General features: G+C 43.9%; 1 pseudogene; it reads right to left on the minus strand.

Moving 5' to 3' along the window:
• Positions 1–25,080: 25,080 nt before the first annotated feature.
• Positions 25,081–40,512, minus strand: LOC125686391 (ras GTPase-activating-like protein IQGAP1; annotated as a pseudogene).
• Between the last annotated feature and the right edge of the window lie 31,577 nt (positions 40,513–72,089).

Here is a 72,089-nt window from a genome sequence, read left to right on the forward strand (position 1 = left end):
CTCACAGATACTCACACTAGAATAAAATGCTCTTCACAGTCTCCCCACATTTTTCAACTGATCAAGAAGAGCAAAAGTAACCAAGTCCAGGAGACATCATTCCTGTTGCATTTCTAGTTTATCCAAAACTAGGATTCCTGGTAATTACACAAGTCCATTATATGCATATTAAAAGTGTTTAGGCACATGACAATAAGTCCTCACTTTCTGTGATCCTCATACTGAATTGATAACAACTGATTGATTACAAACAATTGATTACAAACACCATGGTTTTTTTTTTTTGTTTTTTTGTGTTTTTTTTTTTCTTTTTCTTGGTTATCCCAGATCACCAGTGGATCTGGGTGAAAATTGTCAGAAACCTTTATTTCTGGATAGCTATTTTCTGGCTACTAAAATGGCAGGATCAACAAAAGCTTTCACAAAAACTATTTCAAGCCCAAAGTGGAGTTTCTGAGCTGGGAGTAGAGGTAGACAGAGACCTACAAAGCACATAAATAAATCTGGGGAGATGAGGAAAGCTTACATTCAAATCAGACTGAACAAAAATGATTTATGGAAGTGAATTAAGCAGTTTATTTTTTTGAGTCTACTGGTAGCTTTAGGAGACAAGGGTCTTCCAGTTAAAATCTGCTGCATGAACTTGCAAATCTTAAGATCAAACATTCTTCTAGGTGTTCCAGAAAGGTTTAGAGAGAAAATACTTTTTTTCATCCCAATCATAAAGTAAAATATCTAACAGGAATATGATACGACACATGCAAAACCATCAGTACTGCTCTTATTCAAGCTTATTTTCATTTCCGTTCTCAGAGACCGCAGAGTTGCATCAATGGAAGAGTGGACCTGATACTTCTCCCAGAGATCCTCCTATTGAATTTTAACCGAGATACAAATAAACATGGGGAGTGTGGGGGGAAGTAGTGAAACGGGAACATAAACAGAAGATAGGCAGAAACTGTAATAGAGATAAGAATAGATGGTCATAGACTAAGATATTGCATAATTTAATGGCTTTCTTGAAATGCTGAATTCCTTTTGGGACAGATCAAGTATCTGCATAATAACTTTCTGTGATGCTGGAAGTGACAAGCACCTTAAAATATGTATAGAATATTAGAGGAATGATGAAAAAGTATGAAAAATGTAACCCTGCCGACTATGCCCCAGTGGTTTTTTTATTTATTTGAAGCAGACTGTATCTGACTGAATTCTTACTGTCTGAAGGCAAAAGGAATGGTCCCACCTTGATCGCATTTCACTTTTAGTACCACTAGATCTAGGTAGCCTAAATCTTAAGGCTTCACAAACATTTCAAATTGTACATATTACCTGTGGTACAGTTCATAAAGCACAGAAATCACTGGCAGTGTGAGAAAGTATTTCAGATTTTTTTTCTGTGACACAAATATGGTGCAGTACTTAACCAAGATTAAGGACAAAGCATGTGGTTAGGTGTTTACTAGTCAGCCTTGCTGTTCCAAATGCTTGCCTTATCTATATAAACCTTTTTTTCCTTGAAACAGTTAATAGTTTATCGTTTCCTCCTATGAATAAATCACTAGACTGCATCTATAAAATGGTATGGCACAAAATCTAACTCTCAAGCCATATGAGCACCTACAGTATTCTGTCCAACAGATAACAAAGCTTTAAAAGTTAAGGCGTCAATCAAATCTGGATCAGTCTTTCAGACACAGTTCAAGTCATGTCTCTTTCCCTTCTATTTCCTCTTAAATTGCACTGCATGGACTGCACAGAACAAGGGCACACCGTTTTGCAAGAGTTCAAAAAAAACCAAACAACTCAGTGGCACCGTCAGTGCTCTGGGAAAATGGTACAACCAAAATTGTTAAGCAGGACCTACACCTGTTGCAATCCAAAGGGATGTTACACATTTGAGTTTTGGATAACATGCTTGAGTACTGCAGAATAGAAGAACCCAAACAGTTCCACATTCTTCCCTCTCTCTCCATAAAAACTGGCAATGCTTTTCATTTCACCTCTCACTCCTCTCCACTGCACATTGCCATTCAGGATCACAGTTTGGCCTTTCATTCCCGCTGCTTTTCGTGTTTTCTTTAGGATAGTTTTTTGAGATCCTTGTGCTGACGCAAAGTTTATTACTGTGACAGAAAGCTGTCTGTAATAACAATACATACAATTTAGCCAACCTATTTAGTTCCCAAAATGGTAAGATGGAATAAAGCCCAACTTGTACCAGTTGAATAGATAAAAAATTTAGAGAAAATAATTAAAAAAAAAAAAAAAAAAAGAAAAACCTTGTAGTTTTATCTTCTGGAAGCCTTCTATCTTCCCAGGGTATTCTGGCACTTTAAGTACTCTAGGTTCATTATCATTTAATGTTGTATCACAAATTAGCATGGGGAGTGCTCAACAGGTACCTGCACAAAGAAATACTTGGGATTTTGTATCACTAAGCAAAGTCTATTTATTAGGAAATAAAATATGATCTCACGTAGCATACCGAGTACTGAAATAGACTTTACTGCGATTACATCTGGTCACCTTCAGTTTTAACACTGCATTAACAAGACAAGCAGTGATCTAAAGTCCAATTAGATGCCAAGTTATTCAACTCATTAAGTTTGAATGAAGTAGCACACTGTTCTCCTGCAAAGAGACTGCAGAGGAGTTCATGTAAAGTTAGGGAATAGCTTTTTAGTGTTGGCAGAAACGTCTGGAAATTCAAAATCATAACCTAAAGCTTCTGAAAACATCTGAAGGAACAAAATAAGCAGAAATGTGCTGCATAAGTAGATACGTAAATTCTACCTGAAGCATCTGTGCTTTCCAAGTGTGTGAAATGCTTAATAGCAGAAGCCATTAATTAAGAGACAAATGTTTACTTTACTTTCAGAAGTGCATTCCTTCCCTTGTAACCTGACAAAACACAAACTGATGTGGCAGTACACGAGAGGACTATCCTGTGGACCACATGCACTGACTTCTCCTTTCCTTCCAGCCCCCAACCTCTCCATTTCTCCTATTTCTTTGTGAAAAGTCAGGAGTAAGAATGTGATTCAGACTGTTACAGTAACAAATAACTCCAAAGCATCAGTGGAGTTGCACTGGATCACAGAGGTAAAATCAAAATCTGTTTTTGAGGTATTTGGCCTATACCATATCTTTGCTCACAACAATTACGTTGTCAGTGGGAATAATATCCCAAAGCAGAAGGGTAACAAAACTGTTCACAGGATCTCTTTGGCAACTTTCATCTGCTTTTGGCAAAGGAAGTTCTTTTAACCCGACACTTAAAGCTTTGGAAGAAAATTCTTACTTCCAAGTTTACAGGGTCACATGAACCACTTGGGATTTTTCACTTCCCAGTGTTCCTGCAGAATTATGGTGGGATGAATGCTAGTAGTGGAGCTTCCTCTAAAAAAAAACTATTGTTGGATCAATTCTAATCTTCTAAGTTCCAGACTGAACTTTATATTGCCTAAGAGGGAATACTACCTTGAAGATACTACAAATCTTCCTGCACTGAGTCTTTTAGGTTCCCATCAGTCATGCTGATAGTCTTCCTGCATGCTGTACCATTTCAGTCTTAAGAAATACTTCAAGAAAAGGCTTCCTATTTTATTATTTTATATAATGTGGACCTTAATCAACATCCAAAAAATCCAGCAAATTTGATCATGACCTACCTTTTTATCTTCTTTTTATATTCTTTTTTTCTTCTCAGTGTTTCTGAGGCTGCCCCTCCCTCTTCACAAAACAGCCCTCACGCCTCATGCCTCATGCTTCAGGTGATGGTGAGCCCAAGGTATGAGGGAGCAGATGCTAAGCCTTCACATACATGAAAGGGAATAGATCCCTGGCCCAAACAAACTAAATATCTTCAACAAGAAAAGGTTTTTGACAAAATGGCTGAGACAGAGAAAAGAGATGAAAAATCTTTCCTTTCCACTTCTGAGCTCGGAAGGTAGAGAAGAAAGGAATCACTTCTGGGGAGAAACTAGAGAGCAAACATCTCTGGGGAGCTGCTCAGTCTGCCCTCGACAAAGATGATAGCAGCAGCAAAATTAAATGTTCACCATAGGATTTGTAAGGTCTCACAGTAAGTATTAGTGGATCCTGACTTTGCTGTAATGGCTTTAGATGATTGATCTCAGTCTAAATACTTTCAGATTTATTAGAAACCAAATATTTATTAAACAAGTAAGCTAAAAACTTGTGATTTTCATCATTAGAATGACTAGGAATTTCCATGAAAACGTTTGTGGTTTAGTGTATGTCTGTCCTTAGCAGTTCTTACTGACAATAGAAATGTGTGCTAGAAATAAGCCTGCATAACACATTAGAAATTTCAGTGGTTTTAGAGAATCCTTACAGCATTTTCTGCAGCTCAATATTTCCAGAATATTTTCTATACGCAGTGAACAACAACAAAATACATGGTGCTTACCTGGCTACTATCCAACAATTAGTTCATGCATTATGGGCAAATCCTCAGCTGTTACAATAGACATGTTCCCATTCACAAAAACAGGGCAGCAAGAATTTACAACAGCTTAATGTGACCTCTGCAAACAATTCCCCTGAAAAAGAACTATTTTCATTTGTAAGAAAAGGAACTTTGCCTTTTCATAACCCAAAACTGTGTGTATAAGTAGGTTGGGGCCGCGCAGGGCTCCTCTCCCTGTCCCGCGACCGCTCTCCCGCACACCTCCGGCAGAGCTGCCCTCAGCACTCGCTCCCGTCGTGCCTCAGCTTCCGCCTCACTGCTGCCAGGACAGCAACGGCTGCCACCGAGGTCTGCCACGCCTCCAACAGCCGGCTCCCAACGACCGCTCCCACATGTGGTGGCTCAGCCAACTGCAGATTGGGAGATTGGGAGCCAGGAATGGACGCGGCTGGAGGAGAAAGGTGTTAGGGAGCAGCCAAGGCATCACAAGGCATCAAAAAGCCCTGAAAGGCATCACAAAGCCACCGCCAGGAAGCTTGGGGTTATCACAAGCAGCATCCAGGATGCTAGAGATTATTTGCTACCGTACCAAATGGGAGCTGCAGACATCCCGAAGCCAGACAAAACGGGAACAAACCTGGAGCTCTGCTTCATGCACCCTGCAGCCTCAGCGTTGCAAGCTGAGGAGCCTCACTGTTTGTTGCATTCATCCCAGTCCTCATGAATGAAGACTCCACAGGCATTCAAGGTGTTGAGTGAGCACGAGTGTGCTTTTATTATTAAAGGAAAGGACAGGAGGGCGTGAGAGGTCCAGGTAAAGGTGGGAATCGTCCTCTCTTGGATGGAAAGGTCATGGAGAGAGTGGCTCAGAGCTGTCAGATCCGCTGCACGGTGCCTGGGACTGAGGGCCTGATTCTAAGCCCCCCTCCAAGAGGCACAGCTTCTCATCGGTGATGCCGACCTGCTCCTGCACAGAGGTGCTGCTGTCGGGGCACTCGGACTGTGCTTGGGCTGGGCTGCACTGCAAAGGCGCCGGGTCACAGTCCACGCTGGTGACTGTGGTTTCTGGCAGGCTCAGGTCAGCATCTTCAGCAGAGCCGGGAGAAATGAGGGCTTCAACTTGGATGAGCTCCCTCTCTCCATCACTGTTGTTACGTGGAAGGCTGTCATGTGAACCACAGCCATTTGTGCTTCCCAAGAGCTCTCCACTGGTGGAAGCACACAGCCCAGCTTCGCTACTTGCTCCGGCTCTTCTGGGTGGACAAGGGCTCAGTTCATCTAGGAAGGATACACAGGGGTTAGTGCCAAACTTTCACAAGCTGAATTACAAAAGTGGATCTTGATCACAGGTGAACTAAAGGTGTCAGGTATGGGATGGAACGCTGGAAGTAGATACAAGCCCACTGACAGCAAGAATTCTATGTTGCTGAAAAGCAAGGCGTTGAAAGCTGGATTTGCACCCTTACCTGCCAGCACTACGATTTCTATTTCTGAGGGCTCCCTGGGACGGCGCTGTGGCTGGCGTTTGGCCCCAGACGATGGTTTTCCCAGGCTGAAGCAGGAACACCAACAGCCAGCTGGTGATTCCTTCATCCTGCTGGGTGGACTTGGTCTGGAGAGAGAAAACAGGGAATGGTGTGAGCCGTGCGTGGAGCAGAGTGAGGGAAGAGCTGCACTGAGCTCTTGCCAACAGTTGCTTGTTCCTAGCACCGCCTGGTTCCTGCTGAAACACAGCTTAGAAACTCGCTCCATTTCAAGCAGTGGAGGGATGGTTCCATTCCTACAGCTCAGCCCTGAAGTCTTGCTGGCTAAATTCCCCTCAACTGTGTCAAGCAAGATGCAGAGCACGTGAGGTCCACAGGCTCCACACACCTGTACAGGACAGTGCCTAAAGGATGGCTTTGATTGAGTTGGCAGGCATAACTGCTGGCTGAGGAATTGCACAGCCATAAAGGAACGTCAAAAGCATCTCTGACTCTGACAGCTCATCGGCCCATCTCACTGCCATGTCTAGTTTCTCGTGCCAGCAGGTCTGACCAACAGCTCTGCATAGAAGAGAACCGGAATTGGTTTCAGGCACGTGGCCCTGAAGTCCAGAAAACCCCAACGTTTCCAGGTACATCCAGCACAGGCCAGGGTAGACGTCAGCGCGGCTTTGTGCATCTCGTGACTGCCTGCCCAGCAAGGAAGGAACGGCAGCCTTGTGTGGCTAAACTCAGCCCGTCAGGCAACTGAATGTTAGTTCAATCTCACAGTCCAAAGTGGAGTGGAGATTCACTGCAACACTTCAGGCACCATTCATTAAATCTAGTTTCCACAAGTTTAGGCACTAGAAATAGTGGGGACAGAACAAACACAAGCCACCCAAACAGTGATGATAGCTGCTGGAAAACAAAGTCCTCTTTACCTTTCAGATGGAAAGTCGATGACTGTGTGGAATTTCCCCCGTACAGCCGCGGGGCCTTCTTCCACCTCTATGTCCCTGCTCTCAGTCACAACCACAGGAGAGCTGCTGTGGCCTCACCTCCGTGCCTGCGCCTCCTCCAGGCTGAGCAGCTCGGTAGCAGGAGAAGACGCCTGCACAGACTGGGGCCCTGAGAGAGAACTGTGCCCTGGAAGGGAAAACCACAGGTGAGAGCCAGGATCAGAAAGCGGCAGCACAGCCATCACAGGTCCGGGGGAGCTGCTGTGTTTTCCTCAGACTTGCTTAACCAAGCCGCTGCAAGAAGAGCAGCTCAAAATAACCATGTGCTCAGAGGCGTGTCTATGGCAAAGGATGCAGTCATAATTAAGAGCAGCTCCCTGTATCGAAACAGGCAAACAAAAACCCTAGAAAGCAGGTATGGTGAACTCAGAAAGCTTCGCTGCCACACTTTCACCAAGCTTCACCTGCTTCCAAGACATCATAGTGATGGTGACCGGACCAAGATAAAGCTAATGGAGGAAGACACTCACCTGCTCCACCTGCGAGGTCACGTCCAGATGTGGAGCAGAAGAGGACGTCTGTGTGGTCGATGATGAATTCCACCACAGACGACTGCGTCTGCAGTTCCGTGCAGGCAGCTCTCCCACTGGCGCAGGCAGACTCGCTCTGCTGTGATCTGTAGAAAAGGCAGGTTTTAGAAGTCATTCAGCCAAGATCGCTTCCCCAGGTCTGAATTACTGCAGCCCAAAGCTGTCACATTTGTTCTCTGGAGACTTCCGCAGTGGGCAATCAGTGATGCCACTGAAGAAGTTCTCCTGGCTGATCAAGGACACACCAGTCCCATCTAAACAAGAGAGCAGCAATGCTCAGCTAGAAATTGTGCCCACGTGGGGTTGGAGAACAGTCCAGGCTCCTGCTCTGCTGTCAGCCACTCACTGCAGATTTTACAGGAGAAGAGCACATGTGGTGCAGAAGGGAGGACTGCTTTATTCTACTGGAGAACAGATGTAAGAGTTCTGTTGAAACGGAAAAAGAAGTTTACCTTAAGAGGTTTGGAGCCCACGCAATCGCTAAGTTCTTCGCATGCATGTTTGTGGTGGAGCAGTGCCCAGCCAGACAGGCCAAGTGTCTCATCAGATACGCCAGGGTCCTGGGAAACAAGAGAGGCAAATGTTCAGCACCAGCCAGCATGCCGTGCTGCGACTCACAAAGCAAACCTCAATTCACACTAGTTGTTATTACTGCTACTGATGCTGAAGATGAAGTAGACCCAACTTGACCAAGCGCCACGCTGCAGCACCCAGCACCAGCACAGCACAGCCATCAGCTGCACCAAGCGTGCCCCCGTGCCCAGGAACTGACCCCACAAATTAACCCCATGCAGTGTTTCAGCACACCCAGGCATCCCGTTGCTCGCGTGAGACAAAGCCTGGAATTGCACCAATGCCCTCTGAAGTGCAGCAGGGCTGAGCTCTGCAGGCTGAGGGCAGCACTGACCTGTAGTGAGGAGCGGGCAGCTGCTGGATGACGTCCCGCATTCTGACCAGCCGCTCCTCCTCCGTAGTGGCACCAACAGCATCCTGGAAAAGGGCAGAAAGGGATTGAGACAAAATTAGGCGAGATACCTGCCGCAGGGTCAGGAACCATGGGCACAGCGCGCTGCTGGTCAGCACTGAGAAAGATTTTAGGCCTCCCCAGAGGCAACTGGCGAACATAGCGGCACGCAGCTGGTGCCACCACGGCCAAGGAGTCCAAGCACCGGGCCGGTTTACAGCCTGGTTGGGCAGCTCAGCTCCTCGCAGGGGGGCATTAATCTCTAAGTCCACTTGGCTATTAATCCCCTTCCCGTTCCAGAAATAGTTGGGGAATAGCAAAAAACAAACAAACAAACAAACAAACAACACAGGAATTCACACAAGCATTATGAATATGGAAATAACCACCTCCTGGGGCCACCAGAAGTGGCATCAGCACGATGCAGGATGTGGCAAAGACATGCGAGTAAACCCCGTGGGGCTAACAGAAGAAGGGCCTCAGAGCTGGGGCACTGCTGCAGCCATCTCCCAAGAGGCCCAGGGAAGAGGGAAAGGAAAGGCGTTGCCTTGTGCTTACCGAGAACTTGTCGTACAGCTGGTCGGTCAGCAGGGGGGTCGGGAGCTCCCTGAAGTACATTTTGCAGAGGGAGCTCGCGCTGTGAACGTCGCGGACCGTTAGCTCAGGAACCTGCTCAGACTCAAATTCCTGGCTGCAGAGAAGGACACGAAAATGGTTGAGAAAGAGGAAAGCAAGTCAAAAGCCACACCCAATGCAATCAAGAGTTGGAAGGGCTTCCTGATGTACAGGAGAACACAAACACTCGGCCACCAGCACCACGTCAGCCGTGCTGGATGGGATGTTCCCAAAGAAGACCTTTTCCTTGTGCTAAGGCATGGCCCGCAGGCCTCTGAACACCCGCAACAGGGCACGTGCCCCTGCTGGCAGCTGTGTCTGTCAGTCGCAGCACTCTTACCGCAGTCTCTGGACGTTGGACGCCACGCCGGACAGGCGGTATATCCCCTGCACCACGCCATGCTGCTCGATGAACTCGGCGCAGCTCTGGAGGACCTGGGGGACTAAAGAACACGTGCCGGTGGTTACTGGAGCTCCTCATTCAAGTCCTGGCTCAGGCTGCGCTCCCGTCACATCCCATCCACTAAGCCCAGCCAGGCTACTGCTGTGTTCTTCCTTGAAGGGGACAGCTGTCAGAGACACCTCTGCAGGAGCTGGTGAGGAAACTGGACAGAGATGTGTTCTTTGCATTCCAGAAATGCCAGGACCTAGGAATCAGCCTGGAGAAAGTAATTCCGGGGAAGCCGCAGACATTGCAAGTCCCATCACAGCTCCCACGGGAATGGAGGTGGAAAATCTCACGCCCGGAAGGAGCTGGGAAACTGATGCAGGACACTCTCTTTGGCCAAAAGGCTTCCTTTCTTTTCAGGCTACCAGGGGATTGGCTTACAGGCTTTGCTTTAAGCAAATACAAATGTGCTTGTCCCTTAGGAGCATTTACCTTGCAGCCATCACCTACTCGTTGATCTTTCAGTCTTCAACTCCCATTCCCCGTTTCTCCACTGGTATCAACCTGCCCCTTGCTAGATACCATCTCCCTTTCAGCTTTAGGTTCCCAAACAGGGAGGCTCTCAGGAATGGGCTGTCCCTTACCATCACGACCAGAGTGGAGAAGATGCTCTCCCAGGTCACGGCCGAACACCCTCTCCCTTCTCCACCTCCCGCTCTTTCCGTTGCTTTGGCCGGGCCTTCACCACGGAACGAAGGAAGGTGAGGAGCTTGCCGCGCTTCTTTGGCACTGCACAACAAAAGGAAGAAACCAGTTCATCTCAGGTTTGGCTCCGTTGGACGAGGCCGAGCACAACACATTCTACAGAGCACCTCAAAAGGGGAAGAACATGATGAGCAAGTGCGTACCAAAATGGATTTTCCCCAACCCTGGAGGAGTCCAAGGCCAGACTGGATGGGGCCCTGGGTAGCCTGGTCCAGTCCCACATTAAATGTGGAGCTTGGTTGGCAGCCCAGCTTGAGGCAGGGGGCTTGGAGCTTGATGATCCTTGAGCTCCCTTCCATGCCAAGCCATTCTACAAGGATTCTAGGATTTCCCCAACTCCAGTCATAAACACAGGAGGACCGGGCCAAATCTCTGCACGTTCTAATGGAGTTTAATGCACTCCTCTTGCTTAGCTTGCTCAACCTGGGCATTAAGGACCCTCTTGAAAAGCCACGTTCTGATCAAGCACAGAAGCACTAGCACAACCAGACCTCTATCTGTCCACCAGGGACGCTGGCTGTTCTCAGCCTCGTACTGACTTGCAGGAGAACTACCTTTGCCTTCCCTCATTCTCACTGCCTACAAACACCAGCCATACGCCCCGTGCTATGCATGAAGGATCATCAGCACAGAGGATAACGTGGGAAGGATAAGGGAGGTATTAAACATGGAACACACCCAAAAAAGACTCCATTTAGCTTCCCTGCACCATCAAATGTATCATCGTACCTGGCTTTGGCACCGAATTGATGAGAGACTCTGGGATTTTTCCATTAATGAGCTCCACACACTCACCAGGGAAAAATCCAACCTGTAACAAGAAGAAGAAGGGAGGTGCAATACTAAAGGCAGTGTTTCTCAGGCCTGAACTGTTCAAACATCACATTTTCCTCATAACGTGCCTGCCGGATGCTCCGTAAGACAATCCAACAAAAAAATGGCCTGCTTAAAATTAATAATTATTCCAAATTGGCAGGCAAATATCCATAAAACTGTGTATGGAGCGGGGAAAGGATAAGTATGCTATGCACCCCTAAATATCAAGTGTGCCTGAAGGGAAAGACTTCATACAGAAGCTATATTATAGATGGATGCAGCTAGATCTGAGTTAGCACAGCCTATGAACTTTCTGCTTGCTGACTGAGATGCAGCTGCCATCTCCAGCTCTGAGCTACCCAGCCTTCTGCAGCCAGCAGCAGCAGCAAGCACACAGAGGCTCTGTTACCCTGCCTCATCTCGGCTGACAGGCAGCGACTTCCTAAAAGACACTGACTTCACCTTCTGCATGGGTGCAAGCACAAGAGCTCAGAGACACTGAAACATGTGTCCTAGCTGCTGCATTTCCAAAGGTGCGGTTCAGTGGCCGTGACCTGATGCATGCTGTGAGGGCTCTTCTTTCTAAGTTAATTGAGGAGGCAGTTTCCTACAAAGACCAACTTTCAGCTCTGGCCTAAGCCCACAGCAAAAGGGAAAGTCCCCTGACACCAACACAGGGAAACCATTTTCCATGTGGAGCCGTGCTGTGCAGGCAGGGCAGCTCTAAACTGAGATTCCTGCCTCGACCGAAGTTGCGCTCTCACGTCTGAAGCTTGTGCCTACCTGAAAGCCATGCTTGCCTCTCCAGTGGGGGCTCAGCTCCTGAGGCGGCATATCGATGACGCACACGAGGTCTCCCACCTGCAAGAGATTGCAACGTCAATCCCAGCTTCAGCACGGCTGGGAGGAAAGCGCAGCTCAAATGACTGCATTCTTCTGCACTGCCCAATATCGTCAAGCTTGAGAGCCATTGCACCAGTGCAGCTCTTCAGGCATTTGCAGTCGTACAACTGAACTGGGAGGTAGAAGCATCACTACGTTTCACAATGTACAGAATACAGCTGTTCTGCAGGAAATGGTTCTCAAAAGCAGCAGGGGACAGAAGAGCTCCGATTAAATCGCAGACCTAAGTTAGCAGGGCTTCCTGAACAGACCTACACCACCCATACACCGGTCTGCTGTTGCTCAGACACCAGGCTACAACACTGGCCAGAATCTGTTTGATCGGAAGATTCCAGTGCCAAATAGAGCCATAGTTTAGAGATGGCTGAACTCCTCCCTGCATCCAACCCAGTGCAAGTCTAATCTGGAACTGAATCTTCCGGGCTTCACCTCACCAAACACTCTGAAGGTGTCTGAGAACATTCCTGATAGCTTCACATGTTATACTCTTCTGTACAGGACAACAAGGAACGCCCTTATCTGCTTACCTCCAAGGAGAGTTCACCCGGTGCCTGGGCAACGTATCTCTTAATAACGTGGGCAGCAGCAATAGCTGGGATATTAAGAGATGACTCCTCACGGACCAGCAGGGGCTTCCCGTTGTTCTCAGCCTGAAACAGAGAGCACAGGCCATGGTGAGGAGCTGAGGGCAAACGAGGAGGATTTCAGGCTGAGGAGCACGTCAGCAGAGAAAGCTGCAGGAAATGCACTCGGTCCTTATCATGGGCACACAAGAAGGAACGGCAAGGCTAAGAACATGCCCGCAGCAAGAAAAGAAAGCCTTTAAGGCAGCTTTTCAGTGACACTGATAGAGCCGCAAGGATTCACTCTCTCTTGAAAAGCAGGAGAGCACATCTGCAGCTCACTCTGCTGGCTCAAATCAGGGAACAAAGACCAATCAGAGCTCCGTACTCTACCTCCATCCGTGTCATGTCAGGCCCACAGCTGATCTCGCTGCACGCGACGCCCATCACAGCAGGCACGACAAGCTGGAACTGAAGAGAAACACGCTCATATTTTCTCTCTTCACACACCACAGTATTGAGAGACTACCGGAGAACTACCCTTGGCTATCCTCTGGCACAGGCAGGTGCTCTAGAAGCAACCACTCTGTTCACTCCGTTCAAATGGGACAGCCCATTAGGCAGCATTTGACCAAGCAGCTGGTGCTCTAGAAGCAACCACTCTGTTCACTCTGTTCAAATGGGACAGCCCATTAGGCAGCATTTGACCAAGCAGCTGTCCCTCTGCTAGCAGATGGGGACTGGCACAAAGCAGCAGATGCATTCGCCCAGGGCGCTCTGACAGCACAGCAGCAGGGCAGTGAGAGGAATCATTGCTGCAGGTGCATCTGCTCCCCGGCCACGGCTCCCAGCAGCCTCACCACCGGCACCTGCTGCAGCCCCGCACATCAAGGACATTTCCTTGATTGCATCTCTGCTGTGCTCCCTACAGCTGCCGCGCACACTCACACAGCCCAAGCGTGCGTGCTTGTGACCTTGGGTCACGCTCTGCAGCTCGGCACAAACTGGGCCTAGGACTCTTTGCCTAAGGGTTTGGTTTCCTTCAGACCAGCTGGTCACAGCACCACACACAGCATCCTTCTGAGGGCGGAGCTGCAGGGGAAGGGAAAAAACCCACACGGGACCAGTGTCCCATCAAAGCTGGGTGAGGCTGTGTTACCAAACATGGTGCGACACAGTGCTGGTCAACCACGTGGGGGGACAAAGCGTGGCACGTACCTGGCAGGAGATCAGAACAAGGTAGACAATTCCTTGAACTCGCAGCTGTTTCTTGTCACTTTGCTCTGCTCTTCCACGAGCGAAAGCTGCACCAAGGGAGCGGGTAGAGGAGAGAGAAGGAACAGGTCTGTGAGCTTGCACAATGTAGCAAAGATGACAAGGGAAAAACCATGGGACAAATGCCATCTTTGTGGATCGCTTGGGAATGCAGGTACTGGCTGAAAGTTACGTCTGATGGACAAGAGTAAGCAGTATGAGCTGCTAGGAGCTCCACCAGCCAGCAGTTCTCAGCAGCTCACTGCCCACCCCTGTATCTCACGCCCTGTCTCAGCTTACCTACAAGATGCTGCGCAAGACACAAGGGGTGAAAACGAAGGCACTCAGTCGCTGCACAAGGGCAACAAGCGAGCTACTCACGCAGAGCTCAAGCGCTCCAATGAAGGGACGCAGCACGCACTGCTCCTCCCCTCATTCCAGCCGCTTGTGACATCACTAAGGGCCACCAGGCTGCTCCGCCATGACAACAGGGTGGGGAGGCAAGACCATGTCACAGGACCAGAAGATTCCAACACAGCACCCAACATTCTAGAATCAGCGGGCGGTTGGAATTCTACCTCAGCCCAATCCTGCATAAGCTGCCATGCGGTTGTCATGACCACAGCGCAGGACCCAGCGCTTGCTCCTGTGCAGCCTTGTACGGCTGGCTTCAGGCCGTCCCTCTGCAGGGCCTTCCTGCCCTCAGGCAGATGGACATTGCTTCCCAACAGTGTACCTTGCAGCACAGGGCCTATGTACAATCCACACTGGACTCCTATAGATCTCTATCAAGCTATCTATACCTAGACACAGTCACCACTACCATCTTTTTTCTCAGTCTTGAGGTACACCATTCAGCTGTTTCATTGCCATCAAACAACCCCACTGACGGCACACTGCTGACACAACGTCCTTGCAAACACAGCAGCAACTCCTGGCACCGATAGCTCCGGGTACAACAAGCACAGGGCTCTGCGTTGCTTTGGATGCAGTTGCAGCATGGATCTGAGGGCTTTGTGGAAGGGGATATATTGCAAATTGCACCGACGTTTTCAGACCATTTCTCTTTCGGCATGGTCCCAGCAACTGGCATGCTGATCATCATCCTGAATATACATTTTGTCAAACTTCTACAACTAATGAAATAGTTCCTTACCAAACGCAATCTGATCACTCTTCTGGCCATATTTTGTTCCAGCTACCGCTTCCTGCGGGTGGCACGAACAGCGCTGCATCACCTATAGTTCTCTGCTGTTACAGTTCTCAAGCTGTCTGAGCAGTCCTCGTGGCCTCAAAACTCTCTCATGCCACACGTGCCACATTCTGAGGCACAGTATATATAGCGCTCTACTTCAAAACACCCTTTTTTTCTTTTTTTAATATAATGATACTAGGGATAATCATCTGGAGCTAGAGCAATATGAAAAAATTCCCTTTAGTTCAACCATAAGTCTGCCCCATGGACTCCAGAAGAGCTCTAAGAATACGCAGGGTGGACATGGATGGCAGCTACCATAACAGTAAGCAATGACAAATGAAGTTGGGAGCCATGCTGTGTCATTGCATCTGCAGGCAGGGATTTCTCCTTGGACTGAGCAGAGTGCAGATGTAGCCTGAGAAAAGAACTTGGGATCATTCAGGAAAAGGAAATGAGTTGAGTAATTAATTGAAGAAACTCACGTTCTAAAGGTACTTAGAAGGAGAGAGTATTTCCCGACAGAATGGGTTTAACTGTCTATTCCCTGTTTTGTTCGACAGGTCTACTCTATGTATGCTTAGACTGACCTGAGAGGGCATGCTTCAGCACACCCCAAAATTTCCAGTTTCCACATCGTCCAGGCAGCGCAAGTGCGGTGTACGTCTCCCTTGGCACAGACATCAAGCTTTTCTTCCTGGGCAATAAACTAATTATGACGGGGGAAGGGGACAGTACAGGCCTCACAAGAGAAGAGCCTGGGGGAACGATTTTAGAGCTGGGAGTCAGGCAAATGACTCGGCTCAAGTGCATCTATACCAATGCACGCAGCAGGAGCAACAAGCAGGAGGAACTGGAAGCCATCGTGCACCAGGCTAACTACGATCTAGCTGCTGTTACTGAAACATGGTGGGACTGCTCCCACGACTGGAGCGTTGAGATTGATGCCTATAAGCTCTGCAGAAGGGATAGACAAGGAAGGAAGCCAGAATATTCATCAATACTGAATTCATCCTGCAATTCAGGAACCTCACAAGCAACTTGAAAAAAGCGTCTTAAAAAAAAAAAAAAAAAAAGAAAAAGGAAAAAAAGGTAATCAGCATACCAGCAGCTGTTCTTCTTTAAACCATGGTTCCCAAGCATACTACAATTGGACAAGCTATAGCTTATCACATCAAAAGCCATCTAGAAGATTCAGTTATTGGTACTGGCCATGTTGGCATTCGCTCACTGTAAGCATCTGCAGGACAAGTCTATGGACCGAATGACCTTGTGCACCCATCCTTCTGTCTTAGCTGCAAGAATAATCCTCACTCCCAGCCATTTCCAGTTTTCTTTCTTACAAAAGATGAAAGATACAAATAAGCTCTTCATTCAAAAGTTACTTTATCATACAAACAACTAAATTCCAGCCTGGTTTAATCCAAAGTGCCATCTAGTTTGCATACAGAGAACTAGGGTGCATATAGGAAAGAACGCATGCACACTCCAGTTTTCAATGGCCAGAATATCATAATAAACACATAGAAAAACAGCCTTTACTCTGGAGGCTTGTATGGCTGTCATGGTTCTATGTTTTTTGTTTTTTGTTTTTGTTTTTGGGTTTCAGTATTCCACATCAAAACATCATGTAGTGTACGGGGCATTAAAGTGTCACTGCCCCAATTCCAAGTACCTATCCCTGTACATTACAGAAGTCACGGGATCTGACCCTTCCGGGTGGGGGGGGGCGCTCTCTTGCTGCCTTGCAGTGGGTGCTGGAGGGTGCTTTCCTAGCCGTTCCAAGCTTTTCAGGTTTGAATCGGTTCCGGGAACTCTCTCTCTCTCATCTTGTCTGATTTATTAATCTCAATTGCAATTAAATTGTATCTATTGTGTTATCTTGTATTCCAATATTATAGTAAAATAAGTTTTCCTACATAGATTGTTGCCGCTGTTCTTTTCCTCCCTTCCTTCCTTCCCATTTTTGTGGGACTGGGGTGGGGGGGGGGGGGGAGGGCAGAGGCCTGTCGCCCCTGTCACGGACATAGATTGATCTGGTCAAATCCGTGACAGATTTTTGGCGCCCAACGTGGGGCACGACTGCTTTTTAACTTTTTGAACGAATCTCTTTTTCTCTCTGCTCTTAGAGAGCTTCGTTAGGGAGCATTATCAGTAGTTCAGGTTTCTGTGCTGGAAAACCTGACCTTGAAAGATTAGGCGTACTGCCAGTGTTCTGGGATATTTGTAAACTTTGAGCACTACTTAGTCTGAGTAGTGCCTTTTTTCCTTTTTTTTCCCCTCCTCTTGTTAGCTTCAATTCATTAACCCTTTTTTAGCAAGCACCAGCGATGAACCCACTCGTTATCGTGGGGGTGCTGGGTAAAGGATTAAAAGCAATGGTGTTACTCACAACCTACTGGCCAATAATCCATCTCACACTTGTGTGTTTTGGAATTGCATCCGTATATAACTATCTAAGGGCACTGATGGAGACACCTATGTTTTACCTATTTGCAATGTGGTATGATTTGAACTTCGACATCTACATCCCAGAAGGAATGGCTAATTTCTCAAACAACTACATCCCAGAAGGAATGGCTAATTTCACAAACAACTACATCCCAAATGGAATAGCTAATTTTACAAACAACACGATGTTCAGACCAGTCTCCGGGTTTTCTTCTCGGTTTGTCAAACGTTTTTTGAATCCTGAATTAATAGTCATGTTGGTGTGCGTGTCATCAATTCTCCTGAATGTATTCTTTATTTGTAATAAGGGGAAGGAGTCTTCTCCAAAACTAGAGAATGATGACTGGCAGGGGATATGGAGAGGTTTAGGAAAGGTCTTAGAAGCATGGGGACCCGCAGTGTCATGGGATTTTACTCTTGAACACCTGTGGGATCCTGAGAAACTAAGCCAGTATTTGAGTCAGGGACTATGCGGCTTACATAAATCTAAGGAGGTACAACTTATTTGGGGTTTGGCTTGTGCTTACCGTGCCCTATATAATACCATTCGGGAGAGAGAGAGTTTCCGAGCTGAGGTTCAAGCCAAAGGGGAAAATCCCCAAGTCAAATCTAATCAATCACGGGAGACACCAGTAACAATACCAGTTGCTCCTGTGGAGGGCAAGAAATGGAAACGAGTGTCTTCGCGTCTTGAACGAAAAAGAGAAGAAGAGGAGGAGGAGGAGGAAGATCCAGGTGAGGGGCCCTCCTCAGAACCACCACCATCGCGAAAGGCAAAAGCGAAAACTAAGAGACATGCAGAAGAGAGTGATGAAGAGGAAGTCTCTATTACTACTCGCCGGCCTCTAAAGATGACTGAAATCCAAGGTTCAAGAAAGGAGTTCACACGGCGCCTGAATGAAAGTATTGTTTCCTGGTTGGTTCGCTGTTGGGACAGTGGGGCCCATAGCTTGTCTCTGGATGGTAATGAAGCTCGCCAACTAGGTGCCATTGCCAGAGATCCAGCTATTGATAGAGGAATTAGTCGATGTTCGGATGAGGCTGCCTCCCTCTGGGAGCGAGTGTTAACAGCTGTGAAGGAAAAGTATCCCTTCAAAAATAGCTTGAAGATTTCAATGAAAAAATGGGATACAGTTGAAAAGGATATCCAGTATTTGAGGGAAATAGGCGTGGTGGAAATGTTGTATGACCCTGACTTTGTTCCTAACCACCCACAACAAAACCGCGACCCTGAAAGAGTGAGGACAACGCCTGAGATATGGCAGAAAATCGTGACAACAGCGCCGGACAAATATGCCGCTACACTAACATCAGCGTGTGACAGATACCAGGAACAACAGAGAACGCCCTTAGTTTATGAATTAATTGTTACGCTCCAAAACTACGAACAATTGCTGTCCCCAATTCATTCTGCCGTTGCTGCAATATCAAGAATGACGGAGCAAGTGTCTCAACTGATTAACCGTGACAAACCTGTAGCAGTATCAGAGACGCTTGATGAAGATCAGGATAATCAAACAAGTCTAGCGAAGGATGTGAAGGAGATGAAGGAGACGATGAGACTTCTGCGAGCCCACCTAACTAAAGACGATGAACCTTCCTTCTTACGTGCACGATCAAAAATCTCAGCTGTTAGAGGCAGACACTCTCCGGCTCAAGTAAGGAATAATACACCGCGAATTACCTTATGGTATTACCTACGTGACCATGGAGAAGACATGGGGAAGTGGCACGGTCAACCTACTCCTGTACTACGAGCCCGGGTGAAAGAATTACAAGGCAGATCTACCACCAGTGCAGTTGCTCCAGTTACCACAGGTAATGAATAGAGGGGCCCTGCCCTCAGTCAGGGGGGGAAAAGGGATAATAGAGTATATTGGACTGTGTGGATTCGATGGCCTGGCACATCAGAACCACTGAAATATAAGGCCCTGGTGGACACTGGTGCACAGTGCACTCTGATGCCCTCGAGTCATGAAGGGACAGAATCAATCCATATTTCTGGAGTGACCGGGGGCTCTCAAGAATTGACTGTGTTGGAGGCTGAGATAAGCCTCACTGGTAAGGACTGGCAAAAACATCCTATTGTGACGGGCCCAGGGGCTCCATGTATACTAGGTATTGATTATCTCAGAAGGGGGCATTTCAAGGATCCTAAGGGGTATCGATGGGCTTTTGGAATAGCTGCTGTGGACACAGACAACATTAAGCAGCTGTCTGTTTTGCCTGGCCTGTCAGAAGATCCATCTGTTGTGGGGCTGCTGCGAGTAAAAGAGCAACAGGAACCAATTGCTACAAAAGTGGTGCACAGGCGTCAGTACCGCACCAACAGGGATTCTTTGCTCCCCATTCATAAGTTAATTCGTCAACTAGAGAGCCAGGGAGTGATCAGCAAAACTCACTCGCCTTTTAACAGCCCCATATGGCCAGTGCGTAAAGCCAGTGGAGAATGGAGGCTGACGGTGGACTACCGTGGCCTGAATGAAGTCACACCCCCACTGAGTGCTGCTGTGCCGGACATGTTAGAACTCCAGTATGAACTGGAGTCAATAGCGGCCAAATGGTATGCCACCATTGACATTGCTAATGCCTTCTTTTCCATCCCTTTGGCCAAAGAATGTAAGCCACAGTTTGCTTTCACATGGAGGGGCATTCAGTATACCTGGAACCGTTTGCCCCAGGGGTGGAAACACAGCCCGACCATTTGCCATGGGTTGATTCAAACTGTATTGGAACAGGGCAGCGCTCCTGAGCACCTGCAGTACATTGATGACATCATTGTGTGGGGCGATACAGCACAAGAAGTCTTCACAAAAGGAGAGCGAATGATCCAAATTCTTCTGAGTGCTGGTTTTGCTATTAAGCGAAGCAAAGTGAAAGGACCTGCCCAGGAGATTCAGTTCCTAGGTATAAAGTGGCAAGATGGCCGTCGTCACATCCCGACAGACGTGATCGAGAAAATCACTGCTATGTCTCCACCCACTAGCAAAAGAGAGACACAATCTTTTCTGGGTGCAGTGGGCTTTTGGAGAATGCATGTTCCAAACTACAGCCTCATTGTAAGCCCCCTTTATTATGTGACGCGAATGAGAAATGAGTTTACATGGGGCCCTGAGCAGCAGCAGGCTTTTGAACAGATTAAACAGGAGATAGCCCGTGCCGTGGCCCTAGGACCAGTACGAACGGGGCAGGGTATAAAGAACATCCTCTACACTGCTGCTGGACAGAACGGTCCCACTTGGAGTTTGTGGCAAACAGCCTCAGGAGAGACCCGAGGCCGACCCCTGGGATTCTGGAGTCGGGCATACAGAGGGTCTGAAGAGCACTACACTCCAACTGAAAAGGAGATCTTAGCCGCTTATGAAGGGGTTCGGGCTGCTTCCGAAGTAGTCGGTACTGAAACACAGCTCCTTCTGGCACCTCGACTGCCAGTGCTGAACTGGATGTTTAAAGGAAAGGTTCCCTCCACCCATCATGCTACTGATGCCACCTGGAGCAAGTGGATTGCACTGATTACACAACGAGCACGGATGGGGAACCTCAGCCGTCCAGGAATCCTAGAAGTCATCATGGACTGGCCTGAAGGTAAAAAGTTTGGAACACCACCAGGAGAAGAAGTATCACGTGCTAAAGAAGCCTCACCATACAATGAACTACCGGAGAATGAAAAGAAATATGCCCTGTTCACAGATGGATCGTGTCGTATTGTGGGAAAGCATCGCAGATGGAAATCTGCTGTGTGGAGCCCCACACGACGAGTTGCAGAGGCCACTGAAGGTAAAGGCGAATCGAGCCAATTTGCAGAGGTAAAGGCTGTCCAACTGGCCTTAGATGTCGCTGAACGGGAGAGGTGGCCAATGCTCTATCTTTACACTGACTCATGGATGGTAGCAAATGCCTTATGGGGGTGGTTACAGCAGTGGGAGCAAAATAACTGGCAAAGAAGGGGTAAACCTATTTGGGCTGCTGAACTGTGGAAAGACATTGCTGCCCGAACAAAGACTATGGTTGTAAAGGTGCGCCATGTAGATGCTCATGTGCCCAAGAGTCGGGCTACTGAAGAACAGCAAAATAACCATCAGGTAGATCGAGCTGCCAGAATTGAGGTGGCTCAAATAGACCTGGACTGGCAGAACAAGGGTGAATTATTTCTGGCTCGATGGGCCCATGAGACCTCAGGTCATCAAGGGAGAGATGCAACATACAAATGGGCTAGAGACCGAGGGGTGGACTTAACTATGGATGCCATTGCACAGGTTATTCATAACTGTGAAACATGTGCCATCATCAAACAAGCCAAGAAGATGAAACCCCTGTGGGAGGAAGGGCGATGGCAAAAGTACAAATATGGGGAGGCATGGCAGGTTGATTATATCACCTTGCCACGATCTCGCAATGGCAAGCATTATGTGCTTACTATGGTGGAGGCAACCACTGGGTGGCTTGAAACATATGCAGTACCCCATGCTACCGCCCGAAACACCATACTGGGTCTCGAGAAACAAGTCCTGTGGCGACATGGCACCCCAGAAAGGATTGAGTCAGATAATGGGACTCATTTCAAAAATTCTCTTGTAAATACTTGGGCCAAAGATCATGGCATCGAGTGGATTTACCATATTCCCTATCATGCTCCAGCCTCTGGTAAAATTGAACGATACAATGGATTGTTAAAAACGATGCTAAAAGCACTGGGTGGCGGAACATTTAAGCACTGGGAGAAGCATTTGGCAGAAGCCACCTGGTTAGTCAATACCAGAGGATCTATTAATCGTGATGGTCCTAATCAATCCAGTTCCCTACATACCGTAGAGGGAGATAAAGTCCCTGTTGTACATGTAAAGAACATGTTAGGAAAGGCAGTTTGGGTTCTTCCAGCTTCTGGAAAGGGCAAACCTCTCTGTGGTACAGTTTTTGCCCAGGGACCAGGATCCACTTGGTGGGTAATGCAGAAGAATGGGGATGTCCAGTGTGTACCACAAGGAAACTTGATGCCGGGGGAGTGCAGTTACTAATTCTATGTATATGTATATAGCCATGTGTGCATTTTAATCATTTTTTGTTTGTTTGTATATATGTATATATATTTTAAGCATGATGTAACGATGTAGAATAAGGGGTGGAATGTCATGGTTCTATGTTTTTTGTTTTTTGTTTTTGTTTTTGGGTTTCAGTATTCCACATCAAAACATCATGTAGTGTACGGGGCATTAAAGTGTCACTGCCCCAATCCCAGCTACCTATCCCTGTACATTACAGAAGTCACGGGATCTGACCCTTCCGGGTGGGGGGGGGCGCTCTCTTGCTGCCTTGCAGTGGGTGCTGGAGGGTGCTTTCCTAGCCGTTCCAAGCTTTTCAGGTTTGAATCGGTTCCGGGAACTCTCTCTCTCTCATCTTGTCTGATTTATTAATCTCAATTGCAATTAAATTGTATCTATTGTGTTATCTTGTATTCCGATATTATAGTAAAATAAGTTTTCCTCCATAGATTGTTGCCGCTGTTCTTTTCCTCCCTTCCTTCCTTCCCATTTTTGTGGGACTGGGGTGGGGGGGGGGGGAGGGCAGAGGCCTGTCGCCCCTGTCACGGACATAGATTGATCTGGTCAAATCCGTGACAATGGCAAAGCCAATTGTTTTGACCAGCTCATTAATATACTATATCTAGTTTGTAAATTCCAGCTACGTATTTTATATGTCATTATGATCAATGATTCACAGAATCACAGAATCACCCGGGTTGGAAGGGACCTCAAGGATCATGTAGTTCCAAACCCCTGCCTAGCAGGGCCACCAAACATACACATTCAGATCAGGTTGCCCAGGACCCCGTCCAACCTGGCCTTGAACACGTCCAAGGACGGAGCATCCACAACCTCCCTGGGCAGCCCGTTCCAGGGCCTAACCACTCTCCTTGTAAAGAACTTCCCCCTAACATCCAACCTAAATCTTCACTCCCTCAACTTGGATCCATTTCCCCTAGTCCTGCTATTGTCAGCCCTTCTGAAGAGTTTACTCCCCTCCTGGGTGTAGGTTCCCTTCAGCTATTGATAGGCTGCATGATTGTGGAAGCCCAAAGGGCAATCTCTCATTTTCAACAGACCTCCTTTTTGACAGAGATGGAATTTATTACATTTAAAATTCATCACTACTCTTTGTTTGCAACACTGTCCTCTGCCAAACTCCTCAACACAATCAGCTGAAGTCTTCTACCTGAATTTCTGGGATGATTGTGACAAGTGTTCCTTCACGATGCTCAGATGTGCACTGTCTCCCACGAGCATCTTACTGGACGCAGCATGCTGCAGCATCTTTGCAACAGAACCAAGGTTTCTTCGTTCATCTGTAGTCAGCTGCCCTCCAGCTGAAAGATCCATTAGGTCAAATGCATCCGGTGCAACCACGGCCGGATTCACGTAGCGGTGATAGAGTAAGTTGCCAACAATCTAGGACAAGTTGAGGAGAGAAAAAAACACGTGCAAAACCAATGGCACAGACCTCCACTGAGTCTTACTGACACTACTCTGAGTGAGTTCTGACCAATTACTTTCCTGTGAGCTGTGGGCCCCGTTCAAGATGCAGGGTCTACTGCGCTGCCATTAATAAGCACATGCTGTCCCAAAGAATCTTAGTTTCACACTGTAACATAGATACATACACTAAATAAATGCACAACTGTCAACATACAAGTGGTAAGACTGACCACTACTAGCTCCAGAACAACACAACTGCAGATATTCCTACACACAAAGGTTTTCAAATTTCACTTTCAATACCACCTGTCCATATATTTTTAGAAGTTACCAAAGAATTCCTCAAACAAGCGTAAAAGTTACTCTGAGAATTAAACCAAGCTTAGTCTAACAGAAGGCAGAACAACTACACTACAGAGAAACCTGGTACTGCAGTCTCACTAAGGGATAGGAGCCAATTCCTAACACAGGTGTGCAGAATTGACCACCATCTCCAACAAAGCAAAAATGGGGAAGTGTGGCAAACCAAGGAGCTGAGCTGAGAAAACAGCAGCTACTTTCTGCCCCTTTTCCAGAGCACTTCTCTCTCTCTCAGAATACCTCTTTGGTTAACCAGCAACGTTTTTAGCTACACATCCCCAATTAAACACAACTGAGAGGAACTCAGAAACGTTTAATCCAGAAGTAAGAAACTCAGAAGTACCGAAGATGAGCGGTATTTGACATTTCAAAAGAAGTCCAATTCACCCAGCTAAGTGAGCAGCAATGAACGCTGAGGCTTTTTTTGTCTTTTACTTCATAGCATTGCTTTTCCACCACTTCCCTTGAAGTGTGTTAAAAACAAAACAAAAACAACCAACAACAGAATCCTCAAAATCTGGTGAACATCAAGCACTGGAAGAAACACAGAACTCTGACTGGGGACGGATGGGAGCCAATCAAGAGTTTATAGACACACATTAAAGGGAGGACAGGGACAGATGACGTAGCGGGGGATCTACAGGCCAACCAACCAGGATGACCAAGTGGATGAAACCTTCTCATGGGCAGACAGGAACAGCTGCATGCTGTGATTCTATGAACACGGCCTGTGTTGACAAGGACCACAATGCTCATCTCGTTCCAACCCCCCGCTGCGTGCAGGTTCACCAACCGCCAGCCCAGGCTGCCCAGAGCCACATCCAGCCAGGCCTTGAATGCCTCCAGGGATGGGGCATCCACAGCCTCCTTGGGCAGCCTGCCCGAGTTGTGGGCAGAGATTGGCTTGGTAGAGTAAGATCTACGGTATCTGTATCTATGAGTTAACACAGAAGAAATGCTTTGGGGCTTTTCTTGGCCTATCTCTTCATGAGATTCACTTCCAATAGTCTCAACACCCCTGTCACAAGATGATCTTTACACCTTTCAGAAGAAAGCCATCTCGAGCTGATGGAAAAAAGCTGGTAGCAATTGGACAGATGCATGCAATGAATCCAGGGATGGTTTGGAACGATTAACAGAGCAATGCAAAGCAGCTGAGCAACTTGTAGAAAAAAACAGTAGCAACAGCTTCCATACCCGGCCTCACCATTCTGACATCCCATCTGGTTAACCCAGGACTTGTAAATATCCACTGGATCCGTTCTGACGTTGAGCGATTCGTCCTCAATTATTTCCTTCACAACGGGGGCCAAGATCTGCCTCAGTGCGTTCTGACCACGGGCACCACGGTTGAAAGAGCGCATCTCAAAAATACAGAGGAAACAAAGGGAGTTCTACACAGGCACAACTATTTTCTTTCAGTATTTCAACAAGTAAGCAATCAGCAACAAAAGCCATTCACAGCATGCCGCTATGGGAAATCCAGCAGCAGAGAATAAAGCATAGACATGCACTTTCCTGAACTACTACTCCAAGAAAAGATAATAATAATTAAGCAAACCTTTTAGACGTTACCTGTTTGAGGGCACATACCATCCTCATACTTGAAAGCATCAAAAAAGGCATGACTGCCTCCAACATTGTATGTATTTGGTCTTCCTAGCAAGTTGTCAAGCTCCGTATCAGCCAGAAGTCATAAACACCGAACTCCTAAGTGACAATCAACTCCATTATGCCAACGGACAGCCAGAATCCTTAAGCCTGACAGCCAGTAAAAAACCCAAACCAGACAGCATCTGATTTTCAGCCTCCTCATCAGTTCTGGAAAACAGTGACCTTCGCATCAGCTTCACTCTGGCCTGTAAAGCCCAAGCTCGCAGTCTGTGCCAAGTCCTTCTTACTAGACAGCAGAGAACTTAGATGGGACTGAATCTTAGGAAAGCACTGCAGAAGATCAAAAATAGTGCCTCCCTGAGCAACAAAGCATTGGCTAAAGAAAAATGGCTTTAATCCTAAAGAACAAAGGTAATTCCTCCTCCTTCCAGGTTACAGAAAGGACTGACGTGAAACAGCATGAGCAGAAGGCAGGGACAGTTCAGCATTATCAGCAAATGAGCACAGACATCACACAAGAATAGCTTCAATTTTAGCAGCGGCCCAAACTGAGGCAACAGCAAGGCTGTGTCCTACGCTACAACGTACTTGATCTCTTCCTGCAATGCTGTTTGCAACAGCCTCAACAGCAGAGATTCCTCTCTCTGACTGGATGCGTAGTTATGCAGCGTGAAGATGGCTGAATCCATGAACTTTGTGGGTTTGTTTTGAGGCATCTGCAAAAGCAGCTTGGCCAAGTACGTTGGAGCAGTCTAAAACAAGAAGAAAAAGTACTTAGTGCACATGTATAATCAATGACTATTAAGATGTTGTCATTATGAAATAAACAAGAGAGTTTGACAAAGCAGACTAAGCTAACAAAAGGAGAATAAATAGAAGGCTTACCCCTATCCTGGGCTCACTTACAAAACTCCAGCAGAGCAGATCTCCAGACAAGATCCTTCCCCACTGGTAGCCAGCTCTTAAACAGGTCTAGGAGGGCTGTAGCCTGGCTGCACCCCTTCCAGCAGCACAGCTGCATTGCCTTCACCTGTGCTCCTCTGCCTGACTCACTGCTCGCCTCAGGTGATCAATCAGAGGTTCAGGCCATGACTCCGCAATTCCCATACAGCACATGTCCACAAAAGCCAACACCACAAAGACAGACAGCGCCTCAACACTGCAGTGCAGAAGCACAGACTGTTCCAATACATGTAAGCATCTATGACAAGAGCAGTGAATGAAAAGCTGCATACCTCAAGTAGAAAAGATGCTGATAGGCTTCCAGCTTTTCCCTCTCCTCTTTGCTCCAAGCTTTCAAACCCCCCTTTTGCTCGTTCAGCGTCATCACGTCACAGAGCTGTTCCTTGTTCTTCCTTTTGCTATGAGAAACAACATCCTGCAAAGAACACAGAGGGACAGATTCCACATTTAAATAACACGCAATATGGGAAAAAGCTGCACGATAGCACTTCCTTTTGTGTGGATAAGGCAGTCAAGGTACATCAGGAGATCATGAAGTGAAACATTATCTGTTATAGCAGCGATTTCTGTCTCGTCCCCACATTCCAGAATTGGTTGAGAACCTACAAGGACTAATTGCTTTGAGCAGGGACTGTTTCCATTTTGCTGACTCACTGCCTCCACTGCTCTGATAACGATGATACTTTTTGCTGCCAGCATCAGCCCAACAGCTGGAGCCTCCTTTGGAACTGAACATCACTGCTGCCATGGTTCAGATTTTACACAAGGTCAAGCCTAGCACTACGCTATTCAGGACCAAAGGAAAAGGTGACTGTAACTTCAGCTTGAATTAAAAAAGGCACCGCTGTATCAGCAATGTTGTTCTTGTGGGCAATCAATCGTCAGCAAAGTGACAGAGGGGGCCTTCCATCAGCCAACCAACACCAAGCAGCCCGAGTACATTTCCTGCTCCAAAATCACCTCCCCCTTCTGATACAGCACACAAAACGTGAGAAGAAATTAAGGTGTGCAAGTCCATGACTCATGTAGCCACAAGTGAACAGACAAACAGTTCTCAGAGCCTTCAAGCATACCATCTATTGCTTTCCCTTGGTCCCGAGTGGGTTCTTTTCTGGTGCTTTGTTTTTAAAACACTTGAAGCCTTGATGTTTCTGCTGCAGTTCTCTTTCTAGGGATACATAGTAATTAGTGGAACAGTTAGGAACTTACTGGGAGGAAAACCTGTAACTCTGGGGGAAATAGTTCCCGCTGAATCTGAGTAAGTGAGATCCAGGCTCAGAAGGTCCTCAAGCTAACTACCATTGGCCTCAATTCACTCTCCTAGTCTCCCAGCACTGCATTTCCTACCTGCAGTGTCATTCTGTTCTTCACTAGCAGTCCAATCTTGATGTCCATGAGATTGAGGTCATTTTCAAGCTGTTGATTAGATCGGATCAAGCTCACAACTTCCTCACACAGTTTCATTAGCTCCAGCTCCTCCTGAAAATCTGGGTCCGATCGAGCAAGTGAACAAATTTCCCAACTACAGCCATAGGTGGGTTTTCAGCATTAACTAAAAACAAGTGACAAAACATCAGAGGACAGGAAACAAATTAAGGCACGTGTTACCTCTGTGCAGACAGCATGTCAAGCAGCAGCCAGTCCAGGGTCAAATTAACACCAATGGGCTTGAATAACTCCTGACAGCATCCGGAACTTCTGGCATGGAATAAATCAGGACAGAAGTCAACGCTATAGGATGAAGTCAGTATCAGCTTAGGGGAGTCCACCTTGCTGAACTTACCCCAAAGATCAGCGCTCCTATTTCCCAGCAGCAAAAGTACTACCGTGAACCAAGTTTGCACAGAATCACAGAATGTCAGGAACTGGAAGGGACCTCCAAAGATCATCTCGTCCAATCCCCCTGCTGGAGCAGGATCACCTGATTAGGGCACACAGGAACATGTCCAGGTAGCTGCTGAATGTCTCCAAAGGAGATCCCACAACCTCTTTGGGCAGCCCATCCCAGTGTTCTGTTACCCTTGCCGTGAAGAAGTTTTTCCTCTTATTTAGGTGGGACCTCCTATGCTCCAGCTTGCACACACTGCCCCTTGTCCTATCACTGGATGTCACTGAGAAGAGCTTGCCTTCATCCTCCTCACGCTCACTATTCACACATTTACAAACATCAACGAGGCCACCCCTCAGTCTCCTCCAAGCTAAAGAGACCCAGCTTTCTCAGCCTTTCCTCATAGGGAGATGCTCCACTCATCAGGGCAGAGCAGAGGGGAAAGAGAACCTCTCCACCTCCTATCCGTACTCTTTCTCATACACCCCAGGATGCCCTCTTGGCCACGAGAGCACAGTGCTGGCTCATGCTCCTCCTACCGCCCACCAGGATCCCCCAATCCCTTTCTCCTACGCTGCTCTCCAACAGCTCAGCCCCCAACCTAGACTGGTACTCAGGTTGCTCTTGCCCACATGCAAGACTCTACACCTGCCCTTGTTCTTTCTCATTCCGTTTCTCCCCACCCAACTCTCCAGGTCTCGCTGGAAGGCAGCACAGCCTTTTGCTGTGTCAGCCACTCTTCCCAGTTTTGTGTCATCAGCAAACTTGCTGACAGCGCATTCCACTCCCTCAGCCAGAGGGAATTTTTCCTTCAGCCACCTACCTACCTACCTACTCTTTGCACCACTTCACCCCAACTGATTTTCATAGCTCTCTTCGTGTTGCAGATCTCACTAACAGTATTTTTCTGCAAATAGAGATTCAAAGCATATTAGCTTTATTCTTTTGGCCACACTTACTGAGGGTTTTGTAGTCTTCTCCTGCTTTGTTTCCTCCGATAAAAGCTTGAGCTTTTATAACGTCATTTATCTAGAATGGAAAAAAAAAAAACAAACAGCCACTTACACTTGTTAAGGGCAGAGTAAAAACAAAAGTGTCAGGTACTGAATTCATTTCACAATCTCTTACGTGGTCTCTGAAATATTGCAGGTGATCTCTGCAACGCCTTCTGCCTTGATACATCCTGGCCAGTCACTGAATCTATAGGAAAGAATCCCAAAGCAGGTCAGATAAAAGTCTTCTCCACAAATATTGCTACCAAAAATGTTAACAAAAAAAAAAAAAACAAAAACAAAAACAAAAAAAAAACCCCATAGTATTTGCTACCTTCACTTCTTGGTCCTTGTGTGCTCGTCAGTAATCCAAACGGATTTGATATGCCTTCCTCTGTTTATAGCCACGCCACTGGGACTGAAAACACACACAAGAAAAAAGGCGACTTTTCAAAGTGAAGAGCAGTAATTTACTATTCGATGCTTCTTTCTGCTGCTCAGTTTCCACTTCCCTTTGGCTGAATAAAATGTAACAGAGACATGCTCATCTTACAAGACATGCCGTAAGAGATATGCAGTGAAGCCTTAACTATTTCTTCCACCACCAGCTGTCGTTGTGAGGGACTTAGCAGCACCCCCCACCAAGGGCAAAACACAGCTAGAGAACAAATGACTAAAACTAAACAACCAAATGCACCATCCATTGCACAATTCTCAAGGCCATCTTCAAGTCTCCAAACCCACGGACTAATGGGAAGAGGGAGAGAAGTAATTTATACATAGTGATTCCCAGGGAGAAGGAAACGCCTTCCAACACTTTGCAAAATGAAGATAATTGTGCGTGGCAACTGCTTGAGTTGAACAAAACCAGTCAGTAAGCGTGCGTGTGGAGAGCAACTGACAAGTACAAGCTTCAAACACAATTAGGGGATTTCATACCTGCATGCAAGTGATGGCTGGAACTTGCTTCTTCAAAAACCTCATTCTGGAGTTGAATTCCTGACAAACAAGACAGCCTCGACAACAAGCCTGAAGCTTCACCATCAGGTTCTCTTTGGCCAGCCACAACTGCTCTCGCTCGTATGCTGCCGTGACTCCAGATACAGTGCTCTAGGTTAGTGTCATGGTAGGAAGAAGAGCCAGGAAGAGAAAAGGGAGATGCAAAAATGACATGTTACACAGCGGCTTCTGTATTCTGCTCAAGAGAAACTTACAAGTTGCTTTTTGGTGAGCAGCAACACCACCGTCTTGTTCTGGTGATAAAGGTGTGCACATTCTCCACAACAGGACAAAGAGGTGCTGACGTGCAAAGTAGACAGTGAACAGGGAAATAAGATACAAAGCTTGCCAACTTGACTACTGTGGGGAAACATTACTTCTTAAAGTTGCAATAAGGCCTGAAATAAGGGCAACTTCAACTTCAGAGAAAAAGAGCACGTACTTTACCTGCATCTCCTCCCGTGACAGCTGTGTGTCATTCTGCACAAATTCCGTCGCTTCATCCCATCCTCCCTCTCTGCTCCTCACGTTATGATAATGATGACAGCCTCCTCTCACCCAGTGTTTCACCCGTTCACTGCCACTGCCTCCTGAAAGCAGAAATGCTGCTATGTTGAAAGCAAACACGTATCTAGCTTCCTCACATACAAATACTACAAGAAGGAAATGCATGGAGAGGGCCCTTCCTCCAAGCAATAGAAGGAACGCCTCAGATTCCAGTGAACCACCGCAAGAACTACCTAAGCACAACATATTCTACAAGTGGGGAATATTTCACTGCTAACTTTTTCATTTCCTTCCTACCTTTTTTTCTTTCCTTTAACAAAGACTTCAGTTTACAAGGCAGCCTCAATTTCCTGTAACATGAGATTCTAACAAGATACCCAGAACGCGAGACTGCTCCTCACATTTCTCCCCCTCTGCTTTCCATTCTACAGGCAATCATCTTGAATTTACTGCACTAGCAGGTAGCTATTTGGGGTTCACCTGTGGCCATTTTTCTCCTTTCCACTTCTGCCAACTCTCGCTGCTATGTCTCTGCACACTCTGCAGCAACTCCGTACAGCCCCACATCTGGTGAGCACAAGGCACTCAGGGTAGGGCTGGTATCTCCGTGACCGACTGCCTCATTCACGGCCAGAATTCCTAAGGAAACTTCAACAACAGGAGGAGGCAGGTTACCTGGGCAGTCAGGAGCTCAGTGACTCACAACAAATTTCAGAGAGCAAGGCACTGTGCGAGTGTACACAAATACCTTCCTGTATTTATGCACAAAAATACTGATTAAAAAAAGACAACTTGGTGTACAACGATCTTTTCAGTACAGTGTGCATCTGTGTATGGCAGTGTCTGACAGCGCTTTTTTTTTTGCTCTTAGTCCTACTATGGTGCTGATTTATCGACGGTATTTCTCTACAACCTTTTATCCATTCACTCAGCTGTACTCTGACAACAGCTGTAGTCAAGGCAGCTGCTTCTTGCAGAGCCCTGCTACAGCAGACAACTGACTCAAAAAGCACCTTTCCAGTGACTGCACCATTCCTAGCAAGAATAGCAACCTGAACACAGAACAGGTTATCAACAAGAACAAGATGAGGAAAGAGCTAACCCAGGGCTACTCCAGAACTCTGCTGCAAACACAGGACAAAATCAACCACAGGTATCTCACCGAAGCAGTAAACACGAGATACAGTCATTTTCAGCACTGAGCGAATGTCTGTTCACACACACACAGGTAGAAGGGTATCTGAAGATCTTATTCAGGCTCAAAGAAGCATACTCTAATCCTGCTTTTGACCAAATGTTCTTTGGCACAGTCCACCTGCCAACTGCAATGATTTGTGTTTTTATCTGCACTTAGTGCAAAAAAAAAAAAAAAAAAAAAAAAAAAAGTACTTTGAGAAATACTTCATAGAATTAAGGCAACAGTACAACACAAACGAAAGCTAAGATGCACCACAACTGCGCACATGAACATCCTCTATTGGGTTGACTACCCAACCACAGACAGACACAGTGATCTGCTAATGTCAAACACTTGGACAGAGATTCAATAGGTATCTCTGCCTAGGATGTAACCCAGTCACAACACAACTGAAACAATGACATATCCTTCCAAAAAGATTGAAAGAATTGAAATTGAAAGGCTGTGACATTCTTTGCTGAAAGAAAAAACTTCTACACCTACCTGAAGCAAACACTTGTATTCTAATTTCCTTTGCATGTGTACATTTCTTGCTCGCATTCTTTCAGTTGGTGATGAATATTTGGTTGACAATGGCATTGAACCACGGTATTTGCCACAATGCTTACATCTCTGTGACTCTTCAGTGTCCTTGTTAGCCTTCTGAATCCCATCCTGAGTTTCATCGAGCCAAAGCACAGCTGTTCCATCCTGAGTGTCCTGAAGAGAACATGATGAGGAAAGCATTTGCAGCATGAGGAAAAGAGTGTCACTGGTTGTGCAAAACAAAACCCCCACCTCTGAGCAATTGCAGTTTCAAGGGATACAGGAAGCACTTCAGTATCTTTCTAATCAATTGCAACACAAGGCCATAATGGACATTTGTTACTAGCAGAAGCAACTACAGCATTACCAGGCCAAAACTCTTCTCAGGACAAGGAACTCCCACCAAGAGTTCCAGCAGTGGTATCACTCCAACAAACACCAAGACATCCCAACGCCAAGCAATCTGCGCTGCTCAGTCCTAAAGCTGTATTTGCCAATAGGACGTGCCTTTCCAAGGAGCCCAAAAAAGAAAATCACGGAACAATTTAAGATGGAAAGGGACCTCTGAGCTCATCTGGTACAACCCCCTTGCTCCAGCACGGACACCGAGAGCACATTATCCAGGACAGACCAGATCCAGATGGCTTCTGAACAACTCCAAAGAAAAGACTCCAGTCCCTCTCTGGTCGACCTCCGCTACTGCTCAGTTACCTCCACTGCAAAGTGCTGCCTGACGTTGAGATGGAACCTCTTGAACCCCAGCTTGTACTCAATGCCTCTTGTCCTCAACTGCATCCTCGCTTCCAGCTTCCACATACACTGAAGAGATTCCCTCCAAGCCCTCTCATCTCTAGACTAAAGAGTCGCCTCACCCTCAGCTTTCCTCTCTGGAGAGCTGTTCCAGTCCCTCAGGCACCTCAGGGGCCCTACGCTGGCCTATCTCCAGTACACTCATGTCTCCTGTCTGGGGGGGCAGGGCAGAACTGGACACAGTACACGAGCAGCCTCACCAACGCCAAGTGCAAGGATCACCTCTCTACTGAAGCCTTCCAGGCAGCACGAGCACACTGCCCACTCACAGCCACCTGGCTGTCTGCCTACCAGCATTGCTAGCACTTTTCCTGAAAAGCTTTGTTCCGCTGAGGTGGACACAAACAGAGACTAACAAGAGTCCTTTCCCAGTACCAGGCTGCAAGGAGTTGTTCAGGGAAACTTTATGAAGTGGAAATGCACATACAGGAGCAGCAACCAAAAACTGAGGGGGAACTAACACAACAGCAGGCTGCTCTTGTCCCGTCCACAAAGGTTTGCACATTTCTGTACCAGCAAATCAAAAAGCACTGCATGTACTGGGGGTAAATACAAATGTACAACAGTAAAAGCATCTCTCAAGTCTCTCTTTTAACAGACCATTTGCTGTGGAGTACAGACCACACCGTATCTTATGTTTTGGCTGAAGAAACTCATTAAATAATGTTACACGCAGAAATTTTCCAAGAGACAAGTGTTTAGCAAACCACAAAATACACATCATGAACAACAGTCCAGCAGCTGCCAAGCACAGCTCCTCCACCCCCACTGCTGCTTCCTGGGGGTTACTATGGAAGGAGATCTGAAGAAGCAATTGCCATCCCTCCAACAACTCCTGATGTGCAAACAGGACACAGGAAACATTGACTTCTGACACAGATTAATAATCACCCTGCACAAAGAGCCACTATATTCCAGCATGAAGAGTTCTGTGGCAGGACTGAAAATTGACATTTCCTTACATACCCTCCACATTACCACTGCTTTGGATTGAAACCTACATCCCTTTAACAAGTTTTATCTGAATGTCCAAGGAGTCCCAGGACTGCTTCAGCAAAGTAGAAATTCCTGTTGGGGAAGGGTGGCAGACTTAGAAGAACAAACTCTCGCACTGTCATCTCTACCAGCAGAGTCATCAATCCCACGACTATCAAAGCCGTCTGATCTTTCCCGTGCATTTACTGAACTACAATCCCTCGCAGTCCCAAGCTACAGAAGTCACCAGCTAGTAAGCACGTTGACTCAGGACAGCAACTGTTCTACCCACAGTGCTAGTCTGTACCACGATCTCACCATCTCTGAAATGGCTGCCATGTTGCAGGGAGGAGCCCTACATTGAACATACGCCTCAATGAGGTAATTTCACGTCAACTGAAGTCACCAATCCAGCCTGGCAGAAGCTTACGTGCACACCAAGAACAACTCCTTATTTCATTCTCACTCAGTAGGAGGAAATGCTTCAGCACAAAATGGGTTCCCGAGGAACATGAACCCTTTCAGGGCCACTGAGGAAGCTGCTCAGTGATCTTCATCACCAGCGCAGTTTTCGGACACTGCCATCGTGAAGGTTTACACTTAGTCAAAAAAAAAACAAAGCAAACAAACGTACAAAAAAACACCAATGTTGAACACAGTATCATCTCAGTCTCTATGCTAAAATCCCCGCTGGAATTAGAACAATGACCTCCACAACTGAAAAGATATTTCAAAAAGAAATTAAACACACTTAGGCAACTGAAAGGAAGCACGTCTGCTACTTCTGTGTAAGCATAAGGAAATAAAATAGCATCCCACTCATCTGTTAAAAAAAAAATCAGCAGCATGTACACCACAGAATCACAGGGTTGGAAGGGACCTCAAGGATCACAAATCTCCAACCCCCTGCCCGAGGCAGGGCAACCAAACACCACCCATACAGCTTTTCATCTTCCTTCCTAAGCCAGTAAGGTGAAATAATTCTTCCTCTCTCCATTTTCCCCTGGACATACAAGACCAGTTACACCAAGAAGCAACTCCATCTAAGTCAGGAGAAGTCCTGGGCTACCACAACAGACAACCACCATGCAAAAAATGCATAGCATCTGCAGCGTCACCTAGTGAGTGACAGGCATTCAGACACATCTTGCTAGAAGCATATATTTTGTTTTCTATTTTCCCCTCCTTCTGAACAAATCATCACCTAACAAGTTTTTTTTTCCTATTTCTCAAACTTCACTTTTGCTTTCTGTAACTACACCTATGGATACATTTAACAAATAGCACTAAAAAATGGAGACTGAACGAGACTTGCATTTGGAAATTCACAACTACTAGGATAAACACTGCCTTCTTATAAAAACAAATGACACTGAACACATCTCCTCATATCTCCAAAAAGAAGGTACGTCTGCCACTCTGGACGTACAATTAGCTAGAGCAATCCATCTCCAGCAGTTCATATCTTTAAGCCCATCTCTGTAGCTCACAAAGATCCACGTGTTATGCCTGCATCTCTCTTTCCTTCATACAGACAGATCCAAACTGGCCAGGTGACATCAGCTGATAGCATGCAGCGTTCACCCTTTCATTTCCAGATCTCTTTCCCAGCTTTTTTCCCAACATCAGGAATGCCCTCAGTACACAGATGCAAAGGCTTCTTGAGAGGTACTTTTAACTACACCCACCTGTGCTTTCTCTCTTAGCCCGAAGCAGTGTGCCCTGATAATGCTGACCTACCTTTGGGGTTACACCCTCCAGCTTTGCTGCAGGAACCTGTAAGGCTTGCAGAGTTTTTCTGGTGTCTCCTTCATCCAGTGCCTCGCTGATAAGCCCAACAGCCAAAACTCCTACAGAGAAAGGGATAGAAGAAGAAATACAAGATCCAATCCTTATCCAATCCTTTACCATCATCACGAAACTGTGCTTTGGAAGAAAAGTGCTATTAGTGCTAAACCAAATACCCGCTGAGAATAGCAACATTTTAATAGCAATCATTTTCTACACTAGCAAAGAAAGCAAGACCACTTCTCCACCTTAAAGAAGCCACACATTTTTGGACATAGTAATAAATAAAGGAAAAAGCAGAAAAAAGATCCCTCGGGGAAACCACATGAATGGACACATGAATGAGTTCTTCAACACGTAGCTCAAATCCACTAGAAGAGAATTATCAAAACCTCAATGGCCAGGGCTAGTAAGTTACAAGTTTTCAAGAACCCTTCAGAATCAAGCTCTTCACACCAAGCTATAGCTTTGCACAAAACGCCATTCAAAAATACACTGCCTTCACTTCTGAAATACCAGGATTTATTGGATGCATGTACTATGAGCTGTATTACAACAGATAACAGTGGGTGCTGCCAGGGACAGCGAGGACTACAGTTCAACTAACTGAAAACAGACATAAATAGATAGCTTACAGTTAGCTCAATGTGAACAAAGCCTGAGTCACACATGCCAAACCTACAGCAAATCACAAAGTCATTTGGGTTGGAATGGACACCCAGAGATCGTGTGATGCAACGTATATTGAATATTCAATTATTGCTTGCAGAAAGAAGCAACAGTTTAAATCACAGTTGGAGAGTTTACAACAAAGATCTTTCGGAAGAAAGCGAGGAGCTCAGAGTGGATACAACTTGAGTTAAAACACCCAAAGACTGCAGCTTTTTCTTCTGCACGCAGTAGGAGAATCACAAAGTGGAACGCTTTATAGCAGGCACTGCATTTGGACAGAGCAAAGATTAAGGAACAATACATGCTAGGGACACCACAAGAACCAGGATTGCTAAGAAGACCGTACGACTGCTGTAAAAAAGCACCATGTCAAGGACCATTTAACTAACTATGCTTTCTTTAATGACAAGATCACCTCTGTATTTCACCTAGAAAAGCCCGTTGAGGGCTTTTTGGATTTCAGTCAAGTTTTCAGCACCGTTTCTCACAGAATCCTGGACAAAACATCCAACATACGACTAGACAACAATACAATGCAGTGGGTGAATGAGTGGCTGATGGGTCAGGCCCAAAAAGCCACAGTAAACGAGGTCACATCGCTCTGGCAGTCAGTCACTCCAGGGGTTCCCCAGGGCTCTATTTTAGAGCCAGCTTTCTTTAATGCTTTCATAAAGACTTGGATGTAGGACTAGAAGGTGTTACGAGCAAGCTGACTGACAACACTAAAGTGGGAACAAATGCTGAATCTGTGGAGGGTGAAGAGGCCTTGCATAGAGATCCTGAGAAATTAGAGAGCTCACACAGTATGCACACCTTTAGGCATGCTGCTCTCCCCATGAGAGAAAGCTGGGGGAAAGTAGGAAAAGAAAGACCTTTCTTACAAAAACACGCACACTACGGTTGACACTACTCCATCTCATGAAGAACGAAGGAAAACACACATAGCAACTTTTGACTCAGGAAAGGGCACAGAGGACAAGCAGTCATTATCCTTGATTAATTAGCTAACAGAGGCAGAAAAAGACTACTCTGTGAAACAACAATATGTTACAGCTCCTCATTAGAAAGCATTCTTGAATTTGAAACCAAGTTTCAGGACAGTAGAAGGGTACACGTCGCTATGGCTTCAGGACTTCCTCAGACACTAGATAAGAAGTATCCATGCACAGGGGCACACAAGAAACTGAACATATTTGCACTGGAACAGGCTGCCCAAGGAGGCTGTGGATGCCCCATCCCTGGAGGCACTCGAGGCCAGGCTGGATGTGGCTCTGGGCAGCTTGGGCCGGTGGTTGGCGACCTGCACACAGCAGGGGGGTTGAAACTAGACCATCACTATGGTCCTTTTCAACCCAGGCCATTCTATGAAACACTAACAGGTGAAAGAATTAAAAAGTTTCCTACCAAAACTCTGCCATAAGACGTCAACTGATGTCATTATAAAATTCTCTGCCTTTTATGGATGATGGTTTGGGTTCTCTGTTGTCTCTATTGTTTTAGGGGTTATAGGAAGAAGAAGTGTTACAAGAAACGAGGAGCTGGACATGAACTTCCAGGCTTCTGCTGTGATGCCTCACAAATACAAGGCTGCAAAACTAGTGCTTTGGTGCACGCATGCACATGGCTTGCACTTGTTTGGGTCACGTGATCAGATGAACTGAAGCCACACAGGAAGCCCGTGTCTATTTGGAGATCCAGGAAGCAAGTCAGTCAAGATTCCAGGCTCTGACATAACATTTAAGCCTCTCTAGATTACAGCCTTTTCAGGGCAACTCAGCTACACAAGAAGCAGTGGCAAAAGGCAACTATCTCAGTCTATATGAATCAAGCAACAAGATTGTTCATTGGCATGCACCTAGTTTTAGCACACCTTACGATCTAGGATCAGTCTAGCACTAATCAAGCAAAACTTACTTTCATGTTCTTCATGCACAGCTAAGTGCACACGATCCACACGTGACTGGATATCATTCCACGTGACAAACTCATTTTCTTCTGCACGCATCTGAGCTTTCAGCTTCATCACATCATCCACACATCTGTCAAAGAACAAAAATCAAAACCAGCAAGTACCGTGTCATGAAAAACTGGCCAGGGAACACACAAGACAGCAATGAGAACTAAACACAAAATGGAAGAAGTAACACAAGGGTTAAAACTGACATAGACGAAAGAAAGAAGGAATAGGAAAAAGACAAAAGACTGTGAGCAAGGTGGTCAGCTCCAGTGCAAAACCATCAAGAAAAGCACTAAAACACCACATGACAGTTTCAGACAAAAAACACAGGGCAGGAGCTGGCCTAGTGCAATTGAGAACCTCGTAGGGCCAGAACATAGCTTTGTTGTGAAACCTTGATAAAGGTCTGAGAGATGGTACTCAGAGCAGATTAGTAAGAAACGGTGAAGGCAAAGACAAGATGCAAGAACCGAGGGAGAATAAATTAATATTGGAGTAAGCAGTGAAAGAACCTGAAGTGTAAGGGGAAGAAAAGAAAACCGAACCTCTCGGGAATGTAAGCAATATCAAAGACGGACAGGAACCTTCCAAACACTCACCTCTGACAGTTCTCATCTTCAGTGTTTGTCAGCCCTGGGACAGCATTGCTCAGTTGTCTCCATACTGCACTCACATCCCCTGAACCCAAAGCCCTGATCATCACAGCCCCAGAAGAGAGCATCTCTACAGCAACAGATAATTCTGCATGGCTGAGGTTACCCTGCGTACAAAGGGGAATACAGATCAATTACACTTGCTCTGCAAAACTACTGCTAGAGCACCAAGAGATTAAAACAGAATCTCACAGTGCCGAGTAGCTCAAGACTTCAAGATGAAGCATCCCGTCAGAACAGACTAAGCATCAAGGCAGTTCTACCAACACTCAAGACAGGCACATTTAGTGGAACAGACAAGGCAGATTTGGTGATCCATATCAATTCACAGACATCAGAAGGCATTACTGACATCATGGCTTTGTTGCTGCAAGGCGGCCAGCTCCTTGGGATAAAGATCGGCAGCAAATGCATAAACCTCTGCTAGCTGGGCCTCTGGCTTCATCATTTCTGCCACAGTCTTCTCTGCATCACCCATTCTAATTGCAGCATTAGTTCTGCTCGCTGCTGCCAGCCCTAGCAGTTTGAAGAGGCAGCACATCAAAGAGGCAGCATGACAACAACGGCGGCAGACAGTTGGGCTCCCAGTCATGCAAGCACTTGTGCTGTATTCAATAGTAAGAACCTAACCTAAAAAAAACAACCTCATTCCCTTGTAGGTTTTCCAATCGGTTATTTATCCAACTAGTCCTGCGTTACTGTAAACAACCAGACTACACAAGGCCCTCTTTAAAGTAAGACTCATTTTTAAACCAGTTTACCTGTTGTCTGATTATCAGAGGACTGCCTCACCAACTTCTGCCAAGAAGCAGCCTCAAAACTGTCCATGTTTTCCATCCGTAGTTCATAACAACTTTTCCTTCCGGTAGCTATGACTGGTCGTGGCATTCTACAGTGTTCTCTACACCCTACAGTGCTTGCACTTTAACACAGCACCAATGGGGAAATAAACATCAAGCAGCACGGAGAACCAGGAAGGCACTCTGAAGGTAACCTCCTAGTTACTACACCTGCACCATCTCCCTCTTGTAATTTAAACCACCTGGAACCAGACCCCTATCAGCTTTCTTTTCATGTGTTATAAATTGAACTAATTGCTATTGTACAGCCAGAATTAAACACTGAAAGCTTCTGGAACTTTCTCCACAAGAGAGTTTTGCATGGTGTCAGAAGCACCTGAGTAAAAAAAATCCAGCCACTGTGATCTACATTTTATTTGCTAACTGATACCTAGAAACAGCCATTAAAAAAAAAGCTGAAAGTTCCATAGCTCAAATCAAGTAAGCCTTATGTCAGTAGTCAACAGGTCAGCTAGTTTTAACACCTCACGGAGCAATCCAGATTTCTGTCACAGTCCATGGAACAAAATTTAACACAAACTGCCTAGGAAAAGAATTATTGAAGGCAGACACAAGTCCCATGCTGCTCAGCATTTCATCTCATCTGCTGTTATCTCAAGCAGTATTTTGAAGAGCTCGATAGAAGACAGAGCCAGCTGTCACGATTCTTTTCCATGTTCCAGTAGCCTCAAGCTACTTAAAGAACATCCACGATAGTCTGAGATAGCCCTGCTATAACCTCATGTCAACACAAACACTGCGCTTTCCCATCCTGCTGAACACAGACCACAGCAACAACATCAGCTCATTCAGTGCAAATAGCTCAGCAAAGGGAATAAACAAACAGAAGAAAACAGCCTCTCCTTAAGGCACTTCAATTAGTCACAGCAATGCAACCAAGTCACAGTATGTTACACCCATTACGGACAGGTGCATCCACCGCAGTGCCCAAGACCTACTTTGCTGAAACTGGACACATTTTTCTAGGGTCTGAAGGCACACAATCCCTTACATCTCTGCTTGGGTGTACCCTTTCAAAAAATAATGCACTGCAGACATACGGTACAAGTAACAACTTCACAATTTCACTTGCAGTCTCCTTTACTTTAGACTCCTCTTTTCCACAACTCAGCAAATCATCTACATACTGAAACAGCTTTACCAACTCTTCAACCTGAAACTTTCCCAAAACTTCCTCCAGCACTTCATTAGTTAAAACAAAAATAAAATATAAAATATATAATGTATATAAAATAACACATAATAACACAATATATAATACCTATAATAATATAACACATAAAATATAATAAAATCAATTAGGCGATTCTATGAACCCTTGGGGTAAAGCAATCCACCTCTCTTGCTATTTTTGTCGCATTTTTGGATCCTCTAGTACAACGGCAAAAAGATCTCAGCACTCTGAGTCTAAAACGCAGGTCCCAAAAGCATCTTTGAGGTCTGTTACACTGAACCATTTGTGTCTGCGTGGGATTTGACTCATTACATTACAGGGCTTAGGAAGCAGGGGGTGTCACTTGAGAACCATTTCATTCATTTCTCTTGGATCTTGTACCAGTCGATAGGTGCCACCTGCTTTCTGTAAAGGCTGTTTTCAATTATTTTGAAATCATTCTCCCTGTTTCCCTTTTCCAGAAGCATGGATCCACGGATCCCTCCAACCTGTTAGTCACAGAACAGGGCCGAACCAGCCTGTAAATCACTGACGCCTGGGCAACCTGTTGTGTGAAAAACTTCCTCCTAATATCAACCTAAACCTCCCCGTCTCAGTTTAAAACCACTCCCCCTTGTCCTATCACCATCCACCCTCGTAAACAGCCGTTCCCCTTCCTGCTTATACACTCCCCTCAAGTACTGCAAGGCTGCAATGAAGTCTCCCGCAGCCTACTCTTCTCCAGGCTGAACAAGCCCACTGCCCTCAACCTCTCCTCACACAGAGCTGCTCCAGCCCTCTGACATCTCAGTGCCTCCTCAGCACCCGCTCCCACAGCTCCACGTCCCTCCTGTGCTGCGGGCCCCAGGCCTGGATGCAGCGCTGCACATGAGGCCTCAAAGGAGCTGAGTCGATGGGGACAATCACCTCTCTCTCCCTGCTGGTCACCCCTTTTGCAATGCAGCCCAGAACAGGGGCTTCATTTTTTATAGAAATCTACATATCCACACCTACAGTCCCCCCACAATGCACTACAGCTTCATATTCCTTCCTCCCTACAGCTCCCAACAGCCCCCAATAGTCCCATATGACCCTATGGCTCACCTCCTCGCAGGGGGCATTCATCTCATTCATAAACCCCATGGGGATAACAGAAGAAGGGCCTCAGAGTGGGGGCACTGCTGCAGCCATCTCCCAAGAGGCCCAGGGAAGAGGGAAAGGAAAGGCGTTGCCTTGTGCTTACCGAGAACTTGTCGTACAGCTGGTCGGTCAGCAGGGGGGTCGGGAGCTCCCTGAAGTACATTTTGCAGAGGGAGCTCGCGCTGTGAACGTCGCGGACCGTTAGCTCAGGAACCTGCTCAGACTCAAATTCCTGGCTGCAGAGAAGGACACGAAAATGGTTGAGAAAGAGGAAAGCAAGTCAAAAGCCACACCCAATGCAATCAAGAGTTGGAAGGGCTTCCTGATGTACAGGAGAACACAAACACTCGGCCACCAGCACCACGTCAGCCGTGCTGGATGGGATGTTCCCAAAGGAGACCTTCTCTTGGTGCTAAGGCATGGCCCGCAGGCCTCTGAACACCCGCAACAGGGCACGTGCCCCTGCTGGCAGCTGTGTCTGTCAGTCGCAGCACTCTTACCGCAGTCTCTGGACGTTGGACGCCACGCCGGACAGGCGGTATATCCCCTGCACCACGCCATGCTGCTCGATGAACTCGGCGCAGCTCTGGAGGACCTGGGGGACTAAAGAACACGTGCCGGCGGTTACTGGAGCTCCTCATTCAAGTCCTGGCTCAGGCTGCGCTCCCGTCACATCCCATCCACTAAGCCCAGCCAGGCTACTGCTGTGTTCTTCCTTGAAGGGGACAGCTGTCAGAGACACCTCTGCAGGAGCTGGTGAGGAAACTGGACAGAGATGTGTTCTTTGCATTCCAGAAATGCCAGGACCTAGGAATCAGCCTGGAGAAAGTAATTCCGGGGAAGCCGCAGACATTGCAAGTCCCATCACAGCTCCCACGGGAATGGAGGTGGAAAATCTCACGCCCGGAAGGAGCTGGGAAACTGATGCAGGACACTCTCTTTGGCCAAACAAACTTTAACTTAAAGGTTAACCCTAACCCTAACTCTAACAAAGGGCTAGGGGTTAACTGCTACCCAGTGTTAGGTGTGCACCTAACAAAAACAACAACAAAAAAAGCCACATTTGTGATGTAGGGAGTTTGTGTCCCTCTCCTGAAATGGCACGGTACATTAAAGAATTAGTAACTACTAGTGTCTCTTAAACACATTCATCTAATTATTATGCAAGTGAACAGAGCAATTACCCAAATGGTAAAACCAGATTTGTATCAGAAGTACCAGTTATGCCGAGGTCATACTCCCAAGCACTATTTCACCTACATGCCCCCATTTATATATTGAAGTGTCATTCCTTACTTTGTATTTATTCATTTGTCTTGCAGAGATCTCTTGCTCCAGCGTTCCAAGTGCATTACACATCTCAACTAGGTTACATATGGTAGAATCCAGTAAGAACTCAGTATATGGAGTCTGATGCACAGACCAGACTGGATACATAGATTGGCTCACTTAACATCTTCTGCATATGCTGAAAGACTGAAAAGGGTGAAGGCAGAAGATAGAGAACAAAGCCTTTAGAAAACCAGGCAAATGCGTTATCTGGGTCCAGACCAAATTCTATACATTCCACCTTACGTAAGAAGTAAGAGCAGCTAGTAAGAAACAGTCTGTCAACAAAGCTATTTGCTTGTAGTTGGCTTGTGATTTATTGGTCTGTTCTCTGTTTCTCAGTACTGGGATGCCTTAGGAGATCTTACTTCACCTGAGACTCTGCTTTTTCAGAGATATTTGAATTATTGTGACCAAAGGATTTTGGCCTTCACAAAGCATTATACCTCTTACTTTCATTTAGAAGCAGCAGATGGAAAATCAGACAGTAATTGCTCACCTGATATAAATGTCTAACCCAGCAGTTGTAAACAAGTCCCATATTAGTTCTGCACAGTATCTTCCTATCACAGCCTCACACCTCTTTCTGGGCTAGGACTGATCTTGCTCTGTCTTTGAACAAGCTAGTAGCTTTACATTACTTTCAGTTCACTGTTTTGCAGCCTCTTCAAGCAGGAGATGTTACTGCCTCCAGGAAAAGCGGGAAACTTTTTAAGATCTGTCTCTGGATGCTTTCCACAGGCCCGCCCTACTACTGATGCTGTAGAAGGAAGCCATGTTCCACTCTGCTCAATCACCAAACACCACGTCTTCATAGTGCATACTTCCTGAGTCATGCATCTCAAAGCCCAACTCAGTGATGAAAGAAATGAAGCACTGATACCTCATTATTACCTACTACTCAATGGGCCTATTTACAGGGAAGATTTTGCCTACAAAGGCACTGAGAACGCTAATGTATGAGCACTGCAGAATTAGAATGGATCTTCCCATTTCTCCAGAAACCCTACCTATTTAGCTAAAACACCATCAACTGTTATCCAGTTAATAGGAAATGGTGCAGTTGCTGAGAGATTAATTTTCTGGAAGCTAGAAAATGCATTATTATTATTAGGAAAATGGGCACTTATCCTCCCCACAGGAGTTCTAACTGTGGCTACAGTCCAGTTTATAAGCATCATGCTGTGCATGATAAAAACGTGTAAATGAAAGGATGGAAAACAGCTCTCAGGTTTCATTACTGCAAAATCAAGGATCACAAAGGGACCTCTCAAATTGGAAACCAAACTGGAAGTTTCTTTTTCCCTCTACTGGGCTCTCTCTTAAGGGAATAATTCTGAGCATCCCTTTTTACACAATATTTTTATATAGCTTACTTGATATGGAAAAACACAAGACTGTGGATCAGTTCGACCTTGTTGAATGAACAATAAGTGATCAGTTCTCTGGTAATTTTTCCTAATTCTTGGTATACATGTATTCTTGAGAAGACTAAGCTTTCTGATATTTATTGTCATGCATGATACGGAACCACCCAAAAGCTCTCACTGGAACATAGAAATTGTGTATCTACTCAGTAAATTCCTGACTCTGAAAAACACACAGTCTAAAGAAATACCATAAGAAGACAGATAATAACACTGAGCAGATAGGAGCAATGAAGGGCTGTAGCCCAGAGGGAGCCGCATTGCCCAGTGATGGAATAATTTTTTTGATGCTTCAGTGTTCCCTTAGTCCTGACCAAGCAGTCTCTCTGGGATGCTCATGCACATTGGAGCTTGGCAATTTGAACATTTCTGCATAACACAACTACATAGAGCAGTCCAGAGGTGGACACACTGAAAATTATTACTCATTGCATTCAGTCATGGGGTAATGCCATAGCACGCATGGCTGCTACTGGACCAATGGCCTGTCTTGGTAGAACACAATTTACAAATATTTGGAGCAAATTCTAACAGCTGCTGCCTCACTCTGACCAATTACAGTCCCACTCTGAATATGGTGCTTGGGAGTCAAGGCCTCCCCTTCAGCTACAAGTTTTCTGCACAAATTAATCTAGCTTACAAATCACGTGCTGCAACTGGGAAAATGGACAGACTTCAACCTTATTGCTGAAGCTGCTTCACTGTGCAGAAAAAGATAATGCAAAAGTTTTTGACCAGTGAAAGAGAGCATGAGGACAAGGATAAATCTGTAACCCAAGGTGTAGTCTCAGGTCTGGAAAGATCCGGTTTTTTTATTCAATGTCACTTGGTGACCGTTACACGTGAAAAGCAAAGGCAGAATTTGGCAACCTGTGCTTCCAGCTTTGTCCCTGCTGTTCAATATTGCGCTTGAACCAGGCCCCTAAAACACTGCTTTGAAAGTCAACAGATGAAACCCCTCAGGACCGGACTGGCTTTATACATGAAACACTTGCCAAGGTATTCAGGCAGAGGAAGAGCTGAGCTCAAGCAGATATATACAGCACAAAACATATTAAATTCCCTAAGCTGAGAATTTGTATCAATATCCAGTACCTATAAAGCCCTGACACTTCCCTTGTAGGGCAGCAGCTGAGTTTGTTTTCACAGCTGCAATTCAGTAACTTCTCTCCAGGGACACATCCAAGGCATCCCAAGACACAAGCCCTATGCTTACCTCCTTCCTTTCCCTTACTTCAGGGGCTACAAAATAAATGAGACTGGAAATAATCAAGTGATAAAAAAAATCATGTTATGACTTAGATAAATTGAATTATGAGCACTGCATGTCACAGTTTGCTGTCTCAGGAGCTCAGTGCCACAGAAACAGTGACAGGATGGGCTTACCAAGGCAGTTCATCTCAGCTGACCAAAATACACATTGCCACCTGTCCTAGGAGAACGAAAACTTGAAGACTTGAACTTAAATCCTTCCCAAGTCTCATTTCTGCACCCTGGCTGGTTGTTAACAGCCGTTCATACACACGATTGTGTCTCCTACAGAAACCCAAGTGACACCCGCATTTAGGGTCAGGCCAGCCCCAGATTGACTATGGCACTGTGTGTGTGGCTGTGAGAGGGACTGTAACCAAGTGGTATGAGGACAAGGGGACACAGGCTGTGGCAGCACACACAAAGCAATGGAGAATGTCATCAGCCTTACAGAGGAGATGCTACTTGCAGCATGGAGTGACAGGGAATCTGGGAACAAAGATGAGCCAAGTCTGAAGTCTGCACTCTTTAGAATGCAGTGGAAAAATCAATTTCCCAGTTCTGTGTCCTGAAATATAAGTTTAAAAAGTGGCAGAAAAAAGCCAATTTCTACCAGATCACAAATCTTGGAAACAGCAAAAGAAACACATCCAAAAAGAGAACCTGAATTTCACAGCCCATGATGCTTCTAAATGGCATATGCTGTTAAAGAAAAACCAAATGAACATGCACAAATTGCCTGACAGCAGAGGTATGGGATGAATTATGGATATTTTCTAGCATATGCTACTATTTTGACACTCTGCCATGTTGTGCCAGACAGTAACCGGGTCAGAGGAAGAAGGAGCAGAACGTCAGTGAAGCCTGTGCTCAGAGATGTTTGGCATGGCAAAGCCCAGGCTTTCCAGGCTGGAGGGAACACTGCTCGCCTTTTGACTAAACAAAGCTAGAAAAAGATTTGTGCCCCAATTTTTGTCTTATAGGTTGTGCTAAGCATAACGTGACTCTGGAGTAAGAGAAGTAGGCCAGGTGAAGGCAGAATCACCACTGCCTATTTACTGAAGGCATAAACCAACAGTTATTCTACATCTGATATACTTCTTGCCTTTCCTAAACATCTCTTTTTCAGTTAACTGAAAAATTATATACACATGACCATCATCAGAACAAAAGACTTTTTTTTAAACTCAAAATATATTGCACTAATACCAGATGAAAAAATTAAGTTTTGTATCACCTTTTCCCCTTTTTTCTACATTTGAAAGGACTATTGCGTGTTCTGATAGTTATTTCACTAGCATACAGCAAACGAAACCTAATTATCTTCTCTATTAAATGCATTTAATGTAAGTACAGATTCATTTATTTTCTTGCATGGAAAATGGTGGTAGTCATAGTATAAGGGCAAACTCAAATGATTTATGTGAAAAAATGTGATGGATAAATCCGATAACTTTTAATGGATGAAACTGAACTGGTTTGACCTTTTTTATGCCATTGTTTCAGCTAGAGCAGCTAATTATTTTGCAGATATCTCAGCTTATCCCAGTTCACTACCACCACAGATTAGTACCACCAATGACTTGCTAGGGAACTGCTGGTGTACAGATGCCAGTTTTCATCTATTGCAGCTTCTCTGTTTTGTTCATTATCGGCTCCTCATACAGGGGAGCACTATGATCATAGAGCACATAATCATGAAATTACTAAGTATAAAAGGAAATACTATTTCTCTGCCATTGGTGTTACTAAAATAAACTAACAGAATAATTTCAGTTCTAGTGATCTTGCTTTAGAAATCATGCCAAAGAGTTAGGAGGAGTTTAGGAAAAAATTACCAGCAAAAACTGCAAAAGTGAGATCTTCAGAATATCCAAAGAGGTATGCCTTAATATCTTGTAATTGCTTTACAGCTCTCTTGCATCACTATCATTTACAAATAATCTCATCATTTCACATTCTATACAAATGAAGGTTGTTGTATTGTGTTTTTTTTTTGTTTGTTTGTTTGTTTTTTTTTAACAAATCAATAACTGGTTTATTAGCTTTCCAAGTAATGAGAATCTGCAAAGATTTTGCTTAAATATAATTAATACTCAAAATCCCTTCTTGAAGTTTTTGCAAAATACTGGTTGTTAGGTACCTTCTGACAGAATTTCCATGATATACTTGAATAATGCTAATTATAGGCAGCAGATAAAGAGCTTTATTGGATGAGTTATTTGTTTCTGAGTCAGCCTCCAAAACAATTCAGTCAAATAGACTGCTAGCAGAGAAATGCAAGCTAAAAAAAATAAAAAATAAGTATAAAATGTCTGATTTTTTTGTTTATCCTTTCTAAAAGGACAGATAATGTAAAAAACAACCAACAGCCACAAACAAAACCAATCCAGATCTGTTTATAAGCAGGAGGAGTTGCATTTTTAATGCTGGCACAGTTTATGTGATTTATGTTTGTCAGGTTGCCTACTCGCCTGAAAGATACCAAGGTTTGCTGACATTGTCTCATTTCTTCTCTGTAGATTATTATCTTCCATCGCCTCCCACTTTCTGTAGCTTTCTGCATATTTACAAGCAGAACTTGAAACAAAGAAGGGAGGTTTAGTTTTCTTTCTTTCTCCTATCTCTCTAAGGAAAGAATAAAAGCAGGATATTTAAGACAAGAGGATTTTATATGGTGAAGAAGTTATTGCTTACATCCTAAGGTGCTAGCTGAGAAGATGAAGTTGACAGCAAACACCATATGAAATTTACATGTGCCCACTCCAATAGTGGGAAAAAAAAGGATTGCAACAGTTTATTTCTGTCATAACATACAAGCTGTTAGCAAATTCAGACAATTCGTCCCATATAGCATCTCCATGTCCAGCCATCTCCCTCACCACCCCTACTGCTAAACCCTGTCATCTCACACACCAAATGCGGTACCCTGCTGCTCCCTTGGCTTCTCACATTTACACCTTCCTCTCCTTCTGCTTTGCTGACATATGAAATGTCTCGCTGTCAGAATAACTTTCCTCACTTCTTGTCTATTTAACTTCCTTTTCCAAAGCTTTTCACTTCTTACCCGTGCACCTCCGATAGAAAAGGTTTTAATTTTAGTAATTATATTATTACACACAACAAGCTAAATACATCCAAAATAGTAACTGCCATTAGCACCTAGAAACTACCACATAATGAATACTAATAGCAACTACTCATGGTAAACAAGATCTGTATGGGCAAGGCAGGAACACAGGCTGCAGGAACAGAGATTTCAAAGGAGGCACCATGACATTTAAAGTTATTTAAAGACACATAGCTAAAAATCAAATGTTTCTATTTGAGAGGAAGAGATGTTTTCTTCCAGAGCAGATTGTGCTTGGTCACAATAGAATGATCAAGAGCACAATACATACTGTCTCACTTGTTCAAATTCAGCTTGCTTAGAAGCACGTATATTTTTATTTGACAAAGACAAAATTAACCATTTCAAAAGCATGACAGTGTCTTTCATCTTCTGTAGTGGATGTTCTATACTCTTCAGCAAATGCAGTGACGTATTGCTGAAAAACAACATAGTAGCTTAAAACCCATTTTCCAAAGGATAAAAGTGGACTGATCGGAAACTACAATGAAATTCACTGAACAGAAACATTAAGAACAGTTTACTAGTTGCAGACATATGCAGATGCTATGCTTTTGTAGTGCTGTATATAAGAAAGTGCATACAGCAGGAAACCATTATCCTGCCTAGGAATTCTTTCCAAGTCCTATCAACACAGAATTTCTGAAGCCCTGTGGATGCACTGTGGTTGTGGCTCCATGAAATCGTGAATTAATAAAGATGTCTCATGGTGGATCAAAACTGCCTGGAGACATTGCAATAAAATTCTAAAAAGTGTAGATTGGGTATGAGAGTCCAAGTATATCCCAACACATTTTTTCTGGAAGGTCTCTGCAAGCTCAAAATGGATCATGTATCCCCAAGTCTACAAAATATGAATACAAAGAGTGAAGCTGGCCTGAAAAAATACATGGGTTAGCATACCTTATCCGGATCAAATTTATACCAGAAGAAGCTCCAAGTGTGCACTTTTTATATCAGACTAAAACAAACATTAATTGATACATAATCTAGAAAACCTCATATTCACTAACTAGTTTAACAATACTACAGAAGTAAATAGCTTCAGCATGTACCCAGTTGGCATCATATTAATCTACATTTAGCAGTCACTGGCCATCCAAGCGGCCCCTAATTATAAAATGGTTTAACAGCTCTACTTTAAAGTGAAGAGGGATGCTAGAATTTTCAGTGAATTTATGCTGGAAAAGTTAACTCCTCCAAGAAATTTTATAAGCCTATTGTTATTTAATAATGTGATTGATGATCTTATAAACACGCTTTCGAATTATTCCAAAATAATGAAGGAATTATGCGTGTGGTTTCTTTTTCAGTCACTAGAATGAGGCATATGGGAATTAGGGAGTTGGGGGGGATAGAAAAAGTGACAGATACAAGGTGTTTTGTTAGCATCAGAAGAAATGGAGAGCAGTTTGCATGCACGGCTGTTTGCTGCTCTGGTCTAACATGGTCATCTAAATACTTCCCCAAATACAGTGTGGTTACCTTTATTTATGAAAAGAATTAACTTAGGGAATGTTATTACTCTAAGATTTTTCAAGATGTCTTCGAAGCACCACTGCTGATTTACACGGTTGAATCAAACATACATCTGAAAGGTACAAAAACCAAGCTCTGTGACTAAAGATAAACACACTGGCATATAGAAAGGCATGATCAGCTTCATTTGCCATTTCAACTTCTAGGCCACGATCCAGACATTCTGGAGAGGGCACTGCAAATGTTCTTTCAGTTGAACATATCTGGGAAGAGATACCATGACTTTATCACTCTCTCTCAGCACACTAATTAGAAGAGGACTGGAAGGACACGTGTGATTCCAGCCTGCCCTATGCACAATGCATTCTTACGTGTAGACTGATGTTTTCCTTTTTAGAACAAGGGGAAGCTTAGGAGTTAGATTCACTGTTTTGATTACAACCAGAATGGGAAGAAGTGAGATCAACCAATAATGCTTTGTGAGAGGCTGCAGTCCCAGACTTGGAGCTTGCTCTGTCCTCCCTGCTTGCCACCATCTGCTCTTCCAGACTCCCCCATCTGCCTCTTCTGCCACTGCTAAACACTCTTGATTCTTTTATATACATTTTGAGACTCTCCCCTATTACTTCTCCCACCGCCTTATTAACTAAATATTTCCAAAGCTCATTTCAAAGGGTCGTGCCTCTTGCAGCTACAGAACTGAACTTCTCCAAGGCCACACCATTCTTCCAAACATCTTCCACCAACATTTTGCTTTTCCTTAACCTAAAACTTCTCAAATCTCACTGTTAACTTGCTATGTACTGATTGGCATTACATTCCCTGGACAATTTTCTAACCTCTCATCTACAGACCTCCTGGTCCCTTCTGACTACTAACAATCCTTTTCACTTTTGACCTTGAGATTCTCGTTTCTCTTCCACCAACTCCCTACTCCTGCTGGACAGAACAAAGCTGACTATGCAGGGAAGCATGGAAAATAAAAGAGTTTTGCTTTTACAATCACTTCTCAAGTCAGATGAAGCCACATCTTTCCACCAATGTATCTTTTTCTGCCTTTTTGTAACCAAGTCTACCTAAGCAATATCCATCACTTAGAAAACAAACTTGATAACTTCATAGAAATACTTGTATCTTCTGTAAACTGCAAAACTGCAGATGTTACAATGTCACAGGTATGAATGGACAACCAGAATATAATGAGACCTATAAAATGAGAACAATGCTACAGTTGGTCAGTATATAATTAGGGACAGAATCAGCTTGAATACAACAGAGTAACTCATACAAAATGCTGTTACATGTGAACATGGTTGGGCAAGGCAACTCATGCCATTTTTATGTTTATGACAGAATAAAGATCTCTACAGCTCAGAGACTTCAAGACATTGGGATGCTTTTTGTAACTTTTAATTTATTATTTAAACCTCCTGGAAACCCAGAGTGGAGAAATATGGAACTATAAGCTATGATTACACCATATGAGTCATAGAAGTGAGGAGGGACTTGCTAGCACTGAACATGACTTCATCATGAACTCAAACATTTTTGTAATTGATTTTGAGAATTAATATTACACTATAAAATTAGAAGTGCAGACAATTCAGACTGAGTCCTCAGACTCCATCATTTTTTCTCACTACCACTAACTTGTGATCTCTGGACTCAAAATCTGATCTTCTGGAGATGTTTCTCACCAATTCAATTCCAAGGGTGGAGAACCATGAGGCCCGGGAACCTCTTCACAGAAGCCCACACTGAACAGAGCGATGACATGGATGCAGAATCCATCTGTTGTTGTCTTGTTAGCTTGGAAACTTAGCAAAAATGAGCTATCACAATCGGAGAGCTTGAAAGAAGCACATGGAGTACATTCCTGTCTCTGCTGCATTTTGCAGCTTGTGCTACCAGTAGTGCTGTTAGGAGTAGCCAAGGCAGCTGGTTTATATATAGGTTGGACACGCATAAATGAGCTGCTGTGTAATGGCTCCTTGAAGCATTATTCTGATGGATGAAGTTGCCTTCTATGCTCTCTCCATACCAAGATGGATTTCACCTAGGTAATATACTTCATTTGAGAGCGATAGTGATAGCACTAATGCGTTTGTCGTGTTTGGCTTTGCCATATTCAGGTCATCACTTTTCTCCAGTGCTGTGATGGCTGAAGTGAAGTTACAAAGTTATACGAGCTAAATAGCAACAGTATTAACTAGAGTTTTGGCTGCATACATCTAGCAAAATAAATAAATAAATAAATAAATGAAACAAAACAAAAAAACCATAAGAAACAATGACATGAAGAAAGAGAGATTAATATTATTGATGAAATTTAGATTATTTTTGTATGGCTAGAATGCATAAAAATCCCAGAAACCAAAGGAAGTGGTTTAAGCACTCTAAGTATCAACAAATTGTTTATTCCCTTGCAAGTCAGACTGCTGGAGAACATATTTAACTTACATCATTCCCACAGTTATCCTGTGCATCAAAGAGATGATTATTTATGCAACAAGACGTAACTGGGGAAACAGTTTTTCTGAGATAATCACACCCCTGGGACACTGCAAGGCTAAAGGTTCATTACTGCTGAGAAGAAAAGTGTATTTTGTTCTGAAGTTTTATATTCCAAACTGCACTTGCAGCCAAGCTTCATGTTTCATTCGGATTAATAAATCCTTTTAGGTTGCTCACCTCACGTGTCCATCAGAATATTTCAATCAGCTCAAGAAAATTTCTTAACCCATCATTTTCCACAAAAGGCCACAGTTTTTGGAATGATTATTTTAGTTTAATTTTAATGACAACAACTGAGCAGAATATATCCAAACGATATGCTAGTGTAAGTACAGAAGAGTATAACCTACAAAAAGTGCCAAAGCAATACTGAAATGACAGTATGACAAGTTTGCATACGTAACTCAATTTTTTAATAAATGAACTCCGAAAAATACAAGTACTTATAGCCAATTACCTGAGTTACCAAAAGAGATATGAGTATTTTCCACAAAAGGCGACACCCTTGCAGCCTGATGGCACCTCAGAGGTGCCCAAAATGAACTGGGCATAAGATGCAAGGACAGCATGCTGCTTACCGCCAATGAAGATGTAATGCAATGAGGAGCTCACAGGGAAAACCTTTGTGCATCACTGTGTGCTCCTAGAAGTAAGGCCAGAGAGTGCTATTTAACTACTTCCCCCAAAAAAAACAACTCCTCTGACTAATCATTTTGATAAGCAGGGCCTTGGGCAGAAATATTTGAAGCCCCTCACAATTTGAAATGCACATTTAAATCAACAAAGAAAACAAATTTCAAGAAACAAGTGTAATAGACTTTGGGCAGAAAAGAACAATGTGACTCTCTCCTCTCTTTGTTTATTTGGAAAGCAAAATAGATATTATCAGTTGTCTACATGAATGTTTATTCTAACCTGTGGTAACGAATGAGAAATCTCTCTATGGAAGTGACATATAACAACTATATGCATGCTTATCTTTCTCCCAGTGGGATAACCGTTTCTGCTCCAGACTCTCTATTCATTCTTCTTTTTTTTTTTTTTTTTTTTTTTTTTTTTTTTTTTTTTTTTTAATATTTTACAGAGACATCTTCCATCTCTCCATAAGCTAAATCACATTTTGAGCATACACAGTGATTAGAAATATTACAGTCTCCTTCCCCCCTTTCTTTTTCTGGGAAGAAAGAGTGTGAAATAGTCATCTCTTGTTTGCCTGTTTACACAATCTGTTTTTCCTCTGGTCTAAGGAAGTATTTTGCTTTCATAAATTTTCCCATGCTTTAGATTTTAACGGATTCTTTTAGTTTGATTTAACAACAACAACAACAAACCCTGTTTATTCATTAATTTGGTGCTTTCATTTTCTCCCTTTTCTCTGATCTGTTTCCAGCTCAACTTGTTTAGCTGTGGTAGGGAATTTCTTTCACTTTTTTTTTTTTTTTTTTTTTAAACCTGTGCCACAAGCAATTATCATTTCTCAAGACTCGAAGGCTTCCTGAAACTCCCTTTATGATGAATTTAATTCAAAAATAGGTCATTAAAGAGCAGATATAATTTCCAAATGTTACATCTCTTGGTAAGTCAGATTTAAGCTTCCATATTCTTTTGCTATCATAATTAACAGACAACTTCAGAGACACACAGAAGACAAACGATCTGTGGACAGTAGCCCTGGTGGTGAGAATTCCAGTAAGATATTTCATCTCTTGGAGTCTAAATATAATACATCTAGCACTAAAGAAAATGTCTGTTCTTAAAATAATTATCAAAGATAGAAGAACAGAAAGAATATCCTTCAACAACAACATGCTGTGCTCTGCATGTCTCCGGAATCGTATTCATTTACTGCATCAATTAATGTAACGGGTGCCTTAGAAATATGTACAGATCCATTGGACGAGCGATACAGCTTTGCACTTAATATAAGCACCAGTTCATAAGAAAAAGATTTTCTTGCAGTTTATCAAGGTAAGAGAGAGATTCTCATTTTGTGTATATAAGGATGAGTGTTGTCCTAATGGCATGAAACTATAACTTAGCACACCCCACTGTAAACAGCTGAGAAATGACTGATCTATAATCTTGTCTAGATTCAGAATGAAAATACCCAACTTCTCACACCTACCCCTTAAACGAGAGTAAAATACATAACGAACATGCAAAGCATGTGAAATGGGAAGAAAATGTTACGCAGGTTGCTCTGAAAGTAATGCCTCCTATTTATTCCTGAGGAAACTACAATAGATACAGAGAGTACAATAACACTGTTTGATAGAGAAGATTCACAGCTACAAAACATTCTTTTTCAGTATGATCAACACCTTTAGCTACACATTTTCACCAGTGATGAGCAAGACACTGCATGCCATGCACTTAAAAATCTGTAGCATGGAGGTGAACCACTGTTACTGTTGCTGAAATGCACCCCCCACTGTTTCTCTGTGCTCGTATCCACCATTTGGTCTCCATAAACATTTAGCAAGTGTCAATGAACATCAATGTGTACCATTTTTTCTGCATGGAGGAATTCAGTGATCTCACTTAGCTTCATACACCCCCACGTCAGACACCGTGGTATCAGTGTTTTACTGCTGCCATCTGTCACACAGCAACAAAATATAATGGAATATTGTTGGGAAGGTTCAGCCTCAACTGCCATAACACCAACATCCATTTCTGATGTTGTAGGCCAACATCTTAAAAGAGGTGTTAATTTTGGAGCAGCCCTCATACTAGCACTACATTTTAAGCTGCCCTTGAACAGGATGAACCTTCTTTTATTTCGATAGTTTGTAGAAAAGAGCACAAAGTGATCCAGATTAGTAATCCTTTCTCTTTCTCTTGCTAATAACACTCAAGTGTCCATTACACTTTTATGCCTCTGTTTATTGAGTATTAAAATCAAGGTGATTATAATTACACTACAACCGATTGTTTACGAGAGGAGATGAAAACATGGAGAAAAAATGTCAATAAATGATTAGAACAATGCTTCAAGAGAGAAATAAAATCAGAAGAGAAAGCATTGAGCACATCTCTCTAGGCCTTGGAATGAGCAATATAAAAGTAGGTCAGATTTACCAGTCTGTGCTACATATCATCATACGACTTTAAGAAGATTCTCCCTGTTACACTATTGAATAATAATCAACTCAAACTTCATCATTAGTGGTTGGTTTTCCCAGGTTGTCATTACACAAATGCTCCTCTAAGCAGGTCCACATTTCCATTAGATTTCATCCAACTGAACCACCTCTAGTTTTCTTGTGGAAAGGCAACCAAAGGGATTCTATTTAAAAACAGAATTTCAAACAGAAGGACTCGATGTAGACAAAGTACTAACTGTATTCCTAATTTTTTCTCTCATCATAAGACGTTACACTTAGCTCACATACTACTTCAAAGGTGCTAAAATTTAGTTTGCTCTGATGGTATCATAAGCAGCAAATGCTACTATAAGCCTCACCTCCAAAAATAGATATTACAAACCATTTTGCTGACTGATACAATTTGTAAACAAAATTGCTTAACAGTACGTAAGCCACAGAAACAGAAGTAGTACCTCAGAACTACTAAAACCCTGATGTTTGAGTTTACTAAGGAGATGGTGAGTATTTACAGCACGAGCAGGTTTCATTAAGGAAGGACGGAGATCCATGACTCTTTTAAAACAGCAGAAAAGGTATCTCATCACATAGCTTTGAGACCAGCTGAGCCAATACTAGAGTCCTTGTTTTTCCCTGACAGTAAAAATGGTCCTAATTAAAAACAAAAAAAAAAAAAAAACAAAAAAAAAAACCACCACAGTCCTTTCACAGTGTAGGAGAAAGTATGTTACTGCTTTCTATGCCTTGTGAGAACTTCTTTTTACATAACAAAACTGTAAGACAGGCTGCTTCCTAACAATTGGGGGGGACAGACCAGAAGATGTTGGTCAGTTTACTATCTTGGCCTCCCTGTGCCAAACATCTTTTCTAATCATTCTAACTCCCTGAACTAAGGTATAGAACAAGACTTGCTGGGGCAAGATTAATTGAACCAAAACGAATCCTCTCTGAGTCAAAAGACAGTTGTTACACTACAACTATGAAATTCTTATTCTTAACTGTGTATTATTTTTTGGAATGATACTTTTTATATACTAGTCATAAAAGGAAACACATTACAATTCATTTTCAAGGAAAAATTAAAGATGGAAGAAATTACATACTCTTTTGGGATTTGTGGTTTTAATTAGGCTTATAATTTCTGCAATTAGATCCACAGTAATTTCCTTTCTGAGGAATACTTACTATATAGAAATATATTAGATACAGATATGTTAGAAGAAATGAATTGTATTGTGTTGAAGCACTGCTGTTTCTCTAAGCTACAGGCTGCTACAGCCACAATGTGGGGCAACCTCAGAAATCTTTATGATGGCTGCAAATGGAAGCAGCCTGTTTCCACGGGAAAAGAGGGTTCTAGCCAAGGAACTGGCAGGACTTATTGACAGATGTTTAAACTAGGTATGAAGGGGGAAGGGGACAAAATGAGAGAACGTGGGCCCCTTACCAAGTGAGGGGGGCATTCTGGTAATGGGGGATGCTGAGAAGGCAGAGATACTAAACACCTTCTTTACTTCCGTCTTCAGTGAAAAGGCTCTCCCTCAGGTTTTCCATACCGTGCAGGTTAGTGAGAGGGTCTGGAGAATGGGGGACTTCCCTTTAGTCAGGAAAGAGGTGGTCCGTGAGCGCCTAGGCAGTACTAAGGTCCACAAATCCATGGGACCTGATGGGGTGCATCCACGTGTGCTGAGGGAGCTGGCAGAGGTCACTGCTGAACCTCTCTCCATCATCTTTGAGAGGTCTTGGAGGACAGGGGAGGTCCCTGAAGACCAGAGGATAGCCAATGTCACTCCAGTCTTCAAAAAGGGCAAGAAGGAAGACCCAGGTCTTCCTGTCAGCCTCACCTCTGTCCCTGGAAAGGTGATGGAACAGCTTGCGCTGGATGCCATCTTCAGACAACTAGAAGAGAAGGGGTTTATCAGGAATAGGCAGCATAGGTTCACCAAGGGGAGGTCGTGCTCGACCAACCTGGTGGCCTTCTACGATGTTGTCACATGCTTGGTGGATGGGGGGAGAGCAGTAGATGTAGCCTACCTTGATTTTAGAAAGGCATTTAATACTGTCTCCCACGACATCCTTATAACAAAGCTGAGGAAGTGTGGGATAGACGAGTGGACAGTGAGGTGGGTTGAGAACTGGCTGACTGGCAGAGCGCAGAGGGTCGTTGTTGGTGGTGCAGAGTCTGGCTGGAGACCTGTAACCAGCAGTGTTCCTCGGGGGTCTGTGCTGGGTCCAGTCTTGTTCAACATCTTCATCAGTGACCTTGGTGAGGGGACAGTGGCCACCCTCAGCAAGTTTGCTGATGATACGAAATTGGGAGGATTGGCTGACACACCTGAAGGCCGTGCTGCCATTCAATGAGACCTGGACAGGTTGGAGAGCTGGGCAGTAAGAAACCGGATGAGGTTCAACAAAAGCAAGTGTAGAATCTTACACCTAGGGAGGAATAATTGCATGCACCAATACAGGCTGGGGGATGAGCTGCTGGAGAGGAGCTCTGCAGAGAGGGACCTGGGCATTCTGGTGGACAACACTTTGGCCATGAGCCAACAGTGTGCCCTCATGGCCAAAAAGGCCAATGGCATCCTGGGGCGCATTAAAAAGAGCGTGGCCAGCAGGTCGAGGGAGGTGATCCTCCCCCTCTACTCTGCCCTGGTGAGGCCTCATCTGGAGTACTGCATCCAGTTCTGGGCTCCCCAGTACAAAAAATACAGGGACCTCTTGGAAAGCGTCCAGCAGAGGGCCACAAAAATGGTGAAGGGCCTGGAGCATCTCCCCTGTGAAGAAAGGCTGAGTGAACTGGGTCTGTTCAGCCTTGAGAAAAGCCTGAGAGGGGATCTAATCCAGGTGTATAAATATCTGAGGTGTGGGGGCCATAGTGGTGAGGCCAGTCTCTTTTCAGTGGTACATGGAGACGGGATAAGGGGAAACGGACACAAGCTGCAGCATAGGAAGTTCCGCACAAATGTGCACAAGAACTTCTTTACGGTGAGGGTGACGGAGCACTGGAACAGGCTGCCCAGGGGGGTTGTGGAGTCTTCTTCTCTGGAGATGTTCAAGTCTCACCTGGATGCCTACCTGTGTGACCTGGTGTAGGGAACCTGCTTTGGCAGGGGGGTTGGTCTTGATGATCTCTAGAGGTCCCTTCTAACCCCGACAATTCTGTGATTTATGTCCTCATCCTGTCTTTATACAAGCGAAGTCCAATGGAAATGAATTAGAAATTATGTCTAAATACTTTCTAGTGAATACCACTTGTTCATATCTTAAGTTACTTCATTCTTTCATATTAAAAGAAACAAAAACAAAAATATTAATCTCTCCCAACCAATTGTTTGCTACTAACTTAAAGTTACCCAGTGATTCTGGTGATGGTTTATAGGACTAAACAGACTTCAGAGCAGCTCAGCAGTAATATTTAATCCTTACAGAAATGTGGGCTGTACCTGCAAATTAAGGCCAAGCCAAGAAGGAATTCTAGTAAGAATCACTTTTTTGGCCTTAAAAACATCTCAAGTTTTCTTGAGGCCAATACATAAGCAAATAAAAGACTGCACTATGGTGGTCTACCTGCAAACATGTTGTGTGTGTTCAAGCAGGAATTGTGTATATGAGGTATAGGCATATACTTTTTTTATTTCATTAGTGGAAAGCAGCAAGGTAAGAGTCTTTAGCTAATTTTACACAGTATTTCAATAATAACGTGCTAAACAAGTTTAGGATAAAGTATACTATAGACAACAGATCTACCCAGGAAATTATTAACCACAACGCAAAACAGAATGTTAACCCTAAATATACCATAGATTGTTGCAGGAAATAGATAAAATTCTTAAGACATAAGTGGAAGGACTTGTGAAAATGGAACTAGAGCTGTTTTGCAACTCATTGGAAGAAGAGTGGCAAGTTTGGGTGGAATGAGTTTTGGAACTTTTAAATGAAAACAAAGAGAGAGATTAAGTGTGCCAAAGTGAGCTGCAACATCAACAACAAGAACTCAGTCAAACTGAACCCATCCAAAACTCCAGGGTCAATCCCAGCATCACTTCCGTGTTTCTTCCGACTCAAAGAGCTGCACTTGGTTAAAATATGTTGTTTTGTTTTGTTTTGTTTTTTTTTCCTCCTCTCTACAGCTGCTGTGCCTCTAAGCAATGTTTTCCCCTTTAATTCACAGTCCATGATGTATTTCATAATTTTAATAACCCTTCTAGTTTAAACAGAGACTATGACTGTCAAATTATTATCAAAAAATGCCTATAAAAGGAACAAAAAAGCCATGTATAAGATCAGGTGTGGCTCCTACAGGGCAAGTTACTTCCAAGCAGGCAGATTTTGCAACCTTCTAACTGGCTTTTTTCTACAGTAGCACTTGTTTTTTGGCAAAGCACAAGAAACAGAATCCTACCCTTTCCTTTTTGCTAAATACATACATACATTGCTCAAGCACCAAAAAAAGAAGCAAGGCATGGAAAAAAAAGCAAAGACCAATGGATTGTGGAAGTGATTGATGACACAGGTGTGAGTGTGCAGGAATACCTTGGTTCCATGTGGTGCCTCTCTGGGGAACTCCCCTCACTGCTGAAAGCAGCGCACTGCTGCTACCACTAAGCCCCTCCCCGCTGGGACATCTGGAAGCCACACTAAGAGTTCTGTCTCTCTCAACATAGAAAATTTATATCCAAAATGACAGCTATGACTACACCTCTGAGATATCTTTCAGGAAGGAAATAGAGTGCACCTGGGTGTCAGTGCATGAAATAGCATGAGAAATGGATAGTGTTATTAATACAAGGTCCTAAATACTTTAATGGGAAGAAAAATTTACCATCCATGGATGCATGTTTCACTTTATTAGAAGCCTTATGGCTTCAAGGACAGAAAGAAACTCACATTACATATGTTTCAGAAGTGCTCCTCTGTGTTTGGCACAGCAGTGCCCACATAGGAGGGAAGCTGCCCGCTGCTAAGGTAGTGTTTGCCTCTCTCATCTTCAAATCCATGAGCACACCCAGGGCAGGATCAGCAGGAACAACTCCTTGCCTGCAGTACCACCTTTTCATTATGTTTCACTCTAAAAAGGCATTTTCTGCATGAAATTTTAACTGACATGACAGCTATTTTGGCTAAACAAGATGTGAACTTGTTTCTTCATCATGGAGCTCTCATTTTAACCTGTGTCAAGGCTTTCATAGGAAAGAGGAAGCTAGCATCTGTGTGAAAGATTTTAATAGAAGCATGCGTCAAAATCCATAGCTAGCTTAAAGGAAAATTGCAGGAAGACATTTCTGCTAAGCTGGATCATATGGAAGACCTTGGACACCCTGAGGTGCTTCCATGCAAGGCTGAGAATGCAAAAAAACTCAGATGGCTCTAAAAATCTTCAGTGAATTATGAAAATCTACCAGACGGAATAAGGCTAGATGAGAAAGAGCACAATGACTTCAGAGGAAGGAACAGCAGGAACCAAGGTGAAACTTGAAAATAAAAATAAATTTCTGAAGATTAGAAGATGAAGTCCTGGTCCAAATTAAAAATATATATTTGATAATGAAGGAAAGATATTACAGTCTGAGAACTTTAGAGGCGATACTAAAATACAGCCTAGTTTATGCAGGCACGAAGGATGGAAAATCTCCACATCAGGTGGCCAATAAAAGGTTTTTATCTTTTTCCATGAGACTTAATGAGTGAGTGGGCCTCACAGTCTGTCATGAGCAAAGCCAGACCATGAAGAGCTGCTGCCTGTGATGGCCCAGGCACAGAAATAACCTTCTAGAAAAGCTTTTCAAAATGCTCCCAACAAGCAGAATAAGGGTAGAAATAGTCACCTGACACCCTGCATCCCAGCTGTGGGGGCATCCCTCTGGCTTGCTGCTCATTAGTGTGATTTTCCATAGGGTGACTCTGGAGACGTGCTGCTAACACTATTTTCCCTGCTATTTTGGGAACAGAAGCTATCTCTTCGGATTTGGAGCACCTTGAGTCTCTGAGTTATCTACGGGTATCTACGTAGGTGTTTGGTGTTGTAGGTAATACCATAAGGTAATTCGCGGTGTATTATTCCTTACTTGAGCCGGAGAGCGTCTGCCTCTAACAGCTGAGATTTTTGATCGTGCACGTAAGAAGGAAGGTTCATCGTCTTTAGTTAGGTGGGCTCGCAGAAGTCTCATCGTCTCCTTCATCTCCTTCACATCCTTCGCTAGACTTGTTTGATTATCCTGATCTTCATCAAGCGTCTCTGATACTGCTACAGGTTTGTCACGGTTAATCAGTTGAGACACTTGCTCCGTCATTCTTGATATTGCAGCAACGGCAGAATGAATTGGGGACAGCAATTGTTCGTAGTTTTGGAGCGTAACAATTAATTCATAAACTAAGGGCGTTCTCTGTTGTTCCTGGTATCTGTCACACGCTGATGTTAGTGTAGCGGCATATTTGTCCGGCGCTGTTGTCACGATTTTCTGCCATATCTCAGGCGTTGTCCTCACTCTTTCAGGGTCGCGGTTTTGTTGTGGGTGGTTAGGAACAAAGTCAGGGTCATACAACATTTCCACCACGCCTATTTCCCTCAAATACTGGATATCCTTTTCAACTGTATCCCATTTTTTCATTGAAATCTTCAAGCTATTTTTGAAGGGATACTTTTCCTTCACAGCTGTTAACACTCGCTCCCAGAGGGAGGCAGCCTCATCCGAACATCGACTAATTCCTCTATCAATAGCTGGATCTCTGGCAATGGCACCTAGTTGGCGAGCTTCATTACCATCCAGAGACAAGCTATGGGCCCCACTGTCCCAACAGCGAACCAACCAGGAAACAATACTTTCATTCAGGCGCCGTGTGAACTCCTTTCTTGAACCTTGGATTTCAGTCATCTTTAGAGGCCGGCGAGTAGTAATAGAGACTTCCTCTTCATCACTCTCTTCTGCATGTCTCTTAGTTTTCGCTTTTGCCTTTCGCGATGGTGGTGGTTCTGAGGAGGGCCCCTCGCCTGGATCTTCCTCCTCCTCCTCCTCTTCTTCTCTTTTTCGTTCAAGACGCGAAGACACTCGTTTCCATTTCTTGCCCTCCACAGGAGCAACTGGTATTGTTACTGGTGTCTCCCGTGATTGATTAGATTTGACTTGGGGATTTTCCCCTTTGGCTTGAACCTCAGCTCGGAAACTCTCTCTCTCCAGAATGGTATTATATAGGGCACGGTAAGCACAAGCCAAACCCCAAATAAGTTGTACCTCCTTAGATTTATGTAAGCCGCATAGTCCCTGACTCAAATACTGGCTTAGTTTCTCAGGATCCCACAGGTGTTCAAGAGTAAAATCCCATGACACTGCGGGTCCCCATGCTTCTAAAACCTTTCCTAAACCTCTCCATATTCCCTGCCAATCATCATTCTCTAGTTTCAGAAGAGACTCCTTTCCCTTATTATGAATGCTTAGGAATACATTCAGGAGAATTGATGACACGAACAACAACATGAGTATTAATTCAAGATTCGAAAAACGTTTCACAAACCGAGAAGAAAACCCGGAGACTGGTCTGAACATCGTGTTGTTTGTAAAATTAGCTATTCCATTTGGGATGTAGTTGTTTGAGAAATTAGCCATTCCTTCTGGGATGTAGATGTCAAAGTTCAAATCATACCACATTGCAAATAGGTAAAACATAGGTGTCTCCATCAGTGCCCTTAGATAGTTATATACGGATGCAATTCCAAAACACACAAGTGTGAGATGGATTATTGGCCAGTAGGTTGTGACTAACACCATTGCTTTAAATCCTTTACCCAGCACCCCCACGATAACGAGTGGGTTCATCACTGGTGCTTGCTAAAAAGGGGTTAATGAATTGAAGCTAACAAGAGGAGGGAAAAAAAAAAGAAAAAAAAAACGCACTACCCAGACTAAGTAGTGCTCAAAGTTTACAAATATCCCAGAACACTGGCAGTACGCCTAATCTTTCAAGGTCAGGTTTTCCAGCACAGAAACCTGAACTACTGATAATGCTCCCTAACGAAGCTCTCTAAGAGCAGAGAGAAAAAGAGATTCGTTCAAAAAGCTAAAAAGCAGTCGCCCCACGTTGGGCGCCAAAAAATCTGTCACGGATTTGACCAGATCAATCTATGTCCGTGACAGGGGCGACAGGCCTCTGCCCTCCCCCCCCACCCCAGTCCCACAAAAATGGGAAGGAAGGAAGGGAGGAAAAGAACAGCGGCAACAATCTATGGAGGAAAACTTATTTTACTATAATATCGGAATACAAGATAACACAATAGATACAATTTAATTGAAATTGAGATTAATAAATCAGACGAGATGAGAGAGAGAGAGTTCCCGGGACCGATTCAAACCTGAAAAGCTTGGAACGGCTAGGAAAGCACCCTCCAGCACCCACTGCCAGGCAGCAAGAGAGCGCCCCCCCCACCCGGAAGGGCCAGATCCCGTGACTTCTGTAATGTACAGGGATAGGTAGCTGGGATTGGGCAGTGACACTTTAATGCCCCGTACACTACATGATGTTTTGATGTGGAATACTGAAACCCAAAAACAAAAAAAACAAAAACAAAAAACATAGAACCATGACAAGTGTCCATCATTGCCTTCTTTCCTTTATCTGTGGAATGACGTTGATGATGCAAGTTGCTATAATGCTTGAATACATACCAAGCAGGTGACCTTGCAGGTATTTCAACTGTATGCAAGTACATTTTAGTAGCATCCTTTGTTCAAGTACAGACAGAAGTGAGGTAAATGTAAGAAATGGGTGGTATTGGCAGCATTTTGTTGACTTGTTGAATGGACCAAAAGTGGCAAATTGTTTTATATCGTACTTAATATAATACATCACGTAAGAAGGCTGTTTTGCCTACATGTCCATTATTTATTTGGATTTCTTTCTGTTGTGTAGATCTGCATATAAACAACTCTTTATCACTTCATACACTCTTTCAATGTAATGTACAGTCTGGTAATACTAAATCTCTTTTTTTTTTTTTTTAAGTTGACTTGTGGCTTCTTCTACGCAGACAAAAGAGTTGTACTAGGCAGAACTGATAGTTGTTTCTTGCTTGCATCTAGAGTTTTGTTTTACTGTGTAATTTACTTCTTTCTCTTCTCTCTAATGGATAGCATAGCAATGATTTGTGTGGCATAATATATTACTATTTGCAAGAATATGGAATGCTAAGATTCCTTTTCTGCCCTCTTTATTTTCTGGCAGCCATAAGGTGTAAGCCCTTCTTACTCCCTTTACATTGGCAACTTTAGCTCTTCTATCAATATGCATGGTTTGGCTTCAATGAAAATTGTGCCTGTGTACATCTGTGGCTTAGTGTATACAGTGAAGGAGTTCCTATGTTTGATATTGATATCATAATCACTTTTTTGGCAGTACATGCAAAGATTTGGAAAGCTTGATTTAGCTTGCATATTTCTTTTCCACGTTTTCAAGTGCTGCTGTATGGAAGGACTGCTTTAGAGGGTGAATTTGACCACTTTTTGCCATAAATGTTTTTATTTTTCAGAAGCTCTTTTTCATTTTTAATTGTAAAATAACTTGATATCAAAACATGACATTGCTTTGTTTCTTATTTAAGTTGAGGTGACGTTGGAACCCGTGCTTTAATACCACGTTATGTTTCATTTTTGGAGTTCCTTGTAGGAGTAACAGACTGCAAAGTGCGGCTTTTTCTGGATTGTGGCTTGGACCTTCAGATTATCTGAGTGTCTGTATGTCATACATGGTTCTCTAGGTTTGTAGTGACATTCTCCTTCACATGTGGCGATGTTCTCTAAGTTTTGAAACGAAAATCGAGAATCAAAATAGATGCATTCTAGAATACAGAGATTCTACTCTGATCTACCTTATGAAACAAAACATCATTGTAAAATGCTTTGTATTCTCATAACAGGAAAGAAATATTTGTATACTAAAGCTTAAATAATATTTTCTGTTAAATTGCAGTGTTATAAAAAGATCCTGATTAAGAATGCTGGAGTATCTTTGACCTCTCATTCCCTTCCTTCTAGGATAATTTCTCTTGTTTGCATGTGGGTAAAGCAAAATATGTTATATATATATTTTTTTTTTCAGTTGTGGTTTTAAGTGTGTGTGTTTTCTTAACTTATTTAGAGAAGCAGTAAAACCCTTCCAGCATTTCTCTAAAAGTAAATTTCTCTACTAAGAAATCTTTATGATCCCAAGAATGACTTTTATTGTATGTCTCACTGTGCCAACATTTTGTTAACAATCAGTTTTATTTAAAATAATGTTAAAAGCCCTGCCTTGTGGCAGTCATATAATACAAGTATGCCTCTTGAATTTTTTTGTATATTTAACATGAATCAAAGACATAAAATAAGTTCTTAGGTAGTTGTATGTAAACAGATACAATCCTTACTCTACATGATTTGTCCATGTGTATATTAGGCAGTGGTAGGTAAAGTAAACAGATTCAGGTAAACTGGGAGGAGGAAGGACCCTTATCCATCTCGAGTCAAAATTTGGATCAACTGAAGAGTAGTTTTCTCTGTAGAACTGGGAAGATTCATTGATAAAATGTACAGAAATTTGCTTGGAGCTCATCAGGGCAGGCAGTTAGACTTTTCAAATTAGTCTGACGTCCTTGCTAAGTGGCTTTTGGAAGCTGCACGTCTTTTGGCTTACATGAAGTATGTTCTTTCAACAGATGGCAGCCTTTCTAGTAGTAAGAGAAGAAAGACTTGTAGAAGTCTTCTCATGGGTAGTTGTTATCTGTTGGTACTTTGGTGACTGAAATGCTGACATCATGGAGAAAAATCTCAAACTCATAACACTTTTTAATCAATATTTTTGCTTCCTAACAGAGATAGTTCTAGATTTCTGACAGTTCCAGAACCATGATCTGATTAAACACTTGGTAAGTCTTTGACAGATGCTGTTCCCTGAAACTAGAAAGATTACTGCTGTGAAGTCGAAGATGAGCAAGAGTGGTATATGTTTTGTTTGAGTAGAGAATATTTGTTTGCTTTCAGTGCAGAATGAAGTGACTGAATACAAACTGCTTTGGTGGTCTTGAATTTGTAAGCAAGCACTCACCTGGGGAAGGCATAAAAATGACTAAGTGACCTCTTCTAAGTGGGAAATTGTATCTTGTTGAAAAGGTCTTATAGGAGGTTTACATTCTACTAATTTCTCAAGTAGTAAACTCCTGCCTGAGCAGAACTTCTGTTAGTTACTTGTATTTTCTTTTTTTAATTCTTTCTGAATAATATAGTATTTTTTAGGGAGCTTTCTAATATACCGCTATTTTATAACACTAGTGGGATTCCTTTATATTGCATAGATCATTTGGGATGATGTCCAAGATGTGACTCACTGTGATGTTTTAAGGCATTATAAAGTGTTTGCAAACTCATCTAGATTGTTTTGTTGTGGTGACATGATCGGGCTGTACTTCCTGTCTTGAGGAAACCTGCAAACATTGTAGATAATCAAGATTTGCTGTACTACTTTAATTTCTTCTTGGTAAGACATACTGCAAATTTACCTTTGGCTTTATAATTGTCCTTAATGGATTTCTTCAGCTGTTTTGAGTGTGTCTTAATCTATGTTATATGGTTACTGATAAAAGACAGATTCGATCTGGAACACTGAAGACATAAACGCCATTCTGGATTTCTGAAACAAAAATACTGACCAGCTTTCTTGGTTTATAGAAGAATACATAGCACTTGTAATGGAAATGCTAAGCAGGGCTGGAAGCATTGATTGAGCACCTGATGGGAAGGCAGGGCCACCCCAGGGGAGGTCAGCTGCATTCAGTGAGGGGGCCGGGATCCTCATTCAAGGGTTGGCAGTGGAGGTAATGGTGTCTTGCTGGTTGTCCCTGTGTACCTGAGGCCTTCTGAAGGTAAGCAGCTGCTTTCTTTTATTTCTGTGCCCATGGATCTTGCATTCGAGTAAATCCTAGCTTGCTGCAGCCTGGAACCTTGCTGATCTGCTGTTATTGCTGCACTTTCTATTCCACTGCATCACAGCAGTTAAGATGATTTTTTGATTTTGCAATAGTTCTGTGCATATGTGGTTTTTTTTTTCCTAACAAATACATTAAAATAAACAAAAACAGCAAACTTTTTAAAACTCAGCACTGTATTTATACAACTGCTGGTCTGACCATTGGTTTCCAGTTGAACAAGTGTTGTTTGTACAGTCACAGGCTTAAGGGGGAGAAAAAAAATTGCATTGCATGCATTTTATGTTTTATTTTACATCCAATCTCAACTCTGCCAAGAGATGAGAAGTTGACTGGCATATCATGTAACGAGACATATTAAACCAAGTGTGTGGGGAAAAATAGATCTGGGCACAGTACGTATCATTTTTGTCCTCTGACTGTATTATCTATATCAATCTGAGTATTGGTATATTAAAAACTGTTATTATGCCATTATGACTGACTTTAGTGCACACAAAAAAACCCTGCAGATTATTTGAGATGGATTAAATATACTTAAGTGGTTCTTAAGTGGTATCCGTGTGTGTGTGTGTGTGTGTGTGTGTGTGTGTGTGTGTGTAAAAGAATTTTGAGAAATTGAGTCAGGTTCTGTTGGGAATTGTCTAGGGAAAAGCAGTTACTTGCATGAAGATCATCCAAGTGATTCCCTGTGTAAAAGTTGTCAGATAACCTGTGAACTTATTAGTTTATCTCAGAGCTGTGATGCTTCATGCAATGTGCTTTGTCAAGAATTTGTATTGCAATGTTTCACAATTGTAAGGTTTTTGTTCGCTTGTTTTCTTTACAGAGAATAACAGACGCGTTTTGCAACTTGATTCTAAATGGGAGTAAATCTCATATCTGAGGATGAAACTCTTGTTCCCTCTGAACAAGAGGATCCTGGCAGAGGATAACTAACAACTCATTTTTTGTGGTATTGAGAGGTTTTCCAGGTTTCGTCAGTTGTTTCTATATTTTTTTGTAATCCCTATGTAAACTGCTTTGCTGCAGGAACTGCTGGTTGCTAGCTCTAAGTTGAAATAAAGCAAAATTATAGATTAACGAGACTGTTTTTAGCACAACTGTTGTTTTGCTGCTCAAGAATTTTCTACTGGCCTGCTAAAGTGGGCATAGTCAGAATGTGCTGTGTGAATAAGCAGCTGTTTATTTTCTTTAGTTCTTGTCCAAGGCCACATGTCTTTATTTAGTGTTCACTATTCAAATGCTGTCTTGAATGCTGAATTTTGTTTTGCATCATGAATCACATCCTTACAACATCTGAGTTACTCATGGATAGCTATTACATTTATCTTCATAGATATATTCATTCAATTCATTACTGAGAATTTATCTTTATAGCTGACCTTAAGGTAACAGTATTATTACTACTTTTTTTTTAAAAGAAGTTAGTTATGGCTCCATTGGTATCAAAATTCTGTATGAATCTTTGGGTGCCCAAGCAGGAATGCCTCTTCCTTCAAATTCAGCATTTGGTTTATTGCTTTGGAGTGACATCCACTTAGAGTAGTGAGTGCATAGCATGTCTGGGAAGCAGATCTAGAGCTTCCTTGGCAGCCAGGAGAAAGAGCCAGTGCTGTGACCTACCTGTATGCTATAGTGACTTCCTGAGCAGCATACGGGAACTGTGTGGCTGAGGTTTCAGTGCTCATCTGTAAACTGAGCGCATTTCTTACAGTATTGGTATTGCAGTTTCCAGCATCGCTTAGCCTTTAGAAATAAAACCCAAAGCTGAAGGAGTTGATTCCTAAAGAGTTTGCTGGAAGAACCAGGCTGTCTAGGTCATGGTTGCATGAACAGGTAAATTGCCAGAGTGAGTTGCTGCTCCCCATGCATCTTTATCTCTTTGTGTTGCTGACAGCTTGGCAAGCCAGTTAAACACAGCTGCAGAAAGCATTACAGCTTTTTCTTTGGTGTTGCTTTCCTATGCTGTGCTGGTAAGGTAAATCGGCATATGGATGTCAGCACCAGTGCTGGGAGAAATGCACTAGAAGCAGGAAGACTTGTGTATGAGAAATTAATGTAGAACTCTTTCCTCTCTCCTCCAAGGATTAGCATCTGTGAAGCCATACCCTTAAGGCTCTTTGGTAGGTAGTTGTTCCAACTTAGCTTTTATTCTTAATTGCAGGTTTCTTGCTTGTTCTAAGCTGGTGTGGCTTGACGCATTTCAGACTGCAGTACTTTGCCTGATGCTGACTGGTCATATGTTCTAGTTTCCTTTCTTGCTCTTCTGATTGGTTGTACAGCCACGGAATGAGCTGATACCAAAACTGCTATTTTACCTGCTGTTGTTTTTCAGACAAATGAGAAGCTGATTCAACCTGTAACAATTGGGCCAGTACAAAGATAGGATGAAGAATGCACAGCTGCAGCTAAAGATGGTTGTGAACAGCCTGGCATCTTGAGAAACAGTGCTGTGTTTGTTGATCCAGGGCTTCTCAGCAAACTGCATGTATTGGTTCTCTACTTCCTATCCACACTTGCACAAACTGGTTGCTCCCTCTGTGGTGGACCTATCACAGTGTTGTCTGAGGGAGGAAGAGAAGCTGCCTTTTCTAAGATCCCGTGCTTAGCAGCTCTGACATCATAGCCCTAGCATTCAGAAGGAACAACAGGCAGATAGGTCTTGCTTTTAAATTCAACTTATGTTTCGGGAGATTTACAAGAATAGCAATGGAATGGTCTTCCTCCCAGGATTACCTTCCCACTGACTTACCCTTTTTTATTCCAGAGCTGCAAAATATCAGTTCCGTGAAGTACAATGGCAGAATTCCTGTAGGAGTTTGAAAATCTGCAGTATCCTGTATTTCTCTCTCCAGGGAAATGGCTGAGAACTCACTTCCTCTCCCACCACCCAATGGCTTAAGAGCTTGCTGCTGATGTTGGAAAATTTCAGGCTCCAATTGTTAAGATTAGTTGGGACTTCCAGGTGGCAGAAAACAGGATCTTTCAATGAAAGATTATGGATATTTTATTAATAATAAATAATGCTACCAGAGGAGCTTATAAAAAGGCAGATTGAAAATCTGCTGCTT

This window comes from Lagopus muta, chromosome W, assembly GCF_023343835.1.
Source record: "Lagopus muta isolate bLagMut1 chromosome W, bLagMut1 primary, whole genome shotgun sequence".
Lineage (NCBI taxonomy): Eukaryota > Metazoa > Chordata > Aves > Galliformes > Phasianidae > Lagopus > Lagopus muta.